Source organism: Myotis nattereri, assembly GCF_964212035.1.
Source record: "Myotis nattereri genome assembly, chromosome: 2".
Classification (NCBI taxonomy): Eukaryota; Metazoa; Chordata; class Mammalia; order Chiroptera; family Vespertilionidae; genus Myotis; species Myotis nattereri.
In genome coordinates, this window is record NC_138076.1 from 212,361,196 (window position 1) to 212,430,679 (window position 69,484).

Consider the following 69,484-nt stretch of genomic DNA (forward strand, 5'->3'; position numbering starts at 1 on the left):
TCAGGTCCAGGAGGTAGTCACTGTGCCAGGTGCTCCCACAGACACCCTGCTCACATCCTCTCAGCCGTGGAGAATCAGGTTCGGTGAGTGCTGTGAGGAACTCTGACCCAAGGCCGGAGTTGGGAGTAGGAAAGCCAAGGCAAATGCCTGCCTCTGGTTATTAAGGCCACTTAGTAAAGCTTTTAAGAAATGACAGCTCAGAGGTAGGAATAACAAACATTTATTCAGAAATGTATAAGTAACAGAGTCTCTTCCATCCCTTAATGCCTCTTCCTCTTCTTTTGAACAAAAGAGACACAGATGGGGAACGTAGGGGAGCGGGAAGTTAAGAGGGACACGAGGATTGGCCCACCACCTTCTCTTCGATGCCATCCTGTAGACTAGGGGAGACAAACGGGCTTCACCCCACAATGTACCACATGGCTGTCCAGGACCGGGTCCAGGTGACCAGGTGGCTGCAACTACCTCAACAACACTCTGCTACCAGAGCGGCCTGGCCTGGGACTGGAAGGGGGAGGGCAACACCATGCAGGCAGGACGTTTACCACCTCTGCTCGGGGCAGAGTCTGAGCGTGGCGGCCTGTGCTCTGGGCCCCAGAACGAGGCCCCACGCCTTGGATGCTCCCTTGGGCCAGGAGTTTTGGGAAAGTGTCGGAGGAATGTCTTTCAGCTGCTGAGAACTACATTTGCACCCATTTAAAGGGGGAAAAGGGAACAAGAACTGCATTCTTTACGGAACCATAAAGGGAGCACCACCAAGCACATCCCTTGGACTTGCTGGGCCTGTGCAACCTCGGAGCTGGAGGATGGAGCTGGGTTCAAACCCCAGGCCTTCCTGCTTGACAGATTTAACTCTGAGGAAACGTGTTTAAAGGTCTGTCTTCACTGTGCTGGCCCCAAGCAGGTCACGAGAGGCTTAGTGTCTCAGCCCCTTTCCTTTCTTGGCCTGTGCCTTTCACAGCACTTGCTACTGATCCTGTGGGGCTCCCAGAATCCTGCTCCCCAACTCTCTCCAGCTCTGCCACCTGGACTCCCTTTACAGCCCCAGCCAGCTGGCGGGGCATGGATGGTGACTCTGGAGCCATGCTGACTGGGCATTCAGGGGCTGCCCTGAGTGCTAAAGTTTTGCCCCAACTCCCTGGAACCATTCTGAGAGAGGAACCTAGTGTTTGCCTGGACGGGCTGCTTTGCTCTCTCTACTCCCTTCTTACCACCACTCCCCCCCCCCCCCCCCATTGCCAAGGCAGGAAAAGATCCCTCTGCTCATGTTCCGATGGGCCACTTACCAAGGTGGTAGCTGCATATGTGCTCCCAAGAATCCTGACTATTGTCCTGTAGACATCTGAGGCCAGAAAAAAAAGAGGCAGGAGCAAGCCAGTATCTCCCCTTTGAATAATCCTCCAAACCCACAGTGTCACAAAACGAGGGGAGAGCTGGCATTAACCAGAACCAGGGTGTGATGAGCTCTGGGCTAGTGAAAACTTGAGGCACCAGCAAGCCCTCCCAGCAGTAATAACCGGAGACCAAGGGAACTGGGGTGGAGCACTGGGCCTAACCCATGGGAAAGGGACCTGTGACCTCAGGATTAACTCTGAGCTGCCCGAAACAGCACAGGCCCTACAGGCAAGAGCTGGGGTGCACACTTCCTGGCAGAGCAGCAGCCTCACCATGCCCTTGCCAACAGGGCCCTCCAGACCACACTGGTGTGGAGACAATTGTGGGGAGAGGACAAGAGCCTGTGGCCTGATGCCCACCCAGGCCCCTCCACTGACCAGGCCGGAGAGTGGCACAGCTCTGGAGCTGACCCGGCTCCCATTAGGATGGTGAAACTTCTCTTCTCCACTTTGTTCAAAAACTTCAAAAAATATAACGGGAGGAAGCCCCTCACCCCTGGAAAAAAACAGTATCCTCTAAACAGCCCCACTCTGTATCCCATGGAGCCACAAGAAAGCACACAGAGAATTCAGGACACCATTTCCAGGAAAGAACTTGGTTTGGAGCTGAGTTTAAGGGGAGAGACAATCTGAACAACACAAACCTACCTTGGAGAGAAGGTGGAGGGAGAAGAAACACTAGAGGAAATGTTAACGTACAGAGCACAGGGTAGAACACATCACAGGAAGGCGGGTCTGTCCAGTGAGGAGCTCTTACCCCCACCTGGGGCCTCCAGTCCAACGGCCCATTGGTCACAAGCTTTGCTTCGGGAAACAGAGCCACCCTCCTCTGCCCCCTTCTGGCTGCCTTGCTCCCCCGCTCAAAGTTTGATTTTGAATTCTGTGGGCTGTGTGGCCACAGAGACCCCCGAGGACTTGAAGAGCGCCTTCAGGATGGTGTCGGGGTCCACCTCAGCTGGAGGGTTGGACGAGGCAGCAGAGTTCGCCCTGCGAGGCAGCTCACTCTCCTTTCTCACCGAGGGGCTGTCACTCAGCCGTCTGTGAGCAGAGAAGAGTCAAGATCCTTGTCAGTTTCCCTTAGACGCAGAGGGGCCACCGTTTATTGATCATTACAAGCTAGGCCCCCAATGTAGTGCTCTCTGTAGCCTGCATCTCACTTCCTCTGCAGCAAACCTCCCCTCTTCTTGCTTGCGGATGAGGTGCAGCCTGCTGTCAGCTGGGGTGTTAAGTTTAGAGAACAATGCACATCCCTCAGGGATGGTCACACACATCAGCATGTTATATATTCTGAGAAGTCTTGAAGAAATAAATTTAACTCTGCTTAGCCCAATGGTTCTCAAACTTATTAGGACATAGGACCCACACTTTTCAGAATACAACTTAGTCCTGCAATACAGTTTAAGAAACTAGTCCAAATCACACAATTCAATATCCAGGGTTCACATTCTGGTCTTTTTGAATTTTGAAGTCTACTTCAGGCCTGCCCCGCACTACCCCACCCGCCTTGGCAAGGATAACATCCTCCCCAGGTCTCTGCCTCCTTGTCTATAAGAGGACAGCCTACACATTAGGCACTGCAGTCCCACACCCGGCACGTACACCCAGACGTGTGACACAGAACAAGGGCAGCAGCCAGCACCGTCTCCATCAGAGGCAATCACAGGAGGTGGAGTTCCCTGTCCCCTTGGACAATGCACCCAGTTTTGCAAAGAGGGACACATCTGGCCTGCTCTCCACTTTCTCCTCAAGTGTGTCTAGAGCAGGGGTGGGCAAACTTTTTGACTCGAGGGCCACAATGGGTTCTTAAACTGGACCGGAGGGCGGGAACAAAAGCATGGATGGAGTGTTTGTGTGAACTAATATAAATTCAAAGTAAACATCATTACATAAAAGGGTACGGTCTTTTTTTTTTTTTAGTTTTAATCTAGACCACGGCTGGTCTAGATTATAGGCTGGGAGCAGGTTGTAATGCTAGCCCGTGAGGCCAATCCCCTGTGGAAAAGACGAGACAAGCCCCTTTGCACAAAGTTGAGCACCCCGACTGCCGGCCTGCCAGAGAGCACAGGAGGTGGGGTGGAGCTGTGTGCAGGCCAGGTACCGTCAGGATAGAGGTGACCAGGCAGAGTCAGCGAGGGGAGAGCCCCACCCGCCCCAGCACGGCTGCCTTTGGGACTTACAGCAGGATGGGCTGGTCGGAGGTGATGACGTTCCCATTCATGTGAAGGTTGCACTTCATTGGTTGCCCTGAAAAACCAAGAGAAAAGGCTCTGCTACGAGACCACAGCTCTCCACACAAAAGGACAAGGCCGCCACCTGCATCACGGGGGTCAAACACCCACCGCTGGCAGCTCTAGCTTCACACTGGGGGTGGAGCTGCTGGATTCTGAAGCAAAACCCAGGGACTAAGAAAATCCCAGTGTGTGAGGCCCATGAAACCTCGGCAATGACAGCACCAAGAAGCAAACTGGCAACAGACCCTGCCTCACAGCGGAGAAGAGCGTGGAAGTCAGGGAGAGCCAGGGCTCGGTGTGGAGCCACCCAACCTGGCTTGTGGAGAATTAGTAAGGGAAAATGTTAGGCTAGGAAATTAAGTGCACAGAGGATTCTAAAGTATACGTACAAACTTCCACTTTGTCTATGAAAGATTAACTGTACCGAGTACTACACTCCCAGTGTACATAGAATGTGACAGGGAAAATAACAAAAAAGAGTATGATAAAGAAAAAAAATTACTTTTTTTTTTTTTTAAATATATTTTATTGATTTTTTACAGAGAGGAAGGGAGAGGGATAGAGAGTTAGAAACATCGATGTGAGAGATACACCGATCAGCCACCTCCTGCACATCTACTGGGGATATGCCCGCAACCCAGGTACATGCCCTTGACCGGAATTGAACCTGGGACCTTTCAGTCTGCAGGCCGATGCTCTATCCACTGAGCCAAACCGGTTTCGGCAAAAAAAAAATTTCTTAATGTAAATATTAAAAAAACAGCACAAAATGAGGAAATGAAGCCATACAGAAGTGACGTTTCTATCTCTCAGTGGAATGAAGTTAGTATTAATCTGAAATAGATTTGATATATTCTATCTATTGGAGATTAGATTCAAAGATACAAAAAGGTTGAAAGTAAAAAGAGATATATGTCACCCAAACAGCAACCCTAAGAAACCTGGAGTGGTGCCAAACCGGTTTGGCTCAGTGGATAGAGCGTTGGCCTGCGGACTGAAGGGTCCCGGGTTCGATTCCGGTCAAGGGCGTGTACCTTGGTTGCAGGCACATCCCCTGTGGGAGGTGTGCAGGAGGCAGCTGGTCGATGTTTCTCTCTCATCGATGTTTCTAACTCTCTATCCCTCTCCCTTCCTCTCTGTAAAAAATCAATAAAAAAAAAAGAAAAAAAAAAAGAAACCTGGAGTGGCTATATGAGTATCAGCTAAAATAGACGTTAAAACAAAATGTTACTAGAGATAAAGAGGGATGTTTTATAACTGATAAAAGGGTCACTCCACTAGAAAGAAAACAATTAGAACAATTATAAACATTTATGAAACTAACAAAAGGCTCAAACACATGGAGCAAAAGCTGACAGAAGTGAAAGGAGAAGTAAACAAACAACAGCTGAAGGTTTCGGTTCTGCCCGTTCAGTAATGGACAGAACCAGGCAGATGAACAGAGAAACAGACATCTCCCCAATAGCAGCTAAACACATATTGTCCCACGTACCCAGGAGAAAGTTTGGAAAATTCACAAATACATGGAAATTAACAAAACAACCCTATATAACCCATGGGTCCAAGAAGAAAAACATAGGTAACTTAGAAAATACTTTGAGATGAATGAAAAGACACAACATACCAATACTTCTGAAATGTGGCTAATGCAGTGCTGAGAGATAAATATAGCACTCTAAATGCATATGTTAAAAAAGGAGTGAAAAGACAAACTACATATTGGGAGGAAAGATTAACAAACCATTTATCTAAGAGACCTTTATCAAGATTATATATAAAGAGCCCTGGCTGGTTTGGCTCGTGGACAGAGCAGAGCGTCAGCCTGTGGACCGAAGGGTCCTGGGTTCAATTCCGGTCAAGGGCACGTGCCTTGGTTGCAGGCTCCAGGGCGAGTGCAGGAGGCAACCAATCAATGTTTCTGTCACATCGATGTTTCTGTCTTTCCCTCTCTCTTCCACTTTCTCTAAAAAATCAATGGAAAATACCCTTGGGTGAGGATAAAAAATATATATATATTGAGAAAACAGGTAAGTAATAAAAAAAAAAAGAATATATAAAGAACTCTTACAACTCAATGATAAAAGACAATTCAAAAAGTGAGCAAAGATTCTGAATAGACATTTCTCTAAGGAAGATACACAAATGGCCAAAAAGCACATGAAAAGATGCTCAACATCATTAGTTATTGGGGAAATGCAAACCAAACTCCCAGCGACTGTGTTTTCTTAGTTTCTGCCCCTCCGCTGCAAGCACAGGGCCTTGCTCCACAGTAGGGACGCAACACACACACCGGAAGAGCAAATGGTGGACAGGAGGACCGTGCAGACAGCGTTCCTCTCCCTAGGCTGCCCCGAGATGAATGGGGAATCTGCATTCAGTGAAATCAGTGGTTTACTCACTAGAAGCAGAGCTCACCGGGTGCCAACAGTCAGACGAGGCTCCAGGCCATGCAGGAGCCTGTGTCCTAGCACCGAGCAGACCCACAGCTGGCTGGGGAGGCTATGGCTCACAAGCACTGCCGAGACTCCCTAAGAGGACCACCCGTGGAACAGGTGTCCCCTGCTAGCTAGCTTAGGTGCTAGGCCAGGTGACACCCAGGGCTGTGGGACAGGAGCTGGCAGCTCAGCACCACCCAGAGACTCCCCTCCCTGCCTGCTCCTGGTACACAGAAGGCCCCAATGGGGACTGCACAGGATGCCCTCCCCCACTGCAGGGGAAGGATGCGCTGAAGGCCTGCTGCCCGGCAGTAGCAGTGAGGAGTGGGAGGGAAGTAGCTGCTTTCTCCGACTCACCATCCAGACACCGGTTGTTGTATTTCTTGTATGCGGTGATGGCATCATCCTTCTTCACAAAAACCACCTCTGCTACCCCCGGATGGACCAGCCGAGCCCGCTTCAGGGCTCCACACACACAGAAAAGCTCCTGCCAAGCAGAGGGGCTGGGGTTAGGGGAAGAGTTCAGGCCATCATCCTGCCTGCCATTCAACACATTGCAAGGGCTCTGGGTTGACTGGTGGCCGCACTACGGCTGAATATGCCCAAGATTTCAGGGAAGCTCCATTCTAGGGGGTGTTCTGGGGACATCCACAGGCCTCAGCATGGACCAGGAGAGGGGACAAGCTGTGCGCAGGCAATGAGAAATGGGCCTGAGCTTACATTCAACAAGTCACGCCCAAAGTCCTCCCGCCTCGGTGCCCACCTCCTTCCTCAATAAGGATAATAGTTATGGAATTTCTCTGAGAACTCTGGCATGAGGATGAATGTACAGGCTTATCCGATAACAACAGTGGCTAATATGTCGCACAGGCATCTGTTAGGAATAAACTCTGGAGCTCTATGTAGAGTGACCAATTCCACTGACACAGAAGTGGCTGGAGACGGGAAATTCTCGCAGGGCACAATACTCACAACAATGTCCTCCTCGGTGACCCTAGGGTGTAGGTTATTCACAGTCATCTTGGTCCCTTCCAAAGGGCTGAGGACAGGCTGCCACAGACAAGAGTGTTACCAGAAGGCAGAGAACAGCTGTGCTCAACAGCAGAACTCACTCTGGGCCAGTGACCTGGAGGCCCACCTCCTATTAGAGACCTCAGCGCCCATCACGCCCCCCAGCCCATGCTAAGGGAGAGAGCCTCTTGCTTCCAATAAGCAGAGCCGCTCAGGCGTCTGTGCCTCTGCCTGGGATGCCACTCCTACCTCAGCACCCACCCGACCAGCCTTCCCGGCTGTGCCCCGTGGACGCGGCGCTCCTCAGTGCCCAGCAGCTCGGAGCACAGCTGTTCCAGCACCAGACACAGGCTGTCCCCCCTCGCCGGCGAGCTCTCTGCGCCAGGGGCCCTGGGTCTTGGTTTGCTCATTTGTGAAATGGGGGTGGCAACGCGTACCTCAGAGGGGCGCTGTGAGGACGCAGCAGGGCACCTACAGCACACTGCCCACCCAGCACGGCCACTCTCCACTGGGTGGTCACTTCCACTTCCTCTCCTTCACCTTCACCTCACCTCAGCAGGCGGCAGCTCTTTGGGGGAATCCTCCTTGTTCACGAGTGTCCGGGACACGTTGGTCAAGGCTTTCGTTCGAACCGAGGAGGGGAGAGCAGGAGCTGTGTACGCATCATTCTGAACCACTTTGGTGAGAGGGGGGGCCTTGGACAGGGAAAGCTTGGAACTGCTCAGCCCGGCCTAAACAAAGAGGCAGACAGGAACCTGAGGGGCTAGCGACTTGGATGCCCAGTTAGGGACCGACAACCCCCACCCTGGAGCCCCCCACCATTTCCCCAATTCCATTAGTGGCCTGAAGCCAAAAGGCTGCCAATGACATCCACAGGGAGGGTGCAGAAGGGGAGAGAAACACACAGCCTGCACACGCGCTCACAGAAGCCACTTTCCAGGGTGAGCAGCCCTTGCTGAGAAGCTTACACGCAGCCCTGACCAGGATCCACAGGCTCACTCAAACCGTTTAGACCTCGATTACCTAAATGAGGCATGCGGCCCGCCGGCCGCGAGTTTGACATGCTTTAGACTTTATAAAAATCCAACAATTTGGGGCTGGTCGGAAGGTCAAAAGCTTGGGATTCCCACATATGCTTCTATCACAATGACTGACCAGCTCCAGGCTGGCTGGGCTTAAGAACCCCCTCTCAAGAAGGCCCAGACTCCCAGCTGTCTGGCCCCTGTTCTGGCTCTACAGGGGCACCAGAAACAGGCCTCGCCCTAGCAGCTCCCGGAATGTCAGGGAACATGCAGACGTCCTTGATGTTCCCGATGCTGCTTTCTTTCCTGTTCTGCCTGTATCTGACCAGTATCCTAGTTATCAAGCTTCTCTTGTGAGACTGCACTGGTGGGTAAGGTTCAGATTGTTTTGCTAACACAGTAACGAAGGGAATCAGATTTAAGAACGGAGGAAAGGGAAGCATGTAGAATGTCCTGCGGCAAATGAAAGAACATGGATTCCTCCTGTGGGTCATCACGTTTCTCATGAAGCGTCTCAAACCTGAATCAATGGGGAGCTGTAGCTCTGCACCTCACGACCTATGGGACCTTGAACAAGTCACCAGACACTCTGGTCTCAGTATTGATAAAATGAGGGGCTGGGCTAGTTCCAGTTCTGAAAATCTTAAGACCCAAATGAAGAAATATATCTGAGTCGAAAGGCCAATTCTCCACCACCTCTACCATCCAACTAATCACACACACACAGCGAGTGTCGGCAAAACATGAAACACCCTACCATGTGGTGGAGAAAGCTGCTGGAGGTTGCCAATTTCATCTGTTTACTAGGAATGGGAGCTGCAATGTCATCATCTTCATCCAGGTCATATAAATTCTGAAAATAAATCAATATAAACTAATGTGGCGTAAAGGCTGCCAACAGCATTTGGAGCGAGGACAGCAGGGCGAGGGCTGCTGGAGCGATGGAGGTGGAGGAGAAGCGGGCGTGTGGGTGCCTGAGGAGCTGAGTGAGGCTCCCCGCCCACAAGGGCAGAGGAAGAGCTGCAGCTTCCAGGTCCATCCTTTCTACCAGTGGACGAGGCCTAGGAAGAGCCCCCAAATGTCTGCGTATATCCTGTGGCTAGGAAAGCCCCACCCTGGCACTCTGGCCCAAACCCTAGAAAGAACATTACCCACAAAGATGTTCAGAGAATTTCTAACAGTGAAAAGTACAGTAAAATGGTTTAAATCAACTGGAACGTCAACTCAATGGATTATGCCAGGGGACCTCAAACTTTTTAAACAGGGGGCCAGTTCACTGTCCCTCAGACGGTTGGAGGGCCGGACTATAGTTTAAAAAAAAAACTATGAACAAATTCCTATGCACACTGCACATATCTTATTTTGAAGTAAAAAAAAACGGGAACAAATATAATATTTGTATTTGCATGTGGCCCGCAGGCCGTAGTTTGAGGACCCCTGGATTAAGCAGTTATCCAGTTAACTGACACGCGTCCAAAATGGAAACCATCCTGCTTGCATCTATAGATGCTTATGGCGAACCAAGGGTTCAAAATGTCGTTTACAATAAATGTGAAAACAGAAAAATGCTTGTTATAAAGTGAAAAAAGAATGATACAAAAATGGATTAAAAATATAACCACAACTACAACTATGCAATAATTAAATAATGATGACATTTAAAAAACAGGAAGGAACCAGGGCAGAATTTCTACAATGGTTGGCTTAGGAGAATAGGAGCGTAGAAACTTCTTCTTCCTAATCTTTCTCTGGTTTGAAAATTTTCTGTATTAAGCACATATTAATTAAAAAAAATTTTTTTTCAATTTGCTTCTGCCTCTTATGCCTCTCTCCTCAGTTTTAAAATTTCTTCTTAAAACTTATATAGTACAGTCAAATGTAATCTCTCCCAATTCTTCAAATTGTGAACCTGAAAGTAGCATGAGTTAATCCACCCAGCAGGTCCAATCAAAACACATTTGTACACACACGTCCAGAACACATGCACACGCACGCACACACACTCTACCTGTCTCCCCTGGTGATTGTTGACGACGTTAATCCTCATTCCAGCGGGATGGGCATGAGGCGGTGTCATTGTCTTCTGCTGTGGAACCTAGAAACACCGCTGGTCACAATCCATCACACAGGGCCCAAATATTCTCTACGGTCACTGAACTTGAACTATGAGGGGCACTCAGTTTGGTCTTTGGAAAAGGCCCTACAGAGTGCCTCAGTCCAAAACAGGAGAGTGACAGGAAGTCTCGCCGTCCCAGAGATCCCCTGGCAAGGCACGCGTGGGGCTCAATGAACCGGCTCAATGCCTGCTCCCGCTGCCTCTGTTCCTGTTACCACAGTGTGTGGAGATGAAATGATCTCCCCGTTCCCTGTGGGGTGCTGGCTGTGCAGGTGGCCAGGGCACTGTATGAGGAGCTGTGTAACTCTGGGCATAGTTCACATCTCCGGGACCGAGGTTCTTAGATAAAGCTGAGGTAATAACCCCGGGGCTGCAGCGAACAATATAGTAAGTAGGGAGGTCATATATGGTAGGTGCCTGCCAGGTAGCACATGCTCCATAAATGTTTTGTCCCTTCCCCTCTCTTCCCTCCACCGCTAGCTCACCTGGGAAAGTCACCTCATTTCACTGGACCTCCCCTGCTTTTATATAAAACTGGGCAATACCTTGCCTTCCTCATATGGTTACTACACAAACCCAGGAATGTTATGTTCCCCAAACATTCCTGAGCCCTGCTCTCTGCCAGAATCTATAGTTGTTGCTGGCTTCCTGGGATTTATGACAAGAGCCATACCTACCTGGATGGTTTTAGTGAGCTTCAGCGCTGGAGTCACCGTCCCGATGGGGGGGCTCATGAAGGAAGCAGGGGAACTCCGCTTCAAGCTGAGCTTCTCCCGGGCATCAGCAACCTGGTGGGGCCTCTGGGGAGCCATGCTCTGCTGCTTGCGGGAGTTCAACATCTCTCTGGCATCCTGCACTTTCCCTTTGATCCGGAAACGAGCATCTTTCTGCAGAAGCTTTTCTCGGGCATCCTTGACTCCCAGCTTGAGCCGGGCATCCGAGAGGCCGATCTTCTGCCGGGCATCAAACTTCTGCTGGAAGGTGGCTGTGCGTGCTGGCTGGCTGAGGAAGCTCTGCTGGATCCCAAAATAAGATCGGATACCTCCAACTCCTGGTCTGACACTAAGCCTGCAAATAAAAATTGTCATATTAAGCCCAGCCGGCGTGGCTCAGTAGTTGAGCATCAACCTATGAACCAGGAGGTTTCGGCTCCATCCCCGGTCAGGGCACATGCCCGGGTTGCAGGCTTGATCCTTGGGGGGGGGGGGGGGGGGGGGGGGGGCAGCTGATCAGTGATTCTCTCTCATCGTTAATGTTTCTATCTCTCTCTCCCTCTACCTTCCTCTGTGAAATCAATAAAATAGAATTTTTTTAAAATAAAAATCTTCATGCTTATGTGAATTCCTCATGTGCATGTATTAAAATTTTATTTTTTCTGTTAATCTGTCTCTGTTACTCTGATTAGCCCAGTTAGAACGTCAAAGGTGGAGGAAAGTATCATGCATATACTAGAGGCCTGATGCACGAAATTCATGCAAGGGGCTCAGCCCTCGCAGCCGTGGCAGCTGCCTCGGCCCTCGCAGCCTCAGCTTCGTCTGGAAGGTCGTTCAGCTCTCTGGTCTAATTAGCATATTACGCTTTATTATTATAGAAGATAGAGTTTTAGCCTCCACTGGTTTTATTTAATGATTTCAACTCCCTACATCTGTTGATGATGCCCATCACAGAAAAGTAACAGACTATCAGTTCACACCAGGAGCTACTACTGAAGGTCTACTCATAAAATAAGGAAAAAATATTTTGATAAATATGTAAGGTCCAGACAGATAAAACCGAAGTTATCAGAAAGCATTCCAGATGAATCCTTCACTCATCAGGCACTGAACCCTTCCGAAGCCAGAGGCCCTGGGCCCAGCAATCAAGTCGCCAAAAGGGCACAGCAAGGAGCAGGTCTCCTGCGGCTCTGACTTGGGGGTGGAGGCATACAGACACCCACATAACCACCAGACTCCTGTTCTAGGAAAGTCCAAAGTCTGCGGGGACACCACAAGCAAGTGGATGCCTGCAGGTGGTGGGCAGGCTTAGAGGCCAGGGTGTCTGGAAAGAGAAGTGAGTCAAGGGCATTCTAGGCAGACTATGGAAATGTCCACTATGGCCCAGCTAGGGGCTTCTTGCTCTTGCAATGCTGGCAGCAGGAGACAGTAAGCTCCCCACCTCCCATTCCTTCACTTCCCCTTATCACTTCCACAGCTGGACAAAGCTTCCATGAAGGCACCTACCGTGCTGCATCACAGTGATTTGTTCACAAGCCTGCATCTCCTGGGAGGGACTAAGAGCTTCGCAGGGGCACACTCTGCAGTTCCTGACCGGTGTCATCCTGGCACCAGGGGAATGACAAAGGCTCCAACAGTTTTTAGATCCTGATCCAGGGAAGTGTCAAGGCCCCTACGTGGCTCCTATCAATCATTAACCTTCCAGGCTCACAATGGCTGTTAGTTGCCATCACCTCATCTCCTCTGTAAGAACTAAATCACAGCGCTAGTAGCATGGTTGGGACTGGACACCAGGTCCACCTGACTCCAGAGCCCACAATCTTTCCATTATAACAGGCCCAAGCTTCCCTACTTCCTACTCAAGTCCCAGGGGAGGTGAGAGAGAAGTGATGGCTGTCCCTGAAAGCGCTTCTCCTAGAGAAGACTGCCTCCACCGACCAGTCCCACACCCTGTTGTGACCCTGGCTACTAATTGCTCCTCCCAGCTCCTACCCATGTAGCCAGGGCACAGAGAGTAACCCAGGGCTTGACCCTAAAAGTGGGACCCACAACGATCTTGCCTGCCAGGTAGGGGCATTACAAATGGAACCAGGCTGCAAAAACACTGACAGTGGGAGATGTCACTGATGAGCACATCCACCAGTGGGGGTCAGACACACCCTAATCCCAACTCGAGCCTGTCCTGAAGACTTCCTATCTTCATCTGCCTTCTCCACATCCCACCCCCTCCCATCACCAGGGCACCTTCATTAGCAAAGGTTCCTGATATTTATAACTAAGGGAGGGAAGATGCTCTTATCATGTGATGCTCCGTGATTTTACAATACCATGAAATTGGGCAAATCTAGCCGCCATGCCATCAATCACACTTTCAATAAAGAAAACAATGCCCATAAACAGGGGGCAAAAAGATAACCAACTGAAAGTGATTATTTTGAATACCTAAGGAACAATGAGCTTCTTTATTTTTTTCAGAGTAGCTTCTATTCACTATCACTAAAATCTGAAAACACACCAAATGCCAATCACCAGGTGAATGGATGTACACTGTAATATATTCATACAATGAAATATTACTCAGTGGTAAAAAGGAATGAACTATTGATACACCAAGTAACACAGATGAAGCTCAAAAACAATGTGCCGAGTAAAAGAAGCCAGACATTAAGAGTTCATACTGAAAGACTCCGTCTCTATGAAGTTCTAGAAAAAAGGCAAACATCTAAAACTCAAAGGCTAACAGGGGCCAAATAAATGAGGCATGCGGCCCGAGGGCTGCGAGTTTGACATGCTTGATCTACAGTAATAGTAATCAGATCAGTGGCTACAGAGAGAACAAGATTCTTGAAAACAAATTTCATATACCTGAACAGAGAATGGAGAAGGGGCAGATTAGTAAACTGGCTTAGTAGGGGTTATGGAGAGTAGCCTCTATAACCTTAATTTATTCATATTTCTCAACAATTTTCCTCTGATGATCAGTAATGGCTCTTAAGTGCTCTACTGAGAATTCACAGGAGTCTATGGTTGATAAGCAATGTCTGCCATGGCCACATAGGGGCAACTGCTATCAGGGTGTACGAAAGATTTTATAAAGAAGATGATCTCAACTAACAGTCCTGAGCACTTACTAAAGGTCCAAAGACTTTGACACACCTCCTTTAACCCTCACAACTCTGAGAATTCGGCTATTATCCACATTTTATGGGGGAGAAAACTGAGAATCCCAAATCACAGAGCTATAATGGTGAAGGCTGGATTTGAACTTCACTGTATCTAGGTGAAGTCCTAATAAATTAAGCATGGGTCAAAAATAAAGGCCAGACTTTGAAGAGCTAAGGAAGGGTGAGTAGTACAGTCACCGGCTGAGGAAAATCTCAGGACTTCAGTCATGTCGAGGGAGAAAGCACTCTCGCTAGCGACTGGAGGGTGAGCGTGCACCGAGGATGTCCACATGCTGGAGACCCACACACCATGCTGCCTGTCAGGCCAGAAAGACCACCAGAAACACCAGCCTGGTGCTAGTGTTTTACCCACTGAACAGCGCAGAAGGTACATTTGGGGGAGGGAGGTGATGTAGTTGTGGTGAGTAAGCCACTTTCCTGCAATTCCATGCCTTCAGTTCCCCGGCTACACCAGTTCTTTCCAACTCCTGTCATGAACGGCTTTAGGGGGTTCAGTGTTCAGGCTTTTTATAATCACTGCTCCTCTTCCTGCATGAAAAGACAGCTATTCATCCCAGCAGGTAGCAGTAGTGGTTATAAAGCAGGCATAAGTCATCAGGAATTTTCCAAATGAACATCCCTGCTAGAAGCAGGTCTCTAAAACAGAATCAGTTATGTTACCTCCTGCCCCAAGAACTGTTGAGGTTCCCTAACAAAGCCCAACCTCCCTCAGTGGAGCCCCTGGTCTGCCCCAACTTCGGCCTGCAGCCTCACCTCCAAATGCAGGCTATCAGAGGTTCTGGAAACACATACTGCACTTCGGGCCTCAGTAAATGTTTGCAGAGGGGAGAGGGACATTTTGAGCAAGTCTCTTAACAGCCCCACCCTGTCACACCCACAACAGTGCACCTCCGCACTGCGTCAGCCACTCGCCAGGCATCCCCCTGGTCTTGGGAAGAGTACTGTGGATTAAGAGGGCAAATGCCCCACTGGAGTCTGAGCTCTTTTTCCCAGACCCTGACCGGAGCCAGGATACGTGTGATGCCCAAAGAGGGTTTGTATGGGGCTAGGAAGGCCTCACTCTCTTGGCTCTATCTGTGGAGGGCAGAGTGGCAGCTGGCTCTGGACATAAGTCCAGCCCCAAGGATTCAGGCCAATGATGGGGCATGGATTATTATAAAGTGGATTTTAACCCATGGGGATCTCTGGGTTAGAGAACATGTGTGTTGAGGTCATCTTTATAGGGAGAAAACACAGTTTCATTCCATTACCCTGGGTCAATTCTGAATTAGCTACTTGATTATTTTTTAAAAATATGGAACACTTCACAAATTTGCGTGTCATCCTTGTGCAGGGGCCATGCTAATCTTCTCTGTATCATTCCAATTTTAGTATGTGAGTTGCCGAAGCGAGCACTGAATTTAGGTAGAGACATAAAGAAAAATAACACACTACCCTCTTACCTTCCAATAGAGTCTTGTGCAGAGGTTTCATTTTAAATACTAATTCTTTCCCTATAAGTTATGTAGTAACTAATTTTCCTGTTTTAGGCATACATTTCCCTCTCCTATTTCAACAGACAAACAAGCACTGAGGACCCAGACCAGGGCCCTGGCCTCAACTGAAAAGCTCTCCAACTCCCACCCTCCCTGGTTCCAAGGACCCTCAGTCAGGGCATGTGGCCCAGGGCTGCTCAGCTCCCACACACTCAGGGCCCAACTTTCCCACTAAGGTGCCTGCCAGCTTCATCTAACACATGGACGCAGTGGACAGACAGCTATCCCGAGGGTTAAACTAATCAAACCAGATGTTGTCTTGACTCACTCAATCGCGATGCTCTCACATCTAAAGGAAGAAATGACCAGCTGGTGCCAGTGCTGTCCTGAGGAGACTCATCCATGGGTCTTGAGCAACTGAAGTCACTAGAGATGTGCTATGTGTGGGGGAAAACAGTGCCTCACCATGGCCTGGATGAAGGAGCGCTCAAAACTACCCCCTCCCTTTCTATAATTTCAAATTAATCAAGAAAACCTCCGAAAATTAATTGGAGTCCAGGTAATAATGATAGTGAATTGGGGTCCAGGTAATAATAATAGTGGCCCCTTTCTTGACTTACAAGGTGCAATGAACATGAAACAGAAAGGCTGTTCTTGCCGAAACCGGTTTGGCTCAGTGGATAGAGCATCGGCTTGCGGACTGAAAGGTCCCGGGTTTGATTCTGGTCAAGGGCATGTACCTGGGTTGTGGGCACTTCCCCAGTGGGGGATGTGCGGGAGGCAGCTGATCGATGTTTCTCTCTCATCGATGTTTCTAACTATCTCTCTCTCTTCCTCTCTGTAAAAAATCAATAAAATATATTTTAAAAAAAAAGAAGAAAGGCTGTTCTTAAGTACTAGTACATTCCATGCCCTGTGGGGAAAGAGGCTATTTACACCTCCACAGGCTATGGCTATGTCCATGTCCATCAAGAGGAAAGACATTTTCTGAGATAACCATAGGTTCTTCCTAACGTATTAAGATAAAAGTTCCTGGGACATCCATGCAATGTTAAACCAAAGTTCCCAGGAAGGAATCTCCTAGTAAACATGTAGAATAGACTATATTAACTGTTCAGAACTTTTACATTTCTTGACACGACTCCCAGATCTAGCTTTTCTCTTTGTTGGCTGGGCAAGTAAAATAAAAATGGACACCTAGCTGGTTTGGCTCAGTTGATAGAGCATCGGCCTGCGGTCTAAAGGGTCCCAGGTTCAATTCTGACCAAGGACACATGCCCAAGTTGTGGGCTCAATCCCCAGTGGGGGATGTGCAGGAAGCAGCTGATCTATGATTCTCTCTCATCATTGATGTTTCTCTCTCTCTCTCTCTCTCTCTCCCTTCTTTTCTGAAATCAATAAAAATATATTAAATAAGAATCGAGACCAGTCCGTCCGTGCTGTCAGCCGCCCAGGACTGCAGCTGCTTGGGTTGATCTTCATCTTTCACAACAACAGGCCGCAGCAAAGGATGAACAGAGCTCTGGGGAAGGTGCTGTGTTTGAAGAACGTATCTTTTTTAAGAAAGCCTTTCCCCTCTTAAGATTTGAAACTTCAGGACCCCATTTGTTCTGCAGGGGGCATTCTGCTGCGTGTCAGCCGGTTCCACAAGCCCAAGCCCACCCATGGCACTGAAGATACAAGCACCCAATTCAAGCACAAGAGCCCAAGAAGACGGCGGGACAGTGAAACTGAGAGCCATTAATTTGGGGCAGATTGTGAACATGTGGTTTTGAACATTCACATGACTGCCTATGACATGGCGCTGGCAGAGTTCTGCCCAATATGCTCACAACCTCTGCAACATCTCTCCATTAAAGGGGAGGAGAGGTCTGAAGGCTGTGCATGAACTATTCTTGGTGTGGGAGGGTGCTCTGCTTTGTTGTTGATAAATGAGATTTTGAGATATAATCTACATGTGGTAAAATTCACCCTTTTTAGATATATACTTTGCCACAATCAAAATATAAAACTTTTATTAACCCCAACAGTTCTCTGGTGCCCAGGTGTAGTCAATCTCCTCCCCTCTCCCCTTGTCCGTGCTGAGGTTCTCCAGAACATCCTGGAGGAGACTCAGACAATCCGTAGCTGTCTGGCCTCTCTCACTCCGCACGATGTGTTTAAGATTTACCCATGTTTTTGTAAGTGTCTTATTACTGAGCATTGCATTAAATGGTGGGTTTTAATTCAATAAATAAAAACGGAGTTTCCAGCAGATTTAACTCAAACACAGCAGGCAGTCCTTTCTTCCACACCTGTCTCTCTGCCTGCATTTCCCCCACGCAACCCTCTCCTACTGGGAACTGCTCACGTCCACGGGGCGCTCAGCCCTCATCGGACACGTCTGAAGAACTTCAGATATTAATCCACCGGTGCTGGCAATAGCCAATGAAGCCAGGACTGCCCACACTTTATCGATAAGGAAATGGTAAGTAACCTGCACAGACCCACAGCCAGTGGGAGAGGCAGGGGGCTGACCTCCGCTGTCTGACTCTGGGCCCCACTGCAGCCCAGCATGCCGCCAGGGGAGGGGCCTGGCTTCCAGCCTTTAGGGCCCTCGGTCACTGCCCCACTTGCTAGCACGTGCTACCCGGTGCCAACTGGAAAGCATGCGCTCTCATATCCTTACATGCACACCCTCAGGATCCACCAGAACCTCCGTCACCACTGAGGACGCGGCCCAGCTCGGTCATCGGGCCAGGGAGGCGCCGGACCCCGCCCCGGGGCTGCCCACGGGTTCACCACCGGCTTCCCCGCCGCCCCGCCCGCCGCCCCACGCGAGGCTCCGCACAGCCACAGGCGAACAGCACAGACCCGCACACAGCGCCCCTGCCGCCAGCACCGAGGGGCTCGCTCAGCAACCACCCGGCAACCCTGCGAAACCGGGACGCGCCTACACGCGGCAGAGGACCCAGCGCCAACGCCTCGCCCGTTCCTCGAGGACGAGACCCAGGGGAGGCGCCGAGGGAATTAATACCGAGGGCGGGTCGTGGGCCAGAAGCCGGTGAGGCGCCGGCCGCCGAGCCGGGGCGGGGGCGGGGGGGGGCTCACTTTATTTATTTCTATTTTTTGGTGGGACTCATTTTAGACAGCAGGGGAAAGAGGCTATTTTCTAGCTTCAGGCACCGGGAGGCATTAAAACCACGGTGCGGAACACCTTCGCGGCCTGGCTGTTTACAAACAGTCCGGCCACGGCAACGTGGGCAGGAAACCCCGGGCGGGTCCCCGCTCCCGACACAGGGCGGCCCGCGGGCCCCAAGTCCGGGGCGCGGACGGCACGCCGCCCCTGCAGCTCCCCGCCCAGCCCCAGCCCCTCTGCGGACCGGAGCTGCGGCCGCCGGAAACGGCCAAGCCCCCCCCCCTCCCCCCGGGTCTCCTCCCCCGCCGAGGCCCCTCCGGCAGCAACTTCAAGCGCAGCCCCGCTCGCCGCGGCCTCGGACCCGGCGCTCTGCCCCTGCCAGCCTCGAGTCCGCATCTGTAAAATGGGGACAACCCGCCGGCCGGGCCGGGAAAATGCCAACGAGACAGTGTCCTCGGGCGCTCGGGGTCCCCGACACGCCGCACACGCGGGGACGGGGGCGAACAGCGGCGGCGCGGGGAGGGCGGTCGGCGCCGGAGGCGGAGGCCGGTCCCCGCAGAGTCCGGGCAAGTCACGGCCCCGTCGCGGTCCACTCGTCTAACCCGAAGGCCGAGGGGAGGGCGCGGGGAGCGGGGCCCGAGCGCCCGTCTTCTCGGGAGGGGGCTGCGCCGGGGAAGCGCTCGGGACCCGGAGGTCAGCTCCGCCCCCTGAGGGCGCCCCTCGGCCGCTCCCACAGGCCGCGTACCCCGGCCCCGCGCCGCCAGCGGCCACGCCAGCCTCCCCTGGCCCGCGAAGCGACGGTGCCTGCAGCCAGTGGGCGGCCGGACGGCCCGGCCTGTGGCGGCGGCGGCGGCGGCCGGGCCAATGAGCGGCGCGGCTCCGGCAGGGGGCGGGCGCAGGAGGCCCTCCGTCGCCCCGGGCCGCTCCCCCCTCAACCCGGGCCGCTCCCCCTCCACCCCGAGCCGCGCTAAGCCACGGGCCCTAAACCCCGAAGGGAGGAAAGGCCGCTTACCGCCCCTTTGCCGCAGCTCCCCGCTTCCGGATAAGCTCGTCCAGGGAGATGTCCGCCATCTTGCACCACGGAGCAGCTCGGATTCCCTCACTCCTCGAGACCGCCCCTTCAGCCGCTACTGAGGAGCTGTTTCCGGCGTTTCCTTGACGAATTCTCGCGACAGTTCAAAGTAGGCAAGAACCGGAAGGGCCGGAGCGCTCCCCGTGAGCCTTAGCGGCGCTAGCCGCTTATCTGCATACGAAGTGTGAGGTCACTATCATCTCTATTCTCTCCCCGCGCCGGACAAATAAAACGAAAAACGACATAAAATATTAACTAGTATTTAGATCAACTTTAAAGGGACGGGGATCTCAGTTCAACGGTCAACTTTTACACTCACCGTAGCACTAATGAGATTCAGAATCACCATTGTAGCGAGGAACGGACGAGCCTCTTTATGCCTTAAACTTATGAGTAAGGAAAATAACGATTCGGGGTGACGCCCGAATCCTCACTGCTAATGTGAGACGAATTTTTGAGCGGGTAAAGGTTGCCCCTGAGGCGACCCGCCTACTTTGCGGGATGCCTGGGTGCTGCGATCTGCCCGACCCCCTCACGCTTAAAGGACAGGCTGGTGCGAAGGCAGCAGAGGGGGAACTGGCTCTGTCTACTGGGCAACCTGAGAACGGCGGCACACAGTAGGCGCTCCCTTTGTGGCGTATTAAGAGGCAGTGGTTTCCGGGGTGACGAGTGGAGGGCCGCCTGGCTCGGTCCCAGAGCCCCACTTGGCCCTGCAGATGCAAATAGCTTAGTGCCTTATGAGCTGTTAATTATTTTCTTAGTCCAACACTGCGCGTGGAGTTACGTACCCCTTTTTTTTTTAATTGTGACATTGGCCCTAGCGGCCGGTTTGGCCCAGTGGGTAGAGGGTAGGTCTGCGGACTGAAAGGTCCCGGTTTGATTCCAGTCAAGGACATATGCCCGGGGGCAGGCTCTATCCCCAGTAGGGGGCGTGCAGGAGGCAGCCAATGATTCTCACTCATCATTGATGTTTCTCTTTCCCTCTCCCTTCCTCTCTGAACTAAAAAATGTATTTTAAAAGTATGAAAAAGTCCACTTTAAAAAAAAATAAAAATAAGTTGTGACTTTGGTTAATGAGTTATGTGCACTTGACAGAACATCACACTACAATTAAAAATCTGGCATCAGGCCCAACTGAGGTGGCTCAGTGATTGAGTGTCGACTGACCTATGAACCTGGAGGTCACGGTTCAATTCTCGGTCAGGGCACATGCGATGTTGCGAGTTCGATCCCCAGTGTGGGGTATGCAGGAGGCAGCTGATCAATGATTCTCTCCCTTCTTCTCTGAAATAATCATTACAAATCTGGCACCAGAAGCTCCCTGGAAAAACTGGGCAAGAGCTCTGGGCGTGGGCACCAGACAGAGGGGAATCCAGGTCCCACCTGGGCGGCTGTGATTGGGTGCTGGCTGGCCTTCCTTTTCTCAGCTGCCAACAGCGGCCATTATCCCCTCCCTCCCAGGGGTGCAGAAGGGAGGCCCAGGTTCCGCCCCAGCTGGGGCCAGCTGGACCATGGAGGGCAGGTGCAGAACCAGGAAGCAGCCAGAGGGTGCAGGAGTTAAAGCCCTGTGGTGCCTTAAGTGAAAGGTATAAAAGTCACTTCAATAATTTTTAAAAGCCAGCACAAATGAAATCAGTTTATTCTGGGACTCTCAGCGGGGTGCCTCCCCAGGGGCATTTCCGAGCTTTGCGGGGCCCTTTTTGGTTGTCCAGAGGACAGAGATCCGGTCACGTGGAGGTGGGACAGTCTCCCAACCCCAGCGACATTTCTGGAGCTGAGAGGCCGGTTGCGACTGAGCCTGGCTTCGCTCCAATTCTTGTATGAACACACGGGACTTTTGTCCGGAGTGAAAAACATGGACTTGCCAGGAAGGTAGCTGCGCAGGAGCCGAGGAACTGGGTCCTGCTTTGTTTGGAAATTGAGCAAGAATTGTGCCCGCCTGGGAGCCCAGGAGCCCGGATACAATTCGGCTGAGACAGTTCAGGGGCCTGGCATTTGGGCAAACCCTGACCGAACCCCATTTTATAAATTCCTTTTCTTTCTTGCTCTTTTATAATGTAGTTAGAGCTGTGTGTGTGTGTTTAAATTCTGTACAGACTAGTGATATTACCTGTGAATTCACTTCTCAGGTCTGAGAGGGTGAAGAATCACTGACCTAGTTCATGTACCCATTTTACAGGTGGGGAAACTGAGACCAGGAGAGGGGAGACCAGATGCAATTCATGCCCTTCTTCCCTGCTCCAGGAGACGGCTTCCAGCAGGCTCAGGCAGATGTGTGTTCAGACCCTGACCCTCAGGCCCATTTTCTCACCCTCCAGATGGAGGCAGGAATGAGACGACCGACTGTGTATCCAGTGCTCAGCAGAGCCCAGCATACAGTGGGTGTGAAGGGCCATGGGGGCCTGGGGTTCCCAGGTCAGTCCCTCTCCTGACCACTGGAGACAGAATAGAAGGTAAGAGAAGAGGAAAAAGGGACGCTCCTTTTCCTGTTAACTACCCCATCTCCTCTTCCCCCCTCCACTCCAGCCACACTGGCCTTTACCATGTTCCCTGTGCCTCCCAGCAGGTCCCTGCCCCAGGGCCTTTGCACTTGCTGGTCACTCCGATCCAACCTCATCTGCAGTATCACCTCAGCCGCCTGCCTCCTCTGATCTGTCTGGAAGTCTATTCCACGAGCTTGTTCTGACCACCAGGGCTCTTCCCTTGCTGCTCCCACCACCTCAACACCTACCCCAGCAGGGCAGATCCTTCCCGCCACAGCCCCGCAGGTCCTCTCCTGGCAGGGCTTCCCTCCCTGGCATTTACCACCACTACTTCCTTGCCTGGTGCCTTGCTCGCTAGCTGCCCAGGAGCGGGGAGGCGCGCGTGGGGCAGCCAGAGTCCCCAGCACGTGGAACGGCTGGTGAGATGGGTGCGGAAACCAGTGGGCGCCTTTCCCCGTGGAGCCTTCCACAGGGCAGGACACCGGCCTCACCAGGCCCCACCTCCAACCCCAAAGCCATTGCTTGCTGAGCCTGTCTCTGCAGCAGAAGTGGGGCTGATGACTTTGCCCTACTCCCCTCGGGGCTGTCGGGCGGAGAGAACTAAAAGGAAGCCCCTGGGACATGCGGAGAGCTCAGGACAGACCTGAGGTCCCCCCAGGCCTCACCTCGGGGATTTGACATGAACAGGATGGGCACGCGGGGAGTTTAAGTGCTGGCCTCCCGGGGTCCAGCCCCAGCTCGGCCCCTGCCCCCAGGAATCTGTCCTAGAAGACAGCCTGGAAGGGGTGAAGCAGCCAGTCACTCAGAACCCACCAACTGGGAACAGCCGACTGTCCGACCGCGGGGGTCCTGGTGAGTGATGATGGGGAGAGCCCCCACCCGCCGGCATCGGGGAAAGCAGGGCCCTCGGCGGCGCGTGTGGGGTTGCTGGTCACCAGCGCGGGCCTCGGGCGGGTTTTCCCGTGTACTTTCCTGCACCAAGTGCCAGGCCCGCGCAGCCTGTCCCCCCCTGGCCCCCCCCAGGGACACAGGCCACAGCTCAGGGAGCCACACGAGGGTTACCATTAGCGAAGTTTTATTTCAACCTTCTTTCTGCTCATAAATGACTCTGAAAAAGCTGATATGCAAGAGGCTAACCCACTGCTGTCTAAAGGCAACCACGCGGCCACTGAGGATGTGGCGCGGACAAGAGGCTCCGCTAAGTCTCCCCCACGCGGGGCGGGGCGCAGGCAGCAGGAGGCGGGTTCGGGCAGAGGAAGAAATAACCAGTAGCTCTGTCCTCCCTCTGCCGTCAGGGCTGGGGCCCAGGACCCTGAAGTGGTCGCTCTAACCACCGAGCCGACAGCTTGGAACTCCCAAAGCTGCCCAGAGTCTGGGTGCATTGGGGAAGATGTGGAGGCTCCGGGAGGACCATGTGCCAGGGGGGGCCCCTCAGCCGGCCCCTCCTCCCAGCCCTGGGGGGGCAGCCTCTCACCCCAGCAGTCCCTGCCAAGGGGACCTTTGGGTGGTACCTGCCCTGTAGTGTCAGGTGCTGACGCCTGGCCTGGCCCCGAGGCAGGTAGTGAGGGGCGCTGGCGGGGGTCCCCAGGTGGTGGCAGGGGAGTCCCCGGCACCCGCAGCTCTGACTGCCGTGTATTTCCGGTCATTTCCGCCTGTGGTCGGCTCTGGGAGGGCGGTGGAGCTGGGTGCTGGCGGCCTGGGCCCAGTAGTGTGCGGGGTGGGGCTGAGGGAGGGCTGAGCCCGGGCGGCCATCACTGTAAGAACCAGTGAGGGTCAGACAGGAGCCTGTCCTGAAGGCGGCCGTGGCGTCTACAGTAACCGAACCCTCATCCCGAAGGGGCGCCTTGGGGGCCAGCCCAGCAGGGTGACCGCCGGGCGGGCGCGGGCAGGCCAGGCCGAGCCCCGGGCCACAGTGAGGGATGTGGGGGTGAGGGTAAAGGTGGCGGGGGGCGGGTGCGGGGCGGGCATGCGCGCAGCAGTGCCCGGCCTCAGAAGGTGAAGAGGCGCTCCTTGGGGTGGCCCACGCGGTCCAGGTTGGGCAGGCAGGCGTACTGGATCATGGGCGGCGGCCCGCACATCAGTACCAGCGGCTCCTCCTCCGGCGGCGGGAGGTGGTCCCGGATCATCTCCTCGTTCACGAAGCCCTCGCTGTAGTCCCAAACTGCGGGGGGGGGGGGGGGGGGTAGAGACTAGGTGAGCCCAAGCACGGCCCCCCTGCCCAGCACCCCTCCCACGCGGATGAGGTCCTGGCCCGAGAATGCTTCCCTTGTCCCGACAAACACTGCAGAGTGAAGAGGTTGATCCAAGCCCCCCTCGCGCTGATGCCCGCCCAGCCTGGCCTGCCCACGGCACAGCGCAAGCCCTTCTGGGTCTCCGGTTCACCAAACCTTTCATTTCCATTTGGCCCTCAGAACCACCAGTGTGTGGACAGCGAGAGAGCTAAGGATCCCATTTTACAGACGGGGAAACGGAGGCCCAGAGGACCCAGAAATGAGTTGCCCAAGGTCACACACGGAGGCATCCGCTCGGCTAGGATGTGGACTCCAGGTCCCAGGCGTCTGTCCCCCAGCCAGGGTCCAGCTCCAGGCTGGTCAAGGTGACAGTCTCTACCAACACCTCCTCCACGGCCCATCTGACTTGCCACCACCAGGGTGCCGGCCCATGCGCTGTGTTCCCAGTGCCCAGACAGCCCGCACATAGTACTTGCTCAATTAATAATGAAGGAAGGAATGTGTCCCAAACCAGCAGTGAATGAGCCTGGAAATAGCAAGACCCAGACACAGCGGTCTTGGCCCTGCCCGCACCCCATCTCGCACACAGTGTGTCTCCAGGTTCGCCTGAGGTCTGGAACCTCCCTTCATTCCTCCGGGTGACTGACGGTGCCCTTGGTGAGAACCTGGCACCTAGGCTGGCAAGGGCTCTAGTCTAACCGGACCCTCAGGGGCCGGCCCGCTGTAGGGGCTGCTCAGAGGGGTGCAGTGGACCGATGGGGACCGAAGGCTGGCAGAAGTCCGATGGGAGGGTGGGGCTCTGACCGCTGGGCACTGCCAGGGGCAGAAGAGAGGAAGGGGAGCCGCCCCCTCTCTGGCTCTGGCTTCCCATCTGCTGGGCATCAACCCCGCTGTGCCCCAGTGTCCACGTGTCCTCACAGTGCCATCCTGCCTACCGCATGGGGCCACGCGGTCCAGGGGGGAGGGGGTCTCCCATCTTTCAAACGTGCTGCCTAACCACTGCCTCCTCTTTCAGACGAGTGAGGAGGGGCCCGTGTGAAGCTCACCTTCCTTCACGGCTCCCAGGTTCGGGCGGGACACACCTCCTTGGGGACTGAGGGCTCTCACATGACCCTGTGCCCAGCAGCTCAGCCCGAGAGACAGACGAATGGCTGCCTCCCCTCCAAGGAGCCCACTGGCCACCTCCTGATCCCACCATGAGGGCCCAAGCCCAGGCCGGTCCGTGCGCTCTGGCCAATGGGTGGGGTGGTCACCCAGGCAGATCCTCTAGCTGGGCTCTGGGGGGAGGGGCACAGGGGCAGCGGGGATGGTGGGAGAGGCAGCAGGTAGAGGGAGGAGGGCAGCAGATGGGAGGGGGAGGAGACGGAGGGACGCTGGCTTAGAGGGCTCAGTGCTCCGCCAGGGCTGGCAGAGGCTGGGGACGGCTCTGCTCCGAGTCCCTCCACCCTGAACCCTGATTACCTGGCTGGTCTGTTTTCAGGCTGGAAAAGCCCTGGACACCAACGGAAACAGCTCTGGAAGCCAAGGGCAAGCGCAGGAGACCAAGGGCCTGGCTGGATGGACACTCATGGCACCGCTCTACGGGGTCCCGTGCCAGGGGCCACAGTCCCAGCTCGCCTTGGTGATGGGGTGCTGAGCAATGGAGCATTCTCTATCGTGTGGGCACTGACCACATCCCCTTTTCCCTTTGGCTGCTGGGAAGCTCAGGAGCTGCAGCAAGTGTGCATCCCAGTCCACGGTTTCGTACAAACCTCGTTCCTGATTCTATGGCACGCCCTGCCCTTGTCTTCCTCACCCGCTCTGTTTGTACCCCTCTGACTCACGCTGGGAGTCTTCTTAAGCTGCCAAACAGCCTTCTGGAATGAGTCAGGGCACAGACACGTGACATTTTTATAGCTGGGAACGTATCTGAAAGGACCTCGTAAAAAACCGCAGGGAACGGAACTGTATTTGCTCACGGGTGGAATGTGCAGGCCTATGGCACACCTCCATTTCTACAGACTGTGCTTTTCTCCACGCGTGCACGGAGGTGGCTTATGGGGGAGCGTGTCCGCTGCATCTGCCACATGGGCGGGCCCCCTCCTGTGCCCCCGCTGAGCTCAGGATGGCTGTGCTGCTCAGCTGCCATTTCTTTCTCAGCATCTACAAGTCCAGCTTCTGCTAACGTTACAGCCACACCTTAATGCTCTCGAAACGGGGGTCAGGGAACGCTAAGCATAAATGTAAACGAGAGGAGAAAGCCCACGGCCCCTCCCTGGGCCCCGAACTGGTCCTGCCCGACAGTCCCGGGGAGGCAGCATTTGGTCTTGGCGTTGCCGTGTGCCGCCAGCAGGGGTCAGTGTTGGCCCCTCCTCCAGGGGACGGGCCGTCCATTGGCAACAGGCAAGGCGGTTCCCGTGGTGGCTGGTGAGCCTCCCCTACCACTCTAGAACCTGCACCAGAACACAGCTACCTACCCCTCACTCTCCCCTTTTTTGTTGAGACCTGGGTGCAAGAGAAAGGTTCCTTTCTTTGCTAGAAGAGCAGCTCCGACTCGCAGAACCAGTGCGCTCACTGCACCCCCACCCCCCAGCCTTCACTCAAGGCCTTGCCCGACCAACGGTACTGTCTTCCCGGGTCTCGCTGGCCACCTGCTACCATGCTCTGTGATTTACTAATAAACCTGCTTCCTTCCCACTGGAACATCATGATGCCCCGGGGCCAGGCTGGCTTCATGAGCACCCACAGCGGGGGACCCGACCGGGAGGGAACCTGTAACCCAGGTGAGCTGGCCCAGGATGGCCAGTCCAGCCAGAGGCCTCAGGACACAGCCGTCAGGTCCGCAGTCCATTCAGCCCGGGTCTGGCTCTCGGCCAGGAGGCCCAGGACCCGATTTGGTCAGGACGGGTGACTTGGAAACAGGCCCAGGTGTCTATGAGACGTTGTATACGATGCAGGGGCATCGCAGCCTGAGGAGAGACGGACATGGGTGTCCATCTGTAAATATCTAATGTAAATATCTGATATGCAGGATGGTCTTGGGCGACTCCTGCTGGCCCCTGGCACGGGACCCCGTAGAGTGGTGCCGTGAGTGTCCAAGCCAGGGCTCGGGTGGAGCCTGTGAGCTCAAGCCCATCCCTCATGTTTTCCAGCGTGTGACGGGCGCAGAGCACGGCGTCCCTCTCTCAGAGAGCGGTGTGTTCCCCCCACGTGGTTGAGTCCCAGTGAACTGTGGGGCTGGGTGAGAAGCTGGAGGCCAAGCAAGGGGGTCTGGCAGAACCGAAGGAGATTACAAGCTGGCGCCTACATGGCTACTTAGAAAATGTTATTTCTAACATTTGAAATTTCCCATGAAAATGCAGGTCCAGCTCCCTTAAGGAGTGGAGAGGCCTGGTCTGCAGGCGGAATTCCTGCGTGGCTGACTGACATGCAGCTGAGGGGCAGATGCTCTCCAATTCGCCCCACTCCCCACCACTCCCTGTTGCCTCTAACCCCGAAGCAAACATCACCGCTATTATCTACCAAGAAGCCTGACCTGCTGCTTTTCCCACAGCAACGAGGATAATTGTTTGCATCCGCATCTACCGAAGGCAGGAGATGAAGTCGTTTAGCTCCCAGAGGGCAACCTTGTTCAAGGTGGGGGGGCAGCCCTCACTCACTGTCTCCCACATGGTTTTGGCTCCTCCACAATCAGCTGTGTGACCCTGCAAACAGCTTAAACACCTGGACAGGCAGGGGTGACCGTCCGTCAGTCTAGCCCACCCCCAGGCTGACGACCGGAGAGAAAAATGGGCCTAACAGGGCACAAACCACAGGGTGGGAGCCATCAGCCCCCAGCTCGGCCCCTGGAGACGTGCCCACACTGAGTCCCAGCCCCAGGGGAAGGCCAGCCTCCTTCGTCCAGCAGGGGGCAGTGCAGCCAGGGCTGGGGAGGAGCCCGTGAGTTCAAGCCCGTCCCTGATGTTTTCCAGCTGTGTGACAGGCGGGGATCATGGCGTCCCTCTCTCAGGCCACGGGAGAGCATGCAGAGGAGAGCAGGCGCCAAGGAGCCCAGCGCCGCCACCAGCCCGCCCTGCCCGGGCGCCCACCACTCACCCTCAGGGGCTTTGTCCACCGTGAACCAGAGCTTGAAGCGCGCCGAGTGCTCGTTCCTCAGCTCCTCCAGCTCCGGCCGCAGCAAGATGTCCTTCTCGGTCTGGGGGGGACAAGTCCGGGTCAGGGGGGCGGCGGCAGGGACTGCCCTGGAGACACTCATCGCCCAATGGCTCGTCGTCGCCCACCCATGGGCACACGCTGGCACAGCCCGCCAGACTCCTAGACACACGCCCCTCCTCTCGCACAGGGCGGGTCCCGCCGCAGGCGGGTTTGAACGCGGTGGGGAGACGCGCGGCACAGTGGGAGCGGAGAGTGGGGACCAGCACTGCAGGTGGAGCGCTCATCGCCCGGACAGAGGGGAGACTGGGAGGAAACGGCCAACCCCCTGGTCGTGACGGCCCCTGGGGGGGAGTGTGATGCTTCAAACAATGTGTGGCTCAGAGAAAGAATGACAGTCACCACACGCATCCCTGGGACAAGCCCTCAGGGTCCGGCGTCTCAGGTGCACATCCATCCATCAGGGAATCGGACGCCTGCAGCCCACACAGCCCGAGTTCAGCTCATGGCCCTCTCTTCCGGGAAGCCTTCCCAGACTCCGCAGGGGCACGACAGGGAGTGTCCATGCTCCCACACCATTGCCCACACTGGGTAGTAACTGTTCAATCTTTGCCAATCAGACCGGTAGAAGGTAAACCTCATGCTTTGTATTTTACTAGTGACCCGGTGCACGGATTAGTGCACATTGAAAGGAAATGATTTAGAAGATGGCCAGCGGGGCGGGACTGGGCGAGACAGGCCAGACACGCTGGAGCCAACCTCCCGCAGCCCCTCCCCAGCCGGCCCCACCTGGGGTGGCGCCGGGGCCACGGCTCAAAGGGCGTCTGCAGAGTGAGCAGGGTCCCTCCGGTAGGTGGGGTCTTGCAGCCTGGTGGAATCTCGCGGCCAGGCTAGAAATTGGGCTCCCTCCTCTCTGGTTCAGGAGTGCGTCACCTGAGAACCACCGCTGCCAAGTCACCGCAGCTCAGCAGCTCCTGCGTTAAGCGCCTGCCCCCTGGTGGTCAGTGTGCATCATACCTACCGGCAGGTTGGCCTGTCGCTTAGCCTTTTATAGATGCAATTAATAAATAAGTTTGTCACTGGTCTAGTTGTAGCTTTTATTACTTTATAAAACTCTTAATATTAAGGATAGTCTATTGGTGATACGGTTCTTCTTAGTTCTTTATCTTTCTACATTAGTATGTTCTACACGGATACATTTTTAATTTTCAGCAGGGAACTCACTCCACCAGCCTTTCCTTGTGGCTGAGTCTCTCTCCGTCTGGCCTAGCTGGCCGTCCTCAGCCACTCACTCACTCAGCAGTACTTCTTGGGAAACGCTCCCCTCGGTTGTTTTGCTGTTGTTTTTACATGTACATCTTTGACCTAAGCTTCACTCTACGTAAGGTAAAGGAGGGATCTACTTAGCTTTTTCCAAATGCATAGCAACTAACCCTGCACTCGTTTTCTTCTTTTGTGTTTGTTAGCTGTTTGTTTAACAAGAACCGGCTCCTAAGCTCACCAAGGCAGCTTCAGGCTCAGGAACACGGGTGAGGGACAAAGCTTCCGTGGCTTCAACCCACAGACATTCTCTACAGCCAAGGCCACCCTGCCCCCCGAAAGCGCCCGCCTCAGCCTCCCACGGAACCACACTTCCTTGGAAGAATATGGAACACTTCCCCCTTTTGCGTGTCCTCCTTGTGCAGGGGCCGTGCTAATCTTCTCGTATTGTTCCCATTTTAGTACCTGTGCTGCCGAACATGCTAGAACATGTGGCCATTCACATTTAAATTAATCAAGATCAAAATCTAAAACTTGCTTTTCTTTTTTATTTTTCTTAATTTTTTAAAATATATTTTTATTGATTTCACAGAAGAAGGGAGAGGGAGAGAGAGATGGAATCATCAATGAGAGAGAATCACTGATCAGCTGCCTCCTGCACACCCCACACTGTGGATCGAACCTGGGACCCTTCAGTCCACAGGTTGACACTCTATCCACTGAGCCAAACCAGCTAGGCCATCCAATACACATTAAAAAAATGTTTTTATTGATTTGAGAAAAAACAAATCAACGTGAGAAACATCTACCGGCTGCCTCCTGCACGCCCCCCACTGAGGATCGAGCCCACAACCCGGGCTTGTGCCCTGACCAGGAACCCAACCAGCGACCTTTTGGCCACAGGATGCCGCTCAGCCCGAGCCCCACCGGCCAGGGCCCGACACCCATGTCCATCTCTCCTCAGGCTGCGATGCCCCTGCATCGTATACAACGTCTCATAGACATCTGGGCCTGTTTCCAGGTCAGACGTTACAGAACCTTCTGCAGTGATGGGAATGTTCTAGGCCTGTGTCAGCCGATGCGGTAACCACTGGCCACATGTGGCTACGGAACCCATGCAATATGGCTAGTGAGACTGGAAAAGCAAGTTTTAGATTTTAATCTTGATTAATTTAAATGTGAGTGGCCACATGTTCTAGCATGTTCCAGCACAGTCTAGGCCAGTGGTTCTCAACCTTCTGGCCCTTTAAATACAGTTCCTCATGTTGTGACCCAACCATAACATTATTTTCGTTGCTACTTCATAACTATCATGTTGCTACTGTTATGAATTGTAATGTAAATATCTGATACACAGGCTGGTCTTAGGCGACCCCTGTGAAAGGGTCGTTCGACCGCCAAAGGGGTCGCGACAGGTTGGGAACCGCTGGTCTAGACGGTCGTTGTTACCCAGAAATGCAGGAGGACCAGTGAGCCCAGGTCTCAGGTGCGGCTCTCGAGCTGCGGTTCCGCCAGGCGCCTTTACAGTGCGACGTCACATCGTGTGCTAAGTCCCTCCTGTTCCTCTTCCCTCTCAGACGCCCTTGGCTGCGCATGTACCGTCCCCCTGACCACCCTGCACTGCTCTGTCGTGGGAAAGGGGGGATCCCCACCGGAAACGAGTATTACTTTGTCAGGAACCGGCGCCTTTAGAATCTCAGCCCCACTGCTCTTAACGCTCCCTAATGTCCCGCTTCTTGTTTTAATCCTCCCCTGAGGACACCTTTCCCACTGATTTTTTTAGAGGGAGTGGAGGGGAGGGAGGTGTGGGAAGAGAGAGAGATCCATGCGCGAGAGCCAAAATGACGGCTCCGGCACGTGCCCCGACTGGAGCTGGGGATCGAGCCTGCACCTGAGGCACATGCCCTGACCAGGAATTGAATCCTCTACCCTCAGGCCGTGGGCTGACGCTCTAACCACTGACCCACCGGCCAGGCTAATGTCCTTTTGAAAGGCGTGTTCCCTTAGGTGGGGCTTGGCGCAGAGCCCCGTGTCCTCCCTCTCGGGACAGAGCGGAGGAGCGGCAAGACCCGGATGGGCAGAGTGGCCATTCCCACTCGCATGGCCTGTGAGCCCCTGGGTCCCGGGGACCCTCCTGGGGGCTGTGAGGTCAGATGATTTTCATCTGATACGAGGACTTGATGGGCATTTTCCACTCGTTCCCTGAGGAAGGCCGGGGGACCTGCTGGGGGCATCGTGACCGGAGCCACCGCACGGAGAGCAGAAACAGGCCAGGAGCCAGACATTACAAAGGCTTCCCAGATGTAAAACAAAACGACGTTCTCAAAAATACGGCTATTTTCCATTAAATAGGCTTGGGTCCCAGTGATTTTTCATAAAATGTGCCATTTTTCATAAATACCCTGGCTCCACCGCTTCCTGTAACACATGGGCCACACCCTCTCTGGGTCTCCATGTCCAGAGCGTGGAGGTATCGGGCTAAGAGGGGCGGGGTGCCCCGCGGGGGGACAGAGGGCGGAGGCCTCCAGAGACTCACCCAGCCCGGACAAGCGCAGCTGCTGCCGGCCCTCCTGCCCCACCAGCAGCTTGGAATGGCTGGCTCTTTCCACCCACCCCGGGCCCCGTGGAGGCCACCCTGGTTGGCCACGGGGCAATTTTCTGTAACTGCGCAGGGTCCAAGGACCTTAGGCCAGTCTCCATCCCCCAGGGCTGTTTCCTCAGACGGATGGTGCAGAGACTGGGCCAGGCACAGCCCGCACCTGGCACGGCCTCCACACTGTGGGAAGGAATGTCTCATCGAGCCTCCCCATAAGGGGACGTCACTATAAAACCCCTATCATCAGCCATGAAACGCTGAGCCAGGAAGGACTGGTGATGGCCTTGCTCATTCCAGCCGAGGGGAAGCACAGAGAGGGAAAGGGACTTGTCCAAGGCCACGCAGCGGCCAGGGTGGGCAGGCGGCGGGCGCGGGGAGGACACGCACTCAGGAGTGAGAGACCAGGTCCAAACCCTGCCCGACACCCCAGCTCAGGGCCCTAGTGCAGGTGGACTCGGCACCTCTCCTGTGACACGGCCCGTCTCCTGGCCCGGCCGGCGTCTGCCCACTTCACTGGGGGGTTCTGAGCTCTGCTCACGGAGGGAGCGCTGAGGTTCGGAGGAGCAAGTCTCAGGTGGGGGTGCTCCAGGTGCCTGATGCCTCTCCAACCCCCAAGTGTCAGGCCAGACACGGGGCTCTGGGCTGAAAAGCCCCACCCGCTGCTGCAAAGGGTGCCGGGCACACGCGCTCAGAGCACCCCTCATGTTAGCTGCCTGAGCGCCTCACAGACCGTGTCCCCCCAGGCCCTGCGCCCCTCTCAGCAGGGGCCGGGTCTGCACCTCAGGAACGCCCACTGACCTGGTTGGCAAAGAGCAGGTGGCACACGGTGTGGTCATCCGGGTCCTTCATGATGGCGCGAATCACCTGCAGCATCGGGGTGATGCCTGCAAAACGGCAGCCCCCCAGGCTGGGTGAGCCCCTGCTGCACACACAGGCCAGGTGCCACGCAGGCGCCAGGGGAGGTGCCAGGACCTGGGGCAGCTCACAGCTGCTCACATCTGTGCCCCGTCCCACACCCTGACCCCACGCACAACATCCACGCGCTGGGGACTCTGTGAGGGGCTCCGGGACCACACACCTGTCCCGCCCGCGATCATGCCCACGGACTTCACCGTCTTGATGACTGGGTTGGATTTCTTGTCCGGACGGATGGCGAACTTTCCTGGGGAGAGAAGGGGTGAGGCCCACTCTCCAACATGCTGTGTCTGGGGGTCAGATGGACTGGAGAACCCGCCTGCTTGGGGGTCTGAGGCGCAGGCACCCACCATCCAACACCAGCCGGTAGGGGGAGGGAGGGGCGGTGGGACAAGGACCAACTGGAATGCCAGAGGAGCCCAGCATGGCTCCCTCGTGTGGACGGCGTGGGGAGCGACAGCGGCTGGCGCCCGGAGGCTTCCGGCACAACCTCCCCTTGTTTTCAGCCACACGAGGCTGGTCTGTGGGCTGGATGTGGCCAAGGGCAGCAGCCGCAACCCTGCGCTGGCCCACTGTCCCCTGTACAGCTGGGGAAACCGAGGCCCCGCAGAGGGGACAGCTTGTCCAACAAGAGTCACCCAGAAGCAGCAGTCAGGCCCTGCACCAGCACCCACGGGCCTGCGGGTCTCGGGGGCCCAGCCCGCGCACCTTTGCCCTGGTAGACCAGCAGCCCGTTCGGGCCCCGGAACTCGATGGTGTCCCCGATCTTCATGCCTTCCAGGTACTGGGACATCTTCCCTCCGCTGGGGAACTTGGGGTGGGTGTCTTTGAAGTAAACCTGCAAGGCACACCCACAGGCCTCACTCCCGTTCCCAGGGTTGCCTCATGCGAAGTGACTCTGAGGGGCTCCTCTGCAGCCTGGGGGTGGCCCTCAGAGCGCCCCACCCACCCATCAAAAGGCACCGGCTGTGCCCGGACCCCCAGGAGCCGGCCCTCCCCCAACGTGTCCTTGGGAGGCAAAGCGTCAGCCTGGTGGACACAGGCAGCCGACCCCGTGGCTGCATCTGACGTACTGACGTTCCTCCAAGAGCTTCTCCGTGACCTTCCAACGAGACGCCAAGGCTGTCAGCTCAGTAAAGGCCAGCGGCTGCGGCTGCGGGAGGTGGCCGGCCACACCCGCCCGTGCTGTGCAGCTCTCCCATCCTCCGCTGCCATAAAAGCCTCACCCTCAGAACAACTTCCTGCCTTGTGCCCTCTGGGGCTCCAGCTTTGGGAAAAGGAAGCAACACAACCCTCAGACAGAGACGGAGGCAGGCGCACTTGCCTGCCGCACGGGGCCTGTTCCTGGGCCTTGAAGGGCAAGCCAGAGTGATGGGCAGACAGAAAGGCGGCTGGGGAGGGAGGGAGTGCAACAGCCAGGCGCCTGCCAGGGCTGGGCCTCAGAGAAGGCGAGGAGCCCGATGGCTACAGCACAGGGGCGGTGTGTGGGGGTGTGGGGGGACAGGGAGTGCAGGGAGAGGGAAGGGCGGTCAGGGCACACTGTGTGCCAGGCCAGGACTGTGACCTCTATCCTGGGCCAATGGTGGCCAGCATGGCCCCCCAGCCAGGAGGGGCCTGGTCAGCGTGAGTTTTTTATCCTCTACTTGAACCCCCCCCACCTCCGGAGTGGATTCCACAAGGACAGATGCGCGAACCCTCACCCCTTCCCTCTGCTTCTGCACGAAGCCCCAGACCTTACCAGCACCTCCCAGGCCCCGCTGACCCATCGGACCTGATCCACTGCCCTCTGGGGCCTTAGCCCTTGTGCTTCCCCCTGGCCTCAGGGCCTTTGCACCTGAAGGCCCTTCTCCTCTTCAGCTATCGCTGCCTCCTCACCGCCAGATCGCACTCGCTGCTGCCCGCTCAGGAGCGGCTCTCACCCACCCCTGCCCTGTGTCGCTCCACTCTGCGCTCCCCAGGCCACGCCCGTGTGCCCTCACCCCGCACCCCACAGGTGTGCGCAGTTTCCTAGGGAAGGGTGCCCAGAAAGGGACCCGATGGGCATGGAGCTCGTGTGGCTGAACGCAGTGCAGGGGAAAGCGAGCTGGGGCAGCGCTCGGCCCGCCTGGTCCCTCTTCTGCAGATGAGCTGTCCCTGTGTGAGGACCCGCGCCCGGCCCTGCCCTCTGCCCAGACACCACGCGTGGCTGCTGCTGGTCGGGCACATTTGCTCTGCACTCAGAACCAGGCGCAGGAGGCACCGGCGTGAGAGGCACCGGGCCCGCAGAGACAGGCTCGGGGGACAAGGGTCCCTGGAGGCCTCGGCTATGATGGGGTCACCCCACACCTGTCTCCGCGTGGTGTGGCCCCCAGACCTCACCTTGATGACCAGGTCCACGAAGCCCTTGTCGTCGTCACTGGAGACGGGCGTGTAGGGCCGAATGACCAGGTTTCCATCGATCCGGGCCGAGAGGTAGATGTGCTGGCCTGCAGGAGGGGCAGCGGTCACCTGGGCCAGGGACGATCCCTGCAGGGCCGCTGGGCCTGGTCAACCAACCGCCCGGTGCCCACCCAGCATTCAAACCGGCCCTGGCTCGGCTCCCACTGCCACCTCAGGGGTGCCCAGCTTCCCGCCACCAACCTCTGCTTGTGCTGAAGCCACCGCCAGGGCCACCGGGTAACTCCTCTCTCGTTCTGACACTTACTCTAAGGCCCGTGGCAGCTGTCACCTCCTCCTTGAAGCCCTCCCTCACTGAAGTGCAAAGTCCCCCCTCTGACCTAGCACCCGCCTCCGTCAGAGCTGGGTGGGGCCGCACTCACCAACAGGGAGGCCCAGGACGTGCTGCGGTGACGGCAGGGCAAAGCGGAACCGCCGGGTGTCATGGCTGATGATCTGCAAAGAGGCCGAGCTGTGGGGCGGCGCCCAGGGCAGAGCGGCCGCCAGACCTCAGAGCCCCCCTCCTCGCCAGTGTCCCCAAGTCTCTGAGGGGAGTGACGCCGATGTCGCGTGCAGACCGTGTGAGGGCGCAGGGTCAGGCACACGAACAGGTGAGCCTCTGTTCTAGCTGGCCCTGGGAAGGGCAGTCACTGCTCAGGGCCCAGCAAGCCTGTCAGAGCGGGAGGGGAACTCGGGTCCTCAAGGGAGGCTGCGATGGCCCAGAAAGTTCCAGGGGCAGGAGGGAGGGACCCACCTGTGCCATCAGCCTGAGCGGGGTCCTGGGTGGCAGGAAGAACCCAGGGACTGGCTGGAAACTAGGGATAGAGCTGAGACAAGGCCCCACATGGGCTCCAGAAACTACCCGTGACCCGGGGCAGCCATGGCTGTGGCCTCGCTGCTCCAGTCCACGGCGGAGGTGGCAGCCGTTTCCCCTCCAAGGTGGGGCAGAGGCTGGTGAGGGGGAAGCAGCTGTGATCAAAACCTCAGAAGCCCCACTAAGTGGTCTTACACGAGGCCAGGCAGGCTGTGGTCAGAGCTGGGACCGAACCTGGGCCCTGGCCGCTGAGCGGGGCTCCAGCAGCCGCTGTGGGGGCTGCCCTGCACCTGGTGCAGCCAGGAGGATGGTGTGGCGCGGCAGCTCAGAGACAGCTGAGTGTCCAGCACGTGTTCACAGGAGGCTGGGAGACATGGCAGGTCCACCCACAGGCAGTGTTCTCACCGGGTGGGGTGGGCACAGACTCCTCAGAGGGACAGAGCATCACTGGAGCATGTGAGCCAGGCAGGTGGCCTGGGTCTCAGGAAAGATGGCTCCCAGCCCCGCTCAGGGCCTGAGGCTGCTGGTGGCTGGTGCCTCTCTACCCCAGCAGCCCAGGCCTGCAGCTGCCTCCCCAGAAGCCTTTGCCCTCTGGGCAACAGAGCCCCAAGGCCTCCTGGGAGCAGATTCCAGAATTACCGACTGGTCCTGAGGCTCACGGCCAGAAACGCACGCACGCACCAGACAATTTTGGAGGAAGAACAGAAATGAGAGGAATCGAGAATTACTGCGCTGGGCCCCCTCTCTCAGGGCCCAGCGGTCAGGCCAGATCTGGGCACGGCTCAGCATGGGGCCGGCACCAGGAGGCTGCTGCCCGCGGTGATCTGAGAGCAGACCCAGCGCCTCCGGGACCTTCGGGTCACCTGTCAGGTCCAGTTCAGAGAAGGGCAGCAGCAGGCCCTTCCCCGGGCCCATGGGGAGCACAGCAGAAGTGTCAAAAGCAGGACCCCTGCTGACCGTGCAAAGCCATCAGGCTACTGCTCGGACATCTGCCACCTGCTCTTCGAAGGGGACTGGAGGTCTACGGTGTGACATCCCTATGACCATATACTAGATAGTCGTCAAAAATGAGCCGAAACCGGTTTGGCTTAGTGGATAGAGCGTCGGCCTGCGGACTGAAAGGTCCCGGGTTCGATTCCGGAAAAGGGCATGTACCTGGGTTGCGCGCACATCCCCAGTGGGAGATGTGCAGGAGGCGGCTGATCGATGTTTCTCTCTCATCGATGTTTCTAGCTCTCTATCTCTCTCCCTTTCTCTCTGTAAAAAATCAATAAAATATATTTAAAAAAAAAAAAAAAAAAAAAAAATGAGGAATCAGCCCGGCCGGTGTGGCTCAGTGGTCGAGCATCAACCTATGAACCAGGAGGTCAGGGTTCAATTCCCAGTCAGGGCACATGCCCGGGTTGCGGGCTCAATCCCCAGTGTGGGACGTGCAGGAGGCAGCCGATCACTGATTCTCATCATTGATGTTTCTTTCTTTCTCTCCCTCTCCCTTCCTCTATGAAGTCAATAAAAATATATTTTTTAAAAAGAAGGAATCAGCTTTGGGATAGACATGGAAAAGTGTCCATGCTATATGGCTGGGTGAAAAAAAGCTATTAAAATTCAATGTATGCACACCTGGACCTCCACCACCAGGTGTATCCAGACGTGATGCTCGAGAAGGCTCAGGCTGACAGTAATGGAACCCACTGCACAGTGGGGGTGGGGTGGGGGTGGGGGGGCTGGTGAGTGGGACGCACTGCACAGTGTGGGGTTGGGGGGGGCTGACAGTAATGGGACCCACTGCACAGTGTGGGGCTGGGGGGGGCTGGTGAGTGGGCCCCACTGTACAGTGTGGGGTTGGGCGGCTGGTGAGTGGAACCCACTGCACAGTGTGGGGTTGGGGGGGCTGGTGAGTGGGACCCACTGTACAGTGTGGGGTTGGGCGGCTGGTGAGTGGAACCCACTGCACAGTGTGGGGTTGGGCGGCTGGTGAGTGGAACCCACTGCACAGTGTGGGGTTGGGGGGGCTGGTGAATGGAACCCACTGCACAGTGTGGGGTTGGGGGGGCTGGTGAATGGAACCCACTGCACAGTGTGGGGTTGGGGGGGGCTGGTGAGTGGGCCCCACTGTACAGTGTGGGGTGGGGGGGGCTGGTGAATGGAACCCACTGCACAGTGTGGGGTTGGGCGGCTGGTGAGTGGGACCCACTGCACAGTGTGGGGTTGGGCGGCTGGTGAGTCGGACCCACTGCACAGTGTGGGGTTGGGCGGCTGGTGAGTGGGACCCACTGCACAGTGTGGGGGTGGGGGGGCTGGTGAGTGGGACCCACTGCACAGTGTGGGGTGGGGGGGGTTGGTGAGTGGGACCCACTGCACAGTGTGGGGGTGGGGGGCTGGTGAGTGGGACCCACTGCACAGTGTGGGGTTGGGCGGCTGGTGTGTGGGACCCACTGCACAGTGTGGGGTGGGGGGGGGGGCTGGTGAATGGGACCCACTGCACAGTGTGGGGTTGGGCGGCTGGTGTGTGGGACCCACTGCACAGTGTGGGGTGGGGGGGGGGCTGGTGAGTGGGACCCACTGCACAGTGTAGGGTTGGGCGGCTGGTGTGTGGGACCCACTGCACAGTGTGGGGTGGGGGGGGGGGGCTGGTGAATGGGACCCACTGCACAGTGTGTGGGGGGGGGCTGGTGAGTGGGACCCACTGCACAGTGTGGGGTGGGGGGGGCTGGTGAATGGGTCCCACTGCACAGTGTGGGGTTGGGGGGGCTGGTGAATGGGACCCACTGCACAGTGTGGGGTGGGGGGGGGCTGGTGAGTGGGACCCACTGCACAGTGTGGGGGTGGGGGGGCTGGTGAGTGGGACCCACTGCACAGTGTGGGGTGGGGGGGGCTGGTGAGTGGGACCCACTGCACAGTGTGGGGTTGGGGGAGCTGGTGAATGGGACCCACTGCACAGTGTGGGGTTGGGGGGGCTGGTGAATGGGACCCACTGCACAGTGTGGGGTGGGGGGGGCTGGTGAGTGGGACCCACTGCACAGTGTGGGGTGGGGGGGGCTGGTGAATGGGACCCACTGCACAGTGTGGGGTGGGGGGGGGCTGGTGAGTGGGACCCACTGCACAGTGTGGGGTGGGAGGGGCTGGTGAGTGGGACCCACTGCACAGTGTGGGGTGGGTGGGGCTGGTGAGTGGGACCCACTGCACAGTGTGGGGTTGGGGGGGCTGGTGAATGGGACCCACTGCACAGTGTGGGGTGGGGGGGGGGCTGGTGAGTCGGACCCACTGCACAGTGTGGGGTTGGGGGGCCTGTGAATGGAATCCACTGCACAGTGTGGGGTTGGGGGGGCTGGTGAAGTTGAAAAGGGAAATGTCAAAGGAGGGCCAGAGCGAACCTCTCGGAGGGCGGGGAGGAGGGGGATGGAGGGGCAGGTGGAGGCGCAGAGGGAACAGCCCTGGGTAGAGACCTGGGGGTGGGGGGCAGGGGGAGGAGGAGCCCTTGTCTTCAAGGAAGAGGCACTGGGATTGGAAGCACCTGGGACCACCCGGAGGCCACAGCCTGAGTCCTGGCTCCACCCCTAGCTGACAGCGTGACCTAAATGCCCTCTACTCCTCTCTTGCCCCGATTTCCCACCTGTTAAATGGGTGCCTGGTCTTGAAAATCCTGAGGGGTCCCTCCCCCTCGGACCTTCTGTGGGACAGTGAGTGTGGGTCAGAGAATGTGCTCTGTGGCCAGAGACCTGGGTTCAAATCCCTCTGCCACTTACTGGTAACCATAGAAACTGACATCACCTTGCTTTCCCCACCTGTTACATGGCAGATAACAGGACCTGCTTCAGAGGGGGCCGTGTCCTGAGCACAGAGCAGGCGCTGGGGAAATGCTGTGATGCTGACAAGGGGAGAGGTGCCCTGGGGCCCGCGCCCTGTGACCCCGCAGGGCCGCACTCACCTCCTTGTCAATGAGCCGCAGCGGGTACTTGATGTCCGGGCTCTCGAGGGTGATGGCCGGGGTGGAGCGCTGGAACAGCTTCATGAGCAGGTTGTAGAGGAACCAGACTGGGGAGAGGACCACGTGGCCCAACTGAAAGGACAGGGACAGACCCAGAGGTCAGTGCGGGCACGGGGCGGGGCCTGTCACCTGCCCTTCCCGCCAACACCAGCTGGTTCCCTCTGAACCCCCTCTCACCTCTGCACCCAGGGAACCCCAGCATGCATTCTGGAGCCGCCTGGGAGCAGTTACAAAAACCAGACTCCTGGAACCCATCAAGGCAGTACTGAGTCACTGGAAACCTCCCTTTGCCCCGAAGAACAGGGATGAAGAAAGCTACATGACGGAGCATGCCTCCCTTTTCACTCTGGCTGCCAGGAAGCTCGGAGTCAAGTTCCCAAGTAATCCTGCTCCCTCCCTCCCTTTCTTCCTTCAGTCACCTTCCCTGGTCCGATTAAGCTCCATCTAGACAAGCGGACAAACCCCTGAGCCCTGGGGCTCTGCCTTCAGGTGTGAGGGCGGCTAAGGCACTGAGCTGGCTCTAGGAAGCTCTGGTGCTTGTGGCTGTGTGACCCGGGCAAGTCCCTCCCTCTCTGAGCCGAACTGGGCCAGCCACCTGCAGGGTTCTGGAAGCTGAGAGGTCACTGCCCAGCACCACGCTGGGCCCCGCACAGGCGGTAAGCTCCTGACAACCCTCTGAGGTCGGTACTGTCATCACCACCATTCACAAATGAGGAGAAAGCTCAGAGAGATGAAGCAACTCGCCCACGTGACCTGAGTCCACCTGCTTCCCCAATCACACACTTAAACCTCAGGCCCACACTCCCTTGCGTGGCCCGAAGCCTCCTCCTGCCCCCCACATCTCAGTCTCACAAAGACACTAAGGGGTGCTTTGGATTTTTTTAAAACAGAGAAAACCCAAAACCCACGGCAGGATAGCTCATTGCTCAGTTTACCCGGAGAGGACAGACGCCTTGGCAAAGACAGACAACAGGCCTCCCGCCCGTTCTGGCTGTTTCCGTCCCTGGCTGATCACTCAGCCTCTCTGAGCTCAGTTTCTCTATCTGTGAAATGGGGATAAGCCACACCCCAGGCTGTGAAGATGGAAATAAGCCATGGAAAGTGTCTAACCCGGGCCAGGTCCCCGGCAGGCCCGAGCCCACGGAGCATCCGCTGTGCCGCAGCGACCCCTTGGCCACCCAGAAGCTGGGTCCTGAGCAGCCTCCGCGATCTGGGCCACAGGAAAGGGGCGGGATGTCAGGAGCCTCCTGACGCCACTTAAGGGCCCAACACTGCCCCGTGGGCTCCCCGTCTCCAACCACAAGGAAACGCTGAGGGCCGTTCTCCAGAATAAGTGGCCACAACTTCAAAATGTCAACGCCCCAAACAAAGAACGTCTGAGAAGCTGGTCCAGCTTGGAGGAGGCTCTGGTAGGCTGAGTGCGGCCCCAGAAGAGACGTCCACCCGGAACCTGGGGATGTGACTCTGGGAAAAGGGTCTTGGCCCATGTAATTAAACTGAGGATCTTGAGATGAGATCATCTTGGATCACCCCAGGGGCCCTAAGTCCCATGACAACCTCCCTTATGAGAGAGAGGAGCCGCAGAGACGGCCATGTGAAGTGATGGGGCCACAAGCCAAGGAAACCGAGGATGGCCAACAGCCACGAGGAGAAGCAGGAAGAGGCGGGAAGGGCTCCCCTCGACCTCCAGAGTGCGGCCCTCCCACATTCCATTTCAGACTGCGGCCCAGAACTGTGAGAGAATACATTTCTGCTGTTTCATGCCACCCAGTTTGTGGCAACCTTCACGCAGCCCTAGGACACTAATACTGAGGCCAAGAGACAGAACGACTGAATGCAATGTGCAGTCTTGGATTAGATCATGGCCCAGGGGAAAAACAGTCATGAAGGGCAATCCTGAGACAACGGTGATATAAGAACCCGGGCCCACGGATCACACAATGGCGTTGTGTCCATGTTACTTCCGTAGTTTGCTCACTTCCGTGTGGCAGGCAAAAGAATGTCCTTCTTCTGAGGAGAAAGTATTTTAGGGCAAAGGAGCATCGTACCTATGACACGCAAGTAGTTAAAAAATATACACACACAATAAAGCAAATGCTAACATTTGGTACATCTGCAGGAAGAGTATACAAGTGCCCTTTAGACAGTCTTGCAACTTTAGTGTCAGCTTGAAATTATTCCAAAATAAAAAGCGGGGCATGGTGTAGGGGAGCCCACGGTGGTGGTTCAAACAGGGAGGCTGAGCCCCAAAAGTTCACACAAAACACTGGCTCTTAAGAAAGCTGTGTCAGCCCTGGCCGGGAGTTCAGGTGGGTAGAGCATCATCCCGATACACCAAGATTTCAGTCAGGCACATATGAGAATCAGCCAATGAATGCATAAATGAGTGGAACAACAAATCAATATTTCTCTCAAAGCAATCCTATATAACAGTGGTTCTCAGCCTTCTGGCCCTTTAAATACAGTTCCTCATGTTGTGACCGCTAACCATAACATTATTTTCGTTGCTACTTCATAACTGTAATGTTGCTACTGTTATGAATCGTCATGTAAATATCTGATATGCAGGATGGTCTTAGGCGACCCCTGTGAAAAGGTCTTTCGACCCCCCAAGGGGTCGCAACCCACAGGTTGAGAACCGCTGCTATATAATAAAAGCCTTGCCCTAGTCTGTTTGGCTCAGTGGATAGAGTGTCGGCCTGCAGACTCAAGGGTCCCAGGTTCGGTTCTGGTCAAGGGCACATGCCCGGGTTGTGGGCTCAATCCCCAGTGGGGGGCATGCAGGAGGCAGCAGGTCAATGATTCTCTCTCATCGATGTTTCTATCTCTCTCTCCCTTCCTCTCTGAAATCAATAAAAATATAAATAAATAAATAAATAAATAAATAAATAAATAAATAAATAAAAAGCCTAATATGCTAAGTATCCGGTTGTCCATTCAACCAACCAAGCGTAATATGCTAATGATATGCTAAGGCAGCTCAACTGCTAGCTATGACGTACACTAACCACCAGGGGGCAGGTGCTCCGACTGGTAGGTCAGCTTGCTGCTGGGGTCCAGCCGACTGGGGACTGAGCGAGATGGGCCAGACACACCCTGGGGCTTCCAGCGGTCCCTCCCTGGCTGGCCAACCTCCCACATCCCTCCCTGGCCGATTGCACTGGTGGGGTCCCTTAGCCTGGCCTGCGCCCTCTCACAATCCAGGACCCCTTGGGGGATGTCCGAGAGCCAGTTTCAGCCCATCCCACAGGCCAGGCCGAGGGACCCCACTGGTGCACAGATTCGTGCCCTGGGCCTCTAGTCACTAAATAAAAGTTAGAAAAAAAGTTGTTTCACAGCTGGTTCACACACTCTCCCTAGGAAACCTCCCTGACTTCAGTTCTCTCAGCAAATGACTGTGTGATCTTATCATAATACTACAGGTTCCCCTTTTTGCCTTGGCTGCCAGGAAGCTTAGACCCCAAGTTCCTTGCTTACATGGGGGCCTCTCTGTTTCCTTTGTGGGACTCCTGAGGTGTCATATTATTTTTTAAAATATATTTTTACTGATTTCAGAGAGAAAGGAACAGAGAGAGAGAGAAATATCAATGATGAGAGAGAATCATGGATCAGCTGCCTCCTGCACACCCCCTACTGCGGACAGAGCCCACAACCTGGGCATGTGCCCTTGACTGGAATCGAACCTGGGACCCTTCATCCACAGGCCGATGCTCTATCCACTGAGCACACCGGCCAGGGCGAGGTATTGTATTCTGCAGAGCACAGACCTAGAAGTGGCCCCTGCCCTACTGAGGGCTCAGTGAGATGACCTTCACCTCTCAAGGCCAAGCCCTACTGCTCCCCACTTCCTGGAAACTCCCCCCACCCCGCCTCTCTATCAGCCTGGGAGGCTCTCTGAGCTCGGCGTTCTCTTCTACAGAAGGAAGAGGACAGCCATTGCCCTTCCCACCTCCTAGGGCCGTGGTCAGCAAACTGCGGCTCGCGAGCCACATGCGGCTCTTTGGCCCCTTAAGTGTGGCTCTTCCTAAGCCTTAGGAGTCCCCTAATTAAGTTAATAACAATGTACCTATCTATATAGTTTAAGTTTAAAAAATTTGGCTCTCAAAAGAAATTTCCATCGTTGTACTGTTGATATTTGCTCTGCTGACTAATGAGTTTGCTAGGGGATCTGGGAGATGAGATGAGATGAGGGTGGCACAGGTCACGGAGCCGTCTATAACCTGAGAATTGTGGGTACACACAGAGGAGCTTTTCCTGCCACCCTCATGGGGCCACTACCCCTGGGAGCTGGAAGCCACAAGCGAAGGAAGGGCAGCGGCTCTCAGCTCCCACACCAGGCCTGGCCCTGCCTCCCAAACCGGCGCAGCAGCTTCAAGCTGCCCGGCTGCCGCTGGGTTACAGCCCTTTGTTGTGTGTCTCCCAGGCAGGGCCTCCAGGCTGGGGCAGCAGGCCTTGCCCCATGGGGCCCCTGGCCTGTGACCGAAGGGTCTAAAGGGAAGGCCTGCAGGGGCCGGGCCAGACCCCCCGCTGCCCAGGGCCACCTGCCCATTTAACTAGCACCTACCGTGTTCTGGGAACATGGGCATTTCACCCCTCCCGGGTCTCATTTAAGGCCTGGCTGGCAGCCCTGGACTCGGGTCCAGAGACCAGGGTTTGAGGCCCAGCTCAGGACTTCAGGAGAGAGTCCCCACCTTTCTCAAGTGCATGAGGGTGGTCCCTTTCACGGCTGGGGAGGAAATGAGGCAGGAGAGGCTGTCACTGCTTCAGGTACGGGACCGGAGTTCCCTGGGATAATCCTCCCTCCAGCCCTCAGCCTCAGGTGCTGGCAGGTAACTGAGGCCCAGAGAGGACCAGGAACTTGCCCCGAGTCACACCAAAGCCAACCTCGGAGGCCCACGCTCATGACAAGTGGCACTGTTGTCCCTGCTTCTCAGAGAGATTAAGTGACTTGCCTGTGGTCACGCGACAAGTCAGGGGTGGAGCCAGGATCCAAACCCAGGCCTGTCAAGCCCCAAGAATGGCTCTTCCCAAGCCGCCTCCCAGGGCAGGTGCCCTCTCTGGGCCCCAGTCACAGAGCCCAGAGCCCCACTGACCCCCCACAACCCGATATCCCCTCTCCACGGTGAGGCCCCAGCTGCCCAAACCAACAGGCCGCTCCACCCCCTCCTCAAACACCCACCATGGCTCCCCACTGCCTACACTCAAGGCCCCACTGATGACCACACCACCAGCCACAAGCCCTTCTTGCCTTAGGCCAGTGGTCGGCAAACGGCGGCTCGCGAGCCACAGGCAGCTCTTTGGCCCCTTGAGTGTGGCTCTTCCTAAGCCTTAGGAGTCCCCTAATTAAGTTCATAACAATGTACTGCCCTGACCGGTTTGGCTCAGTGGATAGAGCGTCAGCCTGTGGACTCAGGGGTCCCGGGTTCGATTTTGGTCAGGGGCATGTACCTTGGTTGCGGGCACATCCCCAGTGGGGGGTGTGCAGGAGACAGCTGATCAATGTTTCTAACTCTCTATCCCTCTCCCTTCCTCTCTGTAAAAAAAATCAATAAAATATATTTTAAAAAAACAAAAAAACAATGTACCTACCTATATAGTTTGTTTAAAAAATGTGGCTCTCAAAAGAAATGTCACTCGTTGTGCTGTTGATGTTTGGCTCTGCTGACTAATGCATTTGCCGGCCGCTGGGTTAGGCCTTTGCATATTCTCCCTTCTGCCCAGAACTCCCCTCCTCTTCCCTCAGCCAACCAGCAAACTCCTATCCACCCTTCAGAGCCCAGCTCAAATGTCCAATCTGACTGGCACTCCCTAGCTAATTAGGCCTTCAGCAGACTTCCACAGCCCTGGCCTCCCTCCTGAACTCCCTGGGGGTGAGGACTATTCAGATGATTCCTCTGCCGTAAGCCCCTCCCTTGTCAATCAGAAAAGCCACATCCTTGGGGAACGCTGTTTAGGGGAAAGTTGATGGGGTTCCATTCGCAGGAAGTCGCCATTGTTGGGAGCCTGGAAATGAACTGAAACGGCCTTAGAGGCCTCTGTTGGCGCTCCCAGAGTCAACCCCCCAGCACAGCTGTTTAAGCGCACAGCCAAGTTCAACAACACAAGACCCTGGTGCAGCTGGCTTCAGCCTGAGAAGCATCCTCCCTTGCATTTCCTCGGTGACTCACCCTCGCCGGTGGGAGATAGCCAACTGTGTTCTTCATTGGACAAATGGGGAAACTGAGGCTCGAGAGGCCCAGGGAGGAGTCTGGGCTTTGGTTCCGGGTTTTCTGTCCCTCACCCTGAATCTCTCCAGCCCCAAGCCCACACACGCTCGCCTGTGGTTAGTGTGGGGCCATGAGAGAGACTCATATGTCAATAGCCCTGAAGGCAAGTCCAGAACACGGCCTCAGCCCTGGCACAGCCCTTCGAGATCCTGGACGCCAGCCCTGGGGGCAAACAGCCGGCCAGCTCCCCACCCTGGTCACAGTCAACACCAAACAGCGGAGCCCGGAGCCCAGCCCCAGGAGGGCAGGGGGTGTGGCTCACCTGTGCATCCCCAGCGCTTGGACCAGGGACACTCGATCAATATTTGTGGGTAAACTTGTGAAGGGACAAGTCCCACCCCCATCTCTCTCTAACTCGTTGTGTCTGGAAGTTTCAGGAACAAGGGCAAGAAGCCAGATCCCTCCCTGGCGAGGGTGGGGCGTGCACGGCCCATCCTGTGTATCCTGCAGCCCACGGCCCTCCCCGAGCACCAGCGATGGGGTCTGGGATCCGGCTTCCTGCTGTGCCCTCACCTGTCAGGCTGCATTGGAGCCGCTGCGGGAAGAAGGCGCACTGGGCGGCTGATAAGTGCCGGCGGAGGGGCGGGGGGGGGGGGGGCCTTCCAGTCCCGACTCGCAACAAAGGGGACTCTGTAGAGCTGGGAGGCGGGGCTGTACAACCCCCATTTCAGACGAGGAATCTGAATTCCTATCTGGGGAGGCCGCTGTGGGCAGGCCCGCACTGCCGGCCAGTCCTTCAGGCCACAAACCCCAATGGGCACACCTGCAGGGCCTATGCAGGACTTGGGGGTCACAGGCCAGGGGACCCCGCCCTGAGGAGCTCAGGTCAGCGGGCGAGACAGACACGGCAGAGAAAAGGCGCAGTGGAGGGCGAGGGCTGTGTCTGCAGAACGTGGGACGCGGTTCCCACACTCGGGGGTGAAGCAGGCTGTGAGCCCCCTCCCACCCCTGCACGCAGCAGGCAGAGTAAACAGGAGGCAGATGGCGGAGCCAAGGCCTCGCCCCAGCTCCTCAGCTGTGCAGCTTGTACCCATAAACATAGACACACACACACACACACACACACACACACACACACACCACCGCGCCCCAGCCACCCCAGGTTCTAGAAACAGCTGCCTCCAGGGCCTTGACCTGTTGCTCTGTGGTCTGTGCTCTGCCCCATGAGGGAACCCCCCACCTGCCTTTCCTCACCTCTGATAACACGGGGGGGGGGGGTGGTGGTGGTGAAGAAAACGGGGTGCCAGAGTCCCAGGATGTCTCACCCACTGTAGCTGAGGGGCTGGGTTGCCTTGCTCCCCGCCACAGGGCACCATGCCCAGCTGCTCACCCCTGGCATTCCCCACCGGGACCCTGGCATCCACTCTGCCCAGGTCAGGTCTGGGTGGGCGGAGGGATGTGCCCGGCCCTCCCCACGGGCCAGCCCCTGCGCTGAGGCTTACCTGCCTGCTGCCCGACTGCCAGCTGTCCCCCTGGGATCTGAGCGGCCACCTCCCTCCTGGTCCCTTGCAGGAAGTGGGAGGGAGCGGAGGAAGTTCGGGGGGCGGGGGCTCCTGGCCAGCAAGTGCAGGAGAGGGAACCCAGGAGGAGGGGCAGGTGGACTGCAGAGCTGCCTTCTGCAGGGGGGCCACCTGGTTTCCCAGGGTCACAGCTGAGGCAGGGGCTGCCAGCGACACGTGGGCTGGGCCCACTGAGCCCTTTACAGCGGCTGAGGGCAGGGGAGCCAGTCCCCAAGCTCCCCGCAGGTGGCTGGTAGACTCAAGTGCCAACCCCTCAGCTGGGCCCCCCAGAGGGGAGGAGGCCTCCCTCCGAGCCTGGAGCCTGCACATCCCAGATAAGCTGCCTGGCGCCCCAGCCCGGCTGGCCTCCCTCAGACTGCGGGCGGCCCCTCACCGGGCAGCCCAGCTAGGTCTGCTGTGGGTATTCTGGGCCGGGGGGGGGGGGGGTCCCCAGCAGGGCCAGCGAGGAAGGGGCAATTCCCACCAACCCCTGGTGGATCAGGTCTCCTGACCCCAAGACAGGACTCTGCCCCTCACTCACATGGGAGCTGCCAGGGGGCCCTGGCAGTCCAAACCACGTGTGCAACAGCCACGTGCTGGGGACACAGAGACAAACCCAGCCAACCAACCAACCAACCAACGCTGGGAGAAGGTGAGAACCCCGCGGGGTGGGGGGCGGGACGGGAAGGCAACTTCTGGGAACATCGTCAGGAGTTAAACTGAGGCGGGGGGTGCCCACAGCTGTGCCTGGCAAGGCTGCTTCTTGGTCTGAACACCCCCGAGTTCTGGCCGGTCCTGGAGGAGCCTCCCCGCCTGAGGGAGGAGGCAGGTGCCTCCAAGTCCAAGAGCTCTGGGTGGAGATGGAGGCAGAGGTGCTGAGCCTATCCTCCCCCCGCCCCACTCCCGCACCCCAACCCCAAGCCAGCAGGGTGCCTGGGGGCTGCCCTCTGTGCAGGGCTTTTGGGAAATCTGAGAGGAGGTGGGCCTGGGGGAGGGAGGGTAGCTCTGGGACAACCCCAAAGGGACAGCACCGCCTGGACTTTGGAGCCCCACAAATTCAGGCCCAGTCACAAGCGCTGGCCACATCTGAGTCCGATTTCTTCATCTGCTGCATGGCTAACAGCACCGCCCGCAGGGAGGAGGCGGGCGGGGAGGTAGAGGCCGCTCAGGGAGGGGGGTGGTTGCTAAAGATGCATAAAGCCCCTACCATCCAGCGACATCACACACACACTCTCACTCACTCACACACTCTTCACACTCACTCACACACACGCACACACACTCACACTCACACCCCACACACTCACACACACCCCACACACTCACACAAACTCAAACTCACACCCCCCCCACACACAAACCCCCCCCCACACACACTCACACACTCTCACACACACATGCACACACACACAAACTCACTCACACACACACACTCACAGGCATACTTCACACCCCCACACACACGCATACCCTCACTCATACACTCACACCCCCACTCACACTCACACTCACACTCGCTTCCACTCAGCCGCTCAGCTACACACATTCATTTCTCTCAGCCTCACACCCTCACTCACACACCTGCACTCACACTCAGCCACCACGTGTCACAGACCTGAACTCAGACCCACGTGCATTCACTCACACGTGTGCACACTCACATGCACACGTGCACACTTGCTCGGCCACACACACTCACACCGTCACACGTCACGTGCTGTCACCCTCGGTCGCACCAAACCTTCCAGGTCACAGACCTTCGCTCTCGCTCGCGCATAAAAGCCTCCGCCCCGCGGGGATGAGGGCGGCGGGCGGTGCCCGCGGTCGCCCATCGGGGCAGCAGGGCTGGTCCCGGGCAGAGGCCTGGGTGTGGGTCAGGGCGCCCGCGGGCACGCCCAGGCTGGGCGGGCGGGGCGGGTGGGTGCGGCGAGGTGGGACCCGCACCCGGCACCGGCCCCCCCGGCCCCCGGACTGGTCGCAGGGGGCGCCGCCCCCGCCCGAGGACGCGCGCCGGTCCCCCGCCCCCCGCGCCCCGCGCCCCGCGCCTACCGTGCTCAGCTGGGCGCCCATGGTGCCGCCGCCGCTCGCTCCGCCGCCGCCGCACAGTCAGTCCAGCGCCGCGCCCAGGCCCGCCCCGCCCCGCCCGCCCCGCGTCACCCAGGAGGGCGGGCCGGCCCGAGGGTGCACGGCGGGGGCTGGTCGGGCCCGCGCGCCTGCACCGCCTCCACCACGGGGTGCGCGGAGGGGGGATCGGGGTGGGGGGGTGCGCGTAGCGGCCGCGGGGTTCTCGGGGTGGGGGGTGCGCGGAGGGGCCGCGGGGTTCTCGGGGGGGGGCGGTGCGCGGAGGGGCCGCGGGGTTCTCGGGGGGGGGCGGTGCGCGGAGGGGCCGCGGGGTTCTCGGGGGGGGGGCGGTGCGCGGAGGGGCTGCGGGGTTCTCGGGGTGGGTTGGTGCGCGAAGGGGCCGCGGGGTTCGCGGAGGGGGGATCGGGGTGGGGGGTGCGCGGAGGGGCCGCGGGGTCCTCGGGGTGGGGGTGCCGCGGCCGGAGGGGGCCCACGCTCCCCGCTCCGAGGGTGTGCGTGTGAGTGGGTGCGTGTGCGATGTCGCTGGCCCGGCGCGGGCCCAGGAGGAAGATGGCGGCCCCCTCGGCGGGTCTGAAATTACCCCCGGAAGCGCCCGCAGGCCCCGCCCCCCGGCCCCGGCGCCGCCCACCCGCAGGCCCCGCCCCCCGGCCCCGGCGCCGCCCACCCGCTGCCCCGCCCCCCGGCCCCGGCGCCGCCCACCCGATGCCCCGCCCCCGGCCCCGGCGCCGGCTCGGCCCTCCCGCCTTCTGCTCCGTTGACTCCCGTGGACGTCAAACCATTGGACCAGGAATTGCTGTGCGTTTATCTGAGCCGCTCCGTCCGCGGGTGCGGGAAGCAGCCTCCCCGAGTGGAGATGATGCTCGGAGGACGGGCTTCAGGCCTCGTTCTTATAAATTATCTTCAAAACGCAAAGGAGTGGGTGACTGACATCCGCTGGCGATAGAAGAGGGGGCGGGGGACGCAAAGCGGGCGCCTCTGGGATTGGATGACAGTGAAGTGATGGGCACGGGCTTCTTCCATCCATGGGCACCGATGGGCACCGATGGACACCGGGCAGTTGGCACAGTGAACGGCTGGCCATTAACTTGAAAACAATAGTAACGAGGTCATGTCCTGGTGCCATGAGTTGTGCCCTGAGGGGTGGGAACCAAAAGGGGAAGTTACAGGTTCCGAAGACATCCTGCAGATCCGTTATCTCAGAATTAGATGCAAAAAGACAAATGGCCCTGTAAAGATCTAATTGATCTTTGGGTGGCGGGGGGGGGGGGGGGGCGGGGGGGGGAGGGGACATGACCACCGACTCTGACCTGTTTGCAGTTAGAGTTCAATTTCAGACCATCCTTGGGGGTTCCTCTAGGTCTCGGGTTTTGCAAGAACACCATGCAGGCCTTCCCTGAGCTGTCAGGTTAGCGCGTGGCCCCTTTTGTCCACACTCGCCTCCCCCTCCTCCCTCTGGGACACGATCCCCAGCTGCCTGTCCCCGGCTGCCCTTGCTTACTGTGTGGGCATCACATCAAAGGTCCCCTCCTGCCGTAGCCGGTGTGGCTCAGTGGATAGAGCGTTGGCCTGCGGACTGAAGGGTCCCAGGTTCGATTCCGGTCAAGGGCATGTACCTTGGTTTCAGGCACATCCCCAGTGGGGGGTGTGAAGGAGGCGGCTGATCGATGTTTCTCTCTCATGGATGTTTCTAACTCTCTATCCCTCTTCCTTCCTCTCTGTAAAAAAATCAATAAAATATATTTTTTTAAAAAAGGGTCCCCTCCTCCACCATGAGGCTGCCCTGCGGTTCCTGGTGCCTAGTACCGAGCTAAAGTCACCTGTGCGCTTTCACCCCAGTGGACCAGGGCTCCCTGCGGGCAGGACTCTGCCTTGAAGTCCCTCCCCTGCATATAGTAGTTGCTCAATAAACACTTGTCGAGGGGGTGAATGTAACAGACCGTGGACCCCTCCTCTGTGGGGGCCCACGCTGGCCCCACACGCACTCTCTGGCCTCACCCTCCTGGAATGACCCGGATAGAAGTCCCTGCTACTCTGACCAGCCAGCCTTCCTGGGTGATGTGTCCCGCAATGTGACGCTGGCCGGGCAGAGGGAGCTGGGCAAAGCCTGGAAGTGGGAACGGGGTGGACAGATAGGGCCAGCGAGGCCAGAGCTGGGAGCACAGTGGTGTAATGGGAGGTCACAGTGAGGCAGTGTGGGACCCCGGATGGAGGGAGCTGGGGTGTGGGGGAACGCAGGAGGCCCTGGAAGAGTTAGGCAGGTGGGGCGTGACTGCTGGCTTTGAAAGAACTGGAACAGCCTGGAGGCGGGGCAGGGAGAGGGTTCGACTCCCAGAGAACACAAGGGTATAAAATGAGAGAGCAGATCACTTAGGTGTTTCCGTGTTCATGATCACATTTTAATATGTCAAAGGAAGTCATCACATCGCAAAGCTTGACTTCAGCGCCCCTGGCCAGGAACCTCGCGGAGCCAGTGCTTCCTAGGCCAGCCCCGCCTGGGTGCCCTCTCCAGGGAGGCCTGGGAGCAGGTCACCCGCCCTGCTCACCCCCCCGTCGCTTCTCAGTTTCCTCACGTGCCTTACTGCACCTGGACTGATGGCGGGTCTTCTGGTGACACTCGGAGCTCACTGAGCTGGCTGCCCCGATGAATCACCCTCCGCAGCCATGAAGACCCACATGGAGCTTTTCCTGGAAGGACCCGTCACCTCACTGGCATTAAAGAGACAAAACCTAAACACCGTTTAGATTGAGGCCATAAGTGCCGGTCCAGCAAACAACCCCACAAACACAGGCGTAGGATGGAATCCATTTTCCTGCCTTGAATATGTACTTGTGGACTCAAAAAGGAAGTCGCTTTCCTCCTAAAGTTATGTATGCTATGACTTCCTCTCCTTTTCTTTTTTTTCAATCCTCACCCCAAGATGTGTTCTTATTGATTTCAGAGAGGAAGGGAGAGGGAGGGAGAGAGAAACATCAATGGGTTACCTCCTGTTCACACCCCAACCAAGGATCAAACCCACAGCCTTTCAGGGTAAGGGATAATGCTTCAACCAACTGAGCCACAGCGGCCAGAGAGCCTCTCTTAAGATCATTTTAACTATCTATTTCTTCCCTTGTTTATCTGTGTGAATTTCCTCATGATTATTTCTGTCCAGAAAATTTAAGGTTGTTCACAACATGAATGATTGAGGCATTTTGCTCTCCCTGCAGTAAATCCTGCCTGCGTTTACACCACGGGCACATTTCACTGAGCAAAGCCCAAAAGGGGATTTCACTCCTGGCTTTATCTGGAAGCCTCCCTTGAACCTGACCTGCCCGCCAGGCCTGTGGCCTGACCCCGGCCTTACCCTGGCTCCTGCTTGGCTGTGTGACCCTGTCCGCGGTCACACATGAACTTGAGGAGGTCACACACCTGGCGCAGAAGTGGACAAAGGCTGAAAATGAAGCCAAAACGGGGGGTGGATTCTGTCTGCTTGTGGCCCCACGTGGTCAGGACAGTTGCTTAGGAGCTCTGGACAGTCACGACTCCCGTGTCACTGGACACCCCTTGCAGCCGCGCCCTCCAGCCCGCGTGGCCCCAGGCCCCATCCTCTCCCAACTGCCCCAGCGCTGGCGAGGGACTGGCCGGGGGGTGTTTGTTTTGCTCAATTACTGATCTGGGCCTCGACTCCCCGGTTTCTGCCCGGGGTTTGGGCCTGCTGGCATCGCCGGCGAGACCCACCGGGGCCCAGGACTTGCTCTTTCCAGGGACACGGTTAGCATTCCTTCCCCTCTTCTCGGGGCTCCCTGGGTGACCTGCCTGCACCTTGGGAGGCAGGTGTCTCTCAGGTGGAGAGGGAGGTAGATTTCCCAGACCCCACGGGGCTGCTCACCTGTAGGAAAGGAGGGCGACCTCGGGGGGTGTGGGGTGGGGTGCAGGAGAGACCGGGGTGACGTTGACGGGTGCTTCCTCCTGCTCTGGGGACTCAGACCAAGGGGGTGGGTTCAGTTGCCATTCACTGTGTGACCACAGGCCCGGCCTCTGTTCTCAGCCTCCTCCTCCAAGAGAGGGCGTGGGGTCTTTAAGACGCTCCCACTTCTGATATTTTATGCTGGGTGTACGTTCCCTCAGACTTTAAAAAAAATTTTTTTTTATTGATTTCAGAGAGGAAGGGAGAGGGAGAGAAAGATAGAAACATCAATGATGAGAGAGAATCATGGATCGGCTGCCTCCTGCACGCCCCCCACTGGGGATCGAACCCGCAATCTGGGCCTGTGCCCTGACCGGGAATCGAACCCTCACCTCCTGGTTCACAGGTCAACACTCAACCACTGAGCCAGGCCGGCCAGACCCCTCAGGCTTTTTATTTTGAGAAATGTCCAATGTACAGAGAATTTGCAAAAATAGTACAAGGAACTCTGATTCTCCAACTGTTATCATGTGACCCCCCCCCCCCCCTCCACTTTATCGACCCGTCTGCTGACCCGTGGAGCGTAGCGGCAGTGAGTGGGCCTTTACTTCCGCACGCGTGGCTCCTGAGACCAAGGCCGAGGTTCCACCGCGGGCAATGACACACCGAGGAAATGTGCCATTGATACGACGCTATCTCCGGATCCCAGGCCTCATTCCTCCGCCCGGGGCCCCATGGTGCCCTGCTCGCTGCTGTTTTTTCTGGCCCAGCTCTAAGCCCAGGCCAGGCGTGGCGTTTACTAGGCAGGTTCCTTTGGGCTCCTTTAATCTGGAGGCTTGGATCAGAGGCCAGGTGATGAGTGGGCAGCTGTGGGCGCCCGCCAGGCCTCCCTCCTGTAAAGGGAACTTCACTTTGATACCGTGTGAAAATGTCATCGGTTAATGCTTTTAGCATCCGTTAATGGTCCGTGCCTGAACCAATTACCATGGAGGCGGGGTAACAGGTTTACAGGCGCTTTGGGAGAAACAAAAGAGCTTTGTCGGTTTCCTCAAGGTCCTTCAGCCAAAGAACAGAGCCGCCCCAGGCCCTGTGGCTTCCTGGGCCTGTCCTGTCCTGCGAGGCCCCTGCTCTCAGGTGTTTGATCCTGGGAGAGGCTGGGAGGCGGGGCAGAGAAGCCATCAGGGTCTTACAGCGTGGAGGAAACTGCGGGAAACTGCGGCCAGAGGGGAGAGCAGTGGGCAGTACAGAGTGGCTCCTCCATGGACCGGGAAGGAGGCTTTGGGGCCAATTGGAGCACAAAGTTTCAGGGTCCAGGTTGGGGCCGCCTGACCCCTGGCAGGCCCTCTGGTCCCCGCCCGCTACCTGTGCAGACCTAGGTGGTCAGATTTAGCAAATAAAAACACAAGGTTCCCGATTACATTCGAATTTCAGGTAAACAATGAATAATTGTGTGGTATGTGCCCCAAATACGGCACTTGAATATAGTTATACTTAAAACCCAGCCACCATGTTGTGAGGAAGCCCAAGCCGCCCATAGAGAGGCCCGCGTGGAAAGGAGCCGAGGCCTCTGACCCCCAGCTCAGCTGAGCCCCCAGCCAACGGCCAGCACCAACTTTGCCAACCATGTGAGGACACCATCTCCGGCCCCCAGTGGAGCCACCCCACCTGACACCCTGGGGAGCAGAGATGTGCCAACCCCCCACCCCCCTCACCCCCCACACAAGCCCTGCTCAGAACTCACATTCATGAGCAAATGAACAGACTGTTATTTTTCATAGCACTAAGTTTTAGTGGTTGGTTACACAATAATAGTTAACTGGGGAAAGCCTCATGAAGAAACTCTCCCCATTTTACAGATGAGAAACTGAGGCACGGGGGATTGAAATCCTTCACCCGGGGTCTCCCAGCCAGTTAGTGGGAACTGGCATTTGAAATCAAATTCTTCATGTTGTATTTTGATGAACGGATGTTCTTAATTTTAATGAAGTTCAGATGATTAGTTTTATGATTAATATGTTTTTTAAACATGTTTTTATTGATTTAGGAGAGAGAGAAGAAGGGAGAGGGAGACAGAAAAATCAATGATGAGAGAGAATCATTGAGCAGCTGCCTCCTGCACTCCCCCTACTGGGGATTGACCCCACAACTCACAATGGTCCTGGTATCTCATCTGACCTTCACGTAAGGTCCTGGTGTCCCAGCACGTGGAGTGCTACCATGTATCTGACCAAGTTCCACTGAGAGATATTTAGTTTGTTCCTAATTTTTCACCATTTTGGACAAAACTGTGGGGAAGACCCTTGCAGGTATATCTTTGCATCGCCCCAACTATTTCCAAAAAATAAATGCTTAGACGTGGAATTTCTTGGGCAAAGAGAGAGCAAAGTTTAACGATTCCTGGTAATACAGCCAGAAGGCCAATGGGCACCCTGTGCGAGAGGCATTTTCTAGGAGCGTCATAACAAATCATGACAAACTGGCTGGCTTCAGAAAACAGACATTTATTCTCTCCCAGGTCCGGAGGCCAGAAGCCTGGAACGCAGGTTGGTTCCTCCTGGGGGCCCTGAGGGAGAAACCTTCCGCTGCCTCTCCTGGCTCCTGGCGCTGCCCCCAGCCTTGGTGTTTCTCGGCTTGCAGCCGCATATGGACAACGTCCGCCTCCACCCTCTCTCTGTCCTCTCCCCTCCTGTAAGGATGCCAACCTGGGGATTTAGGGCCCATCCTCAATCCCGGATGATTTAATCTTGAAACCTTTAAGATTCTGCAAAGACCTCTTTCCCAATCAGGTCGCAGCCTGAGGCTCCAGGTGAAGGGAACTTGTTGGTAGACAAGGTGTTCCCAGCTTGGGTTTAAGCTGTGGGCACCTGGGGCTCAGGCAGAGCTGGGCGGGTCTGGGCAGGCCAGTCCTGGCTGACAAAAGCCTGGCTGACAGGTGTTTGTGTCAGGGGCTGAGCAGCCGCCTGGGGAGGGGAGCCAGCCTGGGGGGGAGGGGGAAGGTACATGCACGGGAGCTGGGCACCACAATTTCTGCCCTTTCTGAGCACTTGCCAGCACTGTTCCAGGTGCCATGTGTGGTAAGCTGGGCCCAAAACAAAGTTAGCCGTGGAGGGAAGAGGTATTCGGAGTCCATCTCACGGTGTCCATCACTGGCTTTGGTCTCTGAGCCACCCCGGGGCCTGGGCTGCCTACGCTGGTTTTTGTTTGTTTGTTTTTAATCCTCACCCGGGGATATTTTTCCATTGATTTTTAGAGAGAGTAGGAGAGGGAAAGACAGAAATATCGATGTGAGAGAAACATCGATGGGTTGCCTCCTGCATGAGCCCCGACCAGGGCCCAGGCCAAGAAGGAGCCTACAACTGAGGTACATGCCCTTGACCAGAATCAAACCTGGGACCCTTCAGTCCAAAGGCTGATGCTCTATCTGCTGAGCCACACCGGCTGGGGCCTGGGCTGCCTGCTCTGGAAGGCCAGACTCTGAGCTCCGCCCTCCTGCATAGAACCAGGGAGGGCAGGGCCGGCCAGGCGGCCTCGTCACTAAGGCGTCCAGCTTTCAGCAAGAAGGAAGCAAACCGCAGCCAGGCTACTCGGATGGACAGACTGGCTGACTGTGGGCACCACGGGGGAGGCACCAAGGGCCCCCGAAGGTGTAAGGTCCAGAATGCTCCTGGTTGAAGAGCTGGTGCTATTGAGCGCTTCCTGTGTGCCAGGCGCTGTTATAATCCATTCAATCCCCACAATAAGCCAATGTGCGTTTCAGCCGGGGAAACTGAGGCACCAAGCTATTTAGTGAGATGCCGAAGGTGGCACAGCCAGTGAGTGCTGGAGGGGATGCAAAGCCAAGGCTGGCTGGCTCCAAAGTCCAAGTGCTTAGGTGGGGGGTGGGGTGAGAGGTTGTGGGGGGAGATGCACTACCACCTGGGGGCAGAAACCAGGAACTTACTGAAATCCCTTGAATAACTCACCAAATCAAAGGAGGTGGCTTGGGAAAGCTGGAGGATGACCAGGGCTCCCCTCCCCACCTCTTTGCCTCTCTCTGCCAGTGATGGGTGTCTTCCCACTTGGGTGGGCCGCCCATGATCCACCAGCGGTGATCAGAGAGGAAAAATCCTGGGGAAGAACTCTGATTGGTCTGTTTTGTTATGTGTCCGATTTTGGACCAATCAGTGCCACCAAGGGGCTGGCACTCTCCCATTGGCCCAGTTTGGGTCAGGTGCCTACCCCTTAGCTAATCACTCTGGTGAGGGAGGCAGGGTCAAGTCGGGGGAGATTGGTTTCTCCCATTGGGATGACAGGGCTGGTGCCAAGTGGGTGCAGGAGGGTCCCCATGAGAAGGGGACCGCACCCTTGTGACCTCGGGGGGAGCTGCCTCTTGGTGGGGGTCACCACTGGATCCTAGAGCTGGAGAAGGCTCCATTCTTGACTTGCTGTGTGACCTTGGGCAAGGAGAGGATGGGAGGGTGCTCTAGGGACCTCAAAAAGCTGCATAATGATATGCAAACGAAGGCGGAAGAGAGAACGCCACCCTAGAACAGGGCACTGTGCCAGGTGCTTGCCTGTGTGGAGAGTTAGGATCAGAGATCATAATCTGGGCTTCTCTCGTCTTCCCCTGTATTTCCGCCTTCCTTTCCTGTGCTCACCTCCCCAGGGGACCATCTGGGCGGAGCTGAAAGCCAGCAGCCTGTCTGGAGTGGGGAGAGGGTTCCCAGCACGGACAGAGCTCCCTGGGGACGCAAACAGGAGGAAGAGCTCCCAGCCCTGACCAGGGAGGGGACCCAGGGCTGGGGCGAGAGAGGGCCTAAGGGAGGTCCATTGATTCCTGGGCCAAGGGGCCTGCCCCCTCCCCCGCCCCGCCCGCCCCCGCACTACTGCAGGCCCATAGGACGTCTTATGTGAGTTGGAGAAAGGTGCTGATGTTACCAGACAGGGACTGGGCCCGAGTGGGCCTGCCTAGGGCCAGCTGGTGGTGTGTGGGTTTTTGATTGCCTGCAAGAAAGATTTCACAATACAAAAAGAAATCTAAAAATAAAATAAAAAATAATAAAGATTTCCCAATATAAGCCCAGGTGATCTTGAGAATATGTTGATTCAAGTTGGGGACAGTGGCCCAGCCGGAGGGGCTCAGTGGCTGAGTGTCAACCTATGAACCTTCCGGATCTGACTGTAAATTGCTTGGCCAGTTTGTTCAGTGTCTCAGTTTCTCATTCTACTTGCCCAGAGGTTCCCCAGCTTCTTACTATTCAGCCTCACGGCTCTGGGAGCTGCCCCAGGCTGGGCTCCAGGGCTGGGTGAGCGGCCGCGCCCACCTCTGCCGGGTCCTTGCACAACAGGCGCGATGGTTCTGCCTGCACTGCTTCCCGTGTGGGCTTTCCCGGGGTATGTGGGTCACTGGGACCCAGACAGTCTCCCCAGAAAAGCCTCCCCGCCCCCCTTCGGGATAAGAAGAAAGCAGGAAGCTGTCAATGTCAGCCGCTGCCCCGTGATGCTGGGAGGCCGCGGGCCAGTCGTCACCTGAAATTCCTAGGATTCTGGAGCTGAAACGTCTTTCCTGCCGGCTGGGCAGAGGCGGGGCTTAGAGGCTGAAGCTGCCTTTTAGGAAACAAACAGTGTTCCCCGCCCAGCGGTGTGTGTGGAGTGACCTCATGCTATTCTCATGTCGACCCCAGGAGGCAGGAAGGACCATCCCGTCTCCTAGATGAGGAAAGCCAGACGGGTTCAGAGAGGTCCAGGGGCCTGCCCAGAGCCACACAGCCCACCGCAGCGGCACCGGAGGCACCCATCTCTAATTCCGTCTCTCTCGCGCCATTTCTGTCTCTCCTCTGTTTTTTCCTCCGTTCACTCATTTGACAATTTTAGTCACTAAATACCCCACACACCCTTGGGAGGTCCTAGGGCATGCACAGGGCATGGACCAGGCCAAGCAGGGAGCGGGCGGGGGGCGGGGGAGGCTGAAAAGTGTGGCGTAGAGGTTGTCCGCTCAGGCTTAGTGGCCTCATCTGTAAAATGGGTCTAATAATGGGGCGTTCCTTCGGGAGAAGTTTCTACGCACAGCCACACTCGAGCAGGGAATTCTGCTCCCCCTCCTGGAGGCCGGGGTGTCCACACGAGTTGTTTGGAATTCTTCTGCTGGGGAGATTTGTGTCCTCACTCTATTTACCGACTCAGTCGTTCATTTATATCAGGCGTGTTTTTATTTTTGTGGCATATTTTTATTTTTATGGGCATATATTTTAGACATTTTCCTACTTTGTGCTATAATCCAGTTCTTTCTTCCTCTCTCCCATTGTTCCGTCTTTGGCCATCGGTAGCTCTGTCCCTTGGCCCGTGTCCCTGGACATGGTAATTGTGTGGTTCAGCATTTCCTTGGTTGCTGGTTTCTGGCACTATACGTGCTCAAGGCTGCTTCTGTGTCTTTCCTGCCCCAGGCCCAGAGCAGCCGTTTCTCCAAGGAGCTTGGTTCCCTTCATTGGAGAGTGGTGTTAGAAACCATTGTCTGGCCCTAGCCGGTGTGGCTCAGTGGATAGAGCGTCAGCCTTCGGACTGAAGGGTCCTGGGTTCGATTCCTATCAAGGGCACATGCCCAGGTTGTGGGCTCAATTCCCAGAAGGGGGAGTGCAGGAGGCAGCCAATCAATGATTCTCTCTCATCATAATGTTTCTATCCCTCCCTCTTTCTTCCTCTCTGAAATAAAAATAAAATAAACTAAAATAAAGAAAAGACAGAAAAAAAGAAAGGAAAAGAAAAGAACCCATTGTCTGGATGGGATATACACTTTGTCCACTCATCATCTGTTGATGGGCATTGAGGTTGTTTCCACTTGGGGCTTTTATGAATCATGCTGTGGACACCTGGGGACAGATTTTGGTGTGGACATGTTTGCATTGCTCTTGGAGATGTACCTAGACGTGCGACTGCAGGGTCATACAGTCATTCTGTGTTTACTAACGGAGCGACTGCCAAGCTACTTTCCACAGCGGCTGCACCGCTGTCCACGCCCAGCAGTGCGTGAGGTTCCAGTTTCTGCTCATCCTGGCCAGCACTCATCCGGCCTGTCTTTTTTTTTTTTTTTAAATATATTTTACAGAGAGGAAGGGAGAGAGATAGAGAGTTAGAAACATCAATCAGCTGCCTCCTGCACACCCCGTACTGGGGATGTACCCGCAACCAATGTACATGCCCTTGACTGGAATCGAACCCGGGACCCTTCAGTCCGCAGGCCGACACTCTATCCACTGAGCCAAACCGGTCAGGGCCCTGCATGTCTTTTTGACGACAGCCACCCGGGAGGCTGGGAGGGGTGTCTCGCTGTGGGTTTGATTTGCATTTCCGGGATGATCACTGGCGTCTGGCACCTTTTCACGTGCTCCTTGGCTCTCTGCGTGTCTTTGGAGAAATGTCTGTTCCGATCACATGTCGCTGTTAACTGGGCTGTTTGTCTTGCCTGGCACTTTTTGGCGTCCCCTTCAATTTGGCGCCTGAGGGAGGGGGTTGCCTCTCTCACATCACCCTGTCCCAACCTGAATCTGAAAGAAGAGGACGGGGTGCCGTGAGCCTTTGCGGGGGGACTGCCTCGATTCCCGGAGGTTTTGGTGACAGGGTGTGGGACGGGAATGGGCCGGGATAAGGATGAGGCGGCCTAACTCTGGGTGGGTGGGGTTCTGGTGTGAGGAGGGGAGGGCACTAGGGGTGGGGACCCTCGGGGCACCTGTCCCTGCATGGCTGACAGAGGCAGAACCTGCTCCCCAGGGGCCCCCACCCTCCGTGCCACGTGGCCTCCGGGACCCAGACCCTCCACAGCCTCCACGGCCGGAGTCGGCAAAGGGAAGAGCGCAGGCTCCAGCGTCAGTGTGACCTCGGCTGGCGTCCGCTTCTGTCTGCACGCGGAGAGGACGGCACCTGGGCGGCACACGCCGCACGGGGCCCGGGCTCCCCCCTCCTTGAGGGGTCTCTCGCGGGGCCAGAGGCGGGTGCATTGGGGACAGAGCTGCTGCTCAGGCAGCCACTCAAGGGCTCCACCATCCCGGCCCCCCAGGCCCAGGCTGCCAGCCGAGAGGCTGCTGGGCCTGAGGGAAGGGGCTCAGGTGTGGCATGGGGGTGGCAGGCTCCCCCCAGGCAAGGGGCTTCTCGGTCACGGTCACGTCCCCTCTCCGGGCCTCGGCTTCCTCCCCTGTGCGAGGGACGAGCCCCCCACAGGGCCCCGGGGGAGGCTGCGAGGCTCAGAGGAGCACTTCCTCCATTTCCCAAACCGCAGGCACCCAGGGCACCCCAGAGGCTTGCTTCCTCTGAGCCCACTGTGTTATGTCCTTAAATTCATTCACTTTTTCCCTTAAAAAATAAGCTTTCTGTCATCACAGACAGAGAATGGGTCGCACTTGCCAGAAATAGACAGTAACCATAGAGATGAGCACAATGGAAATAATGAGATTATCTGGCGGATGGAGGCTGACCCGCAGGGCCTGCTGGGTTCTGGGCGAATGAGCACTCGGCCGGGTTGCGGAGGCCGCAGGTGTCCTAGCAACGAACGGAGGCCAGAGGAGCGTGAAGAGAGGAACCTTCTCGCCACGGGCGTCCTCTTTAGTTAACGCCGCGTCCTGGGAGCACGAAAGGACCCAAGGACCCCAGCCCCAGTGGGACCCTTGCTCGGGGAACCTGAAGTGCCTCCCACCGTGGGGCTGGGCTTGTGGCTACAGGCCCCCCACTGCCCCCCGCTGGGCAGCCACCCGCAGGTGTGTCCGTCTGTGTGAATTAGCACCTGGCCACCCCAGGTTCTTGGTCAGTTTCTCGGAGCCTGGTTAGCAGAAAGCCAAGTCCCACAGTCCACTCCTGCTGGGAATGCCAGGGGCAAAGGAGCCAACCACAGGCCCCCAAGAGGCCCTGTCCCCCGTCTCATCGAGACACACCCGCTGCCCACCGGGGACCTGCTGCTTGTGCACTCGCACACTGCACCGCGGCCTCCGTGGGCCCGCCTTCAAGGAGCTGAAGGTCCGGGGGCCTCAGGCCCAGAAACAGGTGGTTACAGAGAGAAAGGGGGGGGGGCACTGAGGAGGAGGGACGGCTGCAGGTCCCCCGTGAACCTGTGGGCAGCCCATGACACACAGGCAGCCTCTGATGCTGGAGTGAAGATGGAGAAGGAAAAGGAGGAGTCTGGCGACGGCAGGGGAGAGGGGGCATGGCCGAGGGCCCAACTGGCCAGGTGAGAGGCTGCCAGGCCACCCAGGTGCCCGTCTAGGCCCTATTGTAACCTCCGTCAGCAGGCGAGGCCCCCCGAACTGAAGCAGGAGGAGAGTGAGCCACAAGTGGCACCTGGGGGTCTGCCGGACTCCTGGTGAGCGGGGGTGGGGGGGGTGGGGGGTGGCGGGCAGGTGCAGGTGAGCATCATGGGGGAGGAGCCATGGGCCCTGAAGGGAGACCCCCAGGCCAGCCATACGGAGTTCTCCCTGCAAAGCTCCAGTCACAGCCTTGTTATCCAGCGCCCCCAGGTGGATGGTTGGAGAATGGGTGAAAACACTGAAAAAGCAGGGCCTTTACTTCCCAGATGGGATGAAGCCACCCCCCTGCAGCAGCGTCAGGCGGCGGCCCCTGAATCTGACCTCCACTGGCCTGCTGGGACCTCAGTTTTGTTCCATGTAAAATGGGGTCCGGTCCCAGAGGCTCTCAGCTAAGTAGAGGTCGCCCCCGCGCCCCACGGTTTGTTTTCACTGGCCTGGCCAGCTGGTGACAGGATGCCAAAGCCACAGGGCGACCTTGCAGGTCTCAGAAAATCTGCTGAAGGCTGAAATACTAACCCTGCCGTCTAACCCTGCTGCCAGCGGAGGGCAGTGGGGGGCAGTGGGGGGCCTAGAGCTATGCAGACTGTGGGCAAGGGCCCAGGGCTGCGCGATGCCCCAGGAGCTGCAGGCCACAAGCGTTCCGAGCAGACAGGATTGGGGGCCGGGACAGAGAGCGTGGGCTCTAGGAAAGGGGCCCCGCTCTGTCACCTGCCTGCTGTGTGACCCTGGGCCAGTGGCTTCCCTCCCTGAGCCTCATAACTGAATTGTGGAGAAGCCTACCTCTCACCAAATGCACTGATTGTAGGAGAAACATCAAATGAGTGTCTCTGCTCTAGCAGGTTTGCTCAGTAGATAGAGCGTTGGCCTGCGGACTGAAGGGTCCCAGGTTCGATTCCGGCCAAGGGCATGTACCTTGGTTGCGGGCACATCCCCAGTAGCGGGTATGCAGGAGGCAGCTGATCGATGTTCCTCTCTCATCGATATTTCTAACTCTCTATCCATCACCCTCCTCTCTGTAAAAAAATCAATAAAATGTATTTAAAAAAAGAAAAAAGAGTGTCTTGATAGGTGCTGAGGAGGCATCTGATGCAATCCAACCTCTAGTCCTAATGTTAACGTAGGGATAGGTTTTATGCTTTCACGTGATAAAGTATGTAAGTATATGAAACCACAGCCAGCATGACCTTCACTGGTGAGACCCCCAGTGCCTTCCCATCCCCTGGGAGCAGGGCAAGGGCGTCCTGGCCCCGCCGCCGTGTGACCCTGCTCTGGGGCAGCGAACCCGCGCAATTAGACGGGACCCGTAAGTAAGGGTAAGTGTGGGAAAGGCAAAGGCAAAACTTCCACTGTTTTCAGATTATTCCCTAGAAAAGCTGAGAGAATCACGTAGGAAAAAAACTTTAAGAAGATTTAAAAACATTAATATTTAAAAATCAAGTGAAACTAGTCTTTATGGTAGTATAATGGTGGACACATGTCATTACACATTTGTCCAAACCTGTAGAATGTACAGCACCGAGAGTGGCCCCTCATGGACTTCGGGGGACAATAATGTGTCATCGTAGGTTCGGCAATTGTAACCAATCCACTGCTCTGGCGGGAGCGGTGATCCTGGGGAGACTGTGCATGGGTGGGGCAGGGGGCATTTTCAATCTCTGTATGTTTCTCTCCATTTTGCTGTGAATCTAAAACTGCTCCAAAAATAAAGTCTATTAAAAAAATCAATTGCGTATATATATACACACTATAGATATATAGCAATCAGTTGAAATATGTCTCGGATGAAAAGACCTCATTCATAATAGCATTTAGGAAAAAAGAAGTGGGGGAAGGAGATAGGGGTGAGCAACAAAGGAAAGAGAGAGAGAGAGAGAGAGAGAGAGCGCGAGGAGGGTGGGGGGGAGGTGGGAGAGGGTGTAGGAGGGATAAATGGTGATGGAAAATAAATTACATTTTAAAAAAGAAAAAGGAAGTAAAATGTTAGGAAATACATTTAGCGAGGATTGGTAAGCTCTATGTGAAGAATAGGGGCATACGGAATTCTTCAATTAAAAAAAAAACAGGCTTTATCCTTGGATAAGAAACCCAACCTCATTAAAATGTTTGTTTTTTCTAAATTACTTATGCATTTAATAAAATCCAAACAGGATACTGAAAAAAATTAATCAAAATGACTCATCTAGAAAGTGAACACAGCTGGGAAAATTCTGAGAAGGAAGAGCGGGGAAGAGGGATGGACTCCATTAAGCGGCTAAAAGATGGAATGCTTATTATTATAATCATCTGAGGTAATTGAGCACTTAATATGTTCCAGGCCCCGTTCCAAGGGTTTAGAAACACTAACCCGTTTGATCTTCATCACAGCCCTGGAGGTGGCAGGTATGAGGGTTTTAGAGGCTTAATTCATGTATCCTGTCCACCCGGTCAAGTTCAAACCCACTGAGAGGACAGGGAATCGGGGACATGGAGATCAACACAGCCTTCCTATTACTCATAGCTGCGGAGTTAGAGGAAGAGGTGAAGTTCTAAAAGCAGAACTTCACCAGGAGAATGAAAAGGCAAGCCACAGGCAGGAGGAAAATACTGGCAGAACAGAGCTGACGAAGAACTGCATCCAAAATACGCCAAGAACTCTTATGACTCCACATGAAGAAAACAAACTACCCAGTTTGAAAATGGGCAAAAGATCTAAACAGACACCTCGCCAGAGATGCTATCCAGATGGCGAATAGTATATGAAAAGATGGCCAACATCATGCATACGCGGGACTTGCAAATTAAAACAACACACCTATTAAATCCAAATGGCTGGAATCCAAAAACTAAAAAAAAAATTAAAAAATCCCAAATGCTGGTGAGGATGTGGAGCAACAGACACTCTGGTGCTGGTGGGAATGCAGAACAGTACAGCCACTATGGAAGACAGTTTGGCAGTTTCTCACAAAGCGAAATATAGTTTCCCATATACTCACCCAAATATTTAACACACAAAACCCTGCACATAGAGACAAACAAACAAAAAAACACACTACAAAAACAAACCAAAACACCACCTGCATGTTCAAAATTGTCAAAACTAAAAGCAGTCTGGCCAGTGTGGCTCAGTGGTTGAGTGTTAACCTGTGAACCAGGAGGTCACCGTTTCATTCCCGGTCAGGGCACATGCCCAGGTTGTGGGCTTGATCCCCAGTGTGGGGTGTGCAGGAGGCAGCTGATCCATGATTCTCTCTCATCATTGATGTTTCTATCTCTCTCTCCCTCTCCCTTCCGACTGGTTGACCAGTCGCTATGACACACACTGACCACCAGGGGGCAGACACTCAACACAGGAGCTGCCCCCTGGTGGTCAGTGTGCTCCCATGGCCAACCTCCCGCGGTCCCTCCTGCCTGGGCCGGCCCCAATCGCCGTCAGGCCTAGGGACCTGAGCCATGCATGAATTCGTGCACCGGGCCTCTAGTAAAAATATAGTAAAAGAAAAATAATGAACCCAGAGCTAGACAGACTTCCTCCATCCAGTCACACGCTTTGTGAGAATGGCATGGCATGAATGCCATCGCCCTCCCATGTGGGAAAGGGAAGAGCTCTCTGGGGACAGCGGGGAGGGTACCACCTGAGCGTCCAGTTCCTCATCCCAACTCACCACTCAGGTGCGCCTCTCCTTGGCTGGGGCCAGAGGCCTAAGTGCGGAGGGAACTCCCTTCCTGGTGAGGGGGTTCAGAACATGTCTCCCCAAACACACTGCTCTGGCACGCCGAGGACTCGGAACTGAAGGCCCTGGAGGAAGTGGCCTCCCTGCCCCAGGAGGGGAGCACTCTCGCCACCAGGGACTGGTGTCCAGGACGAGATGGGCCTGTACAGCAAACTGCAGGGAGAACCCTGTCCTATTAGCTCCCCCATATACTTGCGAGTCATCGACCCACAGCTCCCTACCTGGCCCAAGCCCCTTCGTCTTGTCACATCCCCATAAACCAGCGGTTCTCAACCTTCCTAACGCTGCGACCCTTTCATACAGTTCCTCATGTTGTGGGGACCCCCAACCATAAAATTATTTTCGTGGCTACTTCATAACTGTAATGTCGCTACTGTTATGAATCGTCATGTAAATATCTGATATGCAGGATGTATTTTCATTGTTACAAATTGAACATAATTAAAGCACATTGATGAATCACAAAAACAATATGTAATTGTATATGTGTTTTCCGATGGTCTTAGGCGACCCCTGTGAAAGGGTGGTTCGACCCCCAAAGGGGTCTCGACCCACAGGTTGAGAACCGCTGCCATAAACGCATTGCTCTTCATGCAAAAGGTACATGAGCTCTGGGCCCCCATCGCTTATTTGGGTCCTCATGTTTCTTCTGCAGACTCCCGTGAATACGTAAAACTGTTACCTACATTTGTGCGCTCTCCCTGGTTAATCTTTGTTGTCCGTTAACCCTCAGGCCAGCCGGGGAACCAAAGGCTAGGGAAGTTTTCCTCCCGCACAGGGAAACAGAAGGGGGGTGGGGGTGGGGGGAGGGCGGAGCTCCAAACCCCACCGAGGAAAATCCTCCTGTCCCAGGCAGAACCGCCCCCAGGGGGACTGGGAGTCCAGGGACAGGCCTCAGTATAAAGGGGGCGTTTCAAATTGGGGGTGGGAGGTGGGGAAGGTGAACGGGTTGAGAGAGGGAACCTGCCTCCACCCCAGCCGGCACCTGGTTAAGGAAGGCCGCCCTGGCCCAGGACCAACCGCACCCTCAGAGCAGCGCCAGCTGCGCCCATCTCCTTGCGGGGAGGTCTGGCCCTGAGAGGGCCATGGGGGAGCGGAGCAAGGGGCCTGGTGGGGAGGGTGAGCATGGCCTGGGTTCTGGGAAGCTGGGGAGTATTACCTGTGCCCTGCAGCCAACCCGAGTGAACAGCAGCAGGGGTTTGGGGTGGGGACACAGCCTTCTCCAATGTTGGGGGAGCACCAGCCATCCTGGAGATGAGGCACGTGGGCAAAAGGGTGGCTCTCTCAGAAAGGCCTGTGCGCGCGCCCGCAGGTAGGCTTGTGAGGGCGCATGTGCAGGGGGGCTTGCCTGAGTGCGCGGGCACGTGCGTGTGTACCCCGGTGTGCTCGTGCCACCCAGCGTGCGGACAGGAGGAGTCCGGGCCTAAAGGCCTGGTCCGTGGCGGATTCAGAGCTGCGGGCCCTGGAATGCTCGTTCCCTCCCCCTCGCCCACCCCTCCCCCCCCCCCAATTGGAGGTGCCCATGGAGGAGGCGCACGGTCTTCGCAGACCCCCACTCCGTCCACCCAGACCCCGAAGCTGGGGAGGAGCCGGGGGAGCAGGGAGGAGAGACCCGGCCTAAGGGGCTCAGGAGGCGCCCTTGGCCCTGAGATCAGATGTGGGGGCCGGTACGCGCCTGCTGGTGTCCTGGGCCTCCAGGGGGGCGCCCTCGAGCCAGGAAAGGGCTCCCTGATGCCGCACACGGTCCTCTGGTCCTTCCATCCCTAGAACCCACCCTGGGCGGGGGTGCGCGCCTCGATGGGGCTTAGCCACGCGCCCGCTCCCCGCGGCTCCAGGAGATGTTCCAGTTCACCGGGCGCCGGTTCACCTTAGTCCTGCGCTGCGCTCGCGGGGTCCCCCCCTCCGCCTCCGCAGACCCCTGGGTGGGAGGAGAGGCCGCCGGACCCCGAGGGCGGAGCTGTGTCCCCGGCTAAGAGGAAACCGGGGGGCGGCGGAGCAGAAACCCGTCCAGGGGCGGGTGGACGGCCGGAGGCTGCCCGGAGGCTGCCCGGAGGCTGCCCGGAGGCTGCCCGGAGGCTGCCCGGAGGCTGCCCGGAGGCTGCCCGGAGGCTGCCCGGAGGCTGCCCAGGGGCCGGGCGCAGTTTCCTGGGTGAGAGCGCTCCTGGCCCA

The 69,484-nt window shown here is 56.5% G+C and overlaps 2 protein-coding genes across 4 annotated transcripts; both read right to left on the reverse strand.

Annotated features, from left to right (window-relative positions):
- Nucleotides 1-204: 204 nt before the first annotated feature.
- Nucleotides 205-19,865, reverse strand: POLDIP3 (DNA polymerase delta interacting protein 3). Of its 2 annotated transcripts, XM_081082385.1 has the most exons (11): nt 19,713-19,865; nt 10,887-11,277; nt 10,102-10,188; nt 8,851-8,946; nt 7,623-7,802; nt 7,033-7,110; nt 6,418-6,547; nt 3,572-3,638; nt 2,043-2,432; nt 1,287-1,342; nt 205-380 (listed from the first exon to the last, which is right to left on the reverse strand). In XM_081082385.1, exons 1-9 carry the CDS (start codon nt 19,769-19,771, stop codon nt 2,255-2,257), a joined length of 1,266 nt encoding a protein of 421 aa, XP_080938511.1. In that variant the 5' UTR covers nt 19,772-19,865; the 3' UTR covers nt 205-380; nt 1,287-1,342; nt 2,043-2,254. The 2 variants fall into 2 exon arrangements, with proteins under 2 accessions (XP_080938511.1, XP_080938510.1); XM_081082384.1 differs by having other exon boundaries at nt 1,287-2,432.
- Nucleotides 19,866-23,313: 3,448 nt separating this feature from the next.
- CYB5R3 (cytochrome b5 reductase 3) lies at nt 23,314-50,555 on the reverse strand. 2 transcript variants are annotated; one of them, XM_081083784.1, is made up of 9 exons: nt 50,420-50,555; nt 40,546-40,677; nt 36,187-36,259; nt 35,747-35,853; nt 34,097-34,226; nt 33,552-33,635; nt 33,272-33,357; nt 28,561-28,660; nt 23,314-24,416 (listed from the first exon to the last, which is right to left on the reverse strand). In XM_081083784.1, exons 1-9 carry the CDS (start codon nt 50,438-50,440, stop codon nt 24,244-24,246), a joined length of 906 nt encoding a protein of 301 aa, XP_080939910.1. In that variant the 5' UTR covers nt 50,441-50,555; the 3' UTR covers nt 23,314-24,243. The 2 variants fall into 2 exon arrangements, with proteins under 2 accessions (XP_080939910.1, XP_080939911.1); XM_081083785.1 differs by lacking the exon at nt 50,420-50,555 and adding an exon at nt 48,314-48,346.
- Between the last annotated feature and the right edge of the window lie 18,929 nt (nt 50,556-69,484).

Bases quoted from the DNA above. Each gene is read 5' to 3' on its own strand.
- CYB5R3 (XM_081083784.1), bottom strand. From the start codon at position 50,440: ATGGGCGCCCAGCTGAGCACG. The intron at 35,854-36,186 runs GTGAGTGCGGCC...CCCCTCCTGCAG, and splicing joins CGTCCTGGGCCTCCCTGTTG to GCCAGCACATCTACCTCTCG. The intron at 28,661-33,271 runs GTCAGTGGGCGT...TGTCCCCCCCAG, and splicing joins ACCTGCTCTTTGCCAACCAG to ACCGAGAAGGACATCTTGCT.
- POLDIP3 (XM_081082385.1), bottom strand. From the start codon at position 19,771: ATGGCGGACATCTCCCTGGACGAGCTTATCCGGAAGCGGGGAGCTGCG. The intron at 7,111-7,622 runs GTGAGGTGAAGG...TGTCTGTGGCAG, and splicing joins AAGAGCTGCCGCCTGCTGAG to CCTGTCCTCAGCCCTTTGGA. The intron at 3,639-6,417 runs GTGAGTCGGAGA...TTGGTTTTTCAG, and splicing joins CAACAACCGGTGTCTGGATG to GGCAACCAATGAAGTGCAAC.